The sequence below is a fragment of the Stegastes partitus genome, unplaced genomic scaffold (assembly GCF_000690725.1).
Source record: "Stegastes partitus isolate 25-593 unplaced genomic scaffold, Stegastes_partitus-1.0.2 Scaffold234, whole genome shotgun sequence".
Classification (NCBI taxonomy): domain Eukaryota; kingdom Metazoa; phylum Chordata; class Actinopteri; family Pomacentridae; genus Stegastes; species Stegastes partitus.
This window is the reverse complement of record NW_007577965.1, coordinates 478,737-550,825: the sequence shown is the minus strand read 5'-3', so window position 1 is coordinate 550,825 and position 72,089 is coordinate 478,737. Positions and strand designations below refer to the sequence as shown.

At 43.5% G+C, this 72,089-nt stretch overlaps 2 protein-coding genes and 1 long non-coding RNA gene across 3 annotated transcripts; 2 read left to right on the top strand and 1 right to left on the bottom strand.

Moving 5' to 3' along the window:
- Window positions 1-20,479: 20,479 nt before the first annotated feature.
- setbp1 (SET binding protein 1) lies at window positions 20,480-55,380 on the bottom strand. Its single transcript, XM_008281487.1, has 7 exons — window positions 54,481-55,380; window positions 48,151-48,743; window positions 33,640-34,061; window positions 31,226-33,181; window positions 30,928-31,135; window positions 29,753-30,818; window positions 20,480-25,321 (listed from the first exon to the last, which is right to left on the bottom strand). Exons 2-7 carry the CDS (start codon window positions 48,583-48,585, stop codon window positions 24,816-24,818), a joined length of 4,593 nt encoding a protein of 1,530 aa, XP_008279709.1. The 5' UTR covers window positions 48,586-48,743; window positions 54,481-55,380; the 3' UTR covers window positions 20,480-24,815.
- LOC103357090 (uncharacterized) lies at window positions 55,171-55,565 on the top strand. Its single transcript, XR_520175.1, has 2 exons — window positions 55,171-55,259; window positions 55,377-55,565. It is a non-coding gene; the product is annotated as an uncharacterized LOC103357090 (long non-coding RNA).
- Window positions 55,566-64,525: 8,960 nt separating this feature from the next.
- Window positions 64,526-70,084, top strand: cdk7 (cyclin-dependent kinase 7). The gene is made up of 12 exons (XM_008281486.1): window positions 64,526-64,603; window positions 64,827-64,886; window positions 64,972-65,005; window positions 65,080-65,147; window positions 65,265-65,333; window positions 66,841-66,951; window positions 67,045-67,163; window positions 67,521-67,620; window positions 67,721-67,807; window positions 67,903-68,052; window positions 68,784-68,922; window positions 69,681-70,084. The coding sequence occupies exons 1-12, from the start codon at window positions 64,538-64,540 to the stop codon at window positions 69,707-69,709; spliced, it is 1,032 nt and encodes a 343-aa protein (XP_008279708.1). The 5' UTR covers window positions 64,526-64,537; the 3' UTR covers window positions 69,710-70,084.
- Window positions 70,085-72,089: the final 2,005 nt, after the last annotated feature.

Here is a 72,089-nt window from a genome sequence, read left to right as displayed (position 1 = left end):
CAAGAGGCTGTAACTAGGCTCTACATTTTTGTTAGAGGTAAAGGTCAAGAATGTAAGAGACCATGCATTGTGTTTTATAATCCTATTGTCTAGTTTTTCAGGAAAACTGTCGTGGAACAAAAAGCGCAAATGAAAGAGTAGAGGTGTAAAGCAATACACAAAAAAATGTCACTTAAGAACAGTACTTGTCAGTGTACTTGAATAAATGTTGTTTATTATGTTGCCTTAAATGATCATCATCATCATCACATGACATCCGAGAAAGATTATCATAAACACACTCGCACACTGAGAGATGGATAATGCGAGCGCAAATTGGTGTGTTTGTTTCTTTAGCATTTATTTAGTCGTTAAACACAATTACAGTGTAATTACAGAGCTGATTAGCAGCACTGATTGCTGCTGCAGACATCCAGACATCGCTGACAAAGAAAGAGGAGCACCCCTGACAACAAGGGTCAGCAGCAGAGAGACATTTTCTGCAATAATTTTTAAGTCTCATTAACAGAAGAAAAACAGGTTTGGTAAAAAATATTTACGTAACAGAGGTCAACCTTGGTCCTTCTAGAAATGGGGATGTTAGAGAGTTGTTCCTGATAAGCAGCTGGTCAGCTGGTGGTTGTAAATCATCACATGATATGATGAGATCTGAATCTGATGCATAAAAAAAACAAAACAATAAACACCAAATGTTAATGTTTAAACTTCGAAAGCTGAACGGATAGGAACAGGAAGTGTCATTTCAGACATCAGACGGAAGTTAAATCTTTAAGGTAAGCGTTCATAAAGCTGCTCATCTTGTTGCTGTTAGGTAACAAGTCATTCATCATGTTCTCCAACCTGCCAGTCGAGTTAGCTTCCAGGTACGAAGTGTCCTGACACACAATCACTGCATGAATCAACTCTCTGTGACGTCTTGAGTAGGACCTTTACAAGGGACCCATGTAGGTGTCACGAAACAGAGAATTATAACTTTAAAGTATTCCGTTCATACAGAAGGTTTTGCATACTTTGTGTTGCACGTTAATGTCTGCTTTTGATGCAAAAGAGACAGAGTGACTTTGTACAATTTCGGATTAGGTGCCTGATGCAGGATGGGAAGAAGAAAGGCATGCAGATGCTGACATCTAGTGGAGATAAATGGAATTACAAATCAGTTGTGTCTTCATTAATCTGCCACCTCCTTCCATGGTGAGCATTTGACCTGCAGGCCCAAAAACCACATTCTTCTGGAACCATTCAGCTGTAAAAACCCTCCTAACTGACAACTGTGATAGTTATTTTATTGTAGATATCACACAAAACTTCCATAAAATAAAAAACCTGCCAGTTCAAACTGCATTCAGGATCAGACACTTCTGCAATTACTTCTCCAAAACCAGTTCGGAGAAGGTTTGAGGAGGCAGCAGTTCAGCTTTTTAACACAGTGAGCCAACCCACCCTCATGCACACACACAACATGGACAGACCGCAGAGTATGCCCCTATGTGTTTGTTTCTATGTGCATGTGTGTGTGTGTGTGTGTGTGTGTGTGTAGGTGTGTGTATGTGTGTGTGGTGAGGTAGTGAGGGGGCTCCGGCTTCTGCCAGAGTCTGTGGAACCTGATACTTGATGACTCCCCATCACAAGAATGTGAGTTTCCTTCTCTTGGAGCATCTGGCCCGAAGCCCGGCCACATCTCCATCTGTGTGTGTGTGTGTGTGTGTGTGTGTGTGTGTGTGTGTGTTTGTGTGTGCATGACAGTGTTACTTGTTACTATTTGCCCCTTTTTCATGAGTGGCCTCTTTCAGCACAGTGAGACATTCTTCGTATGACGGTTGTCCGATTTGTTTTCTTAGTCTTTTGCTAACATGCTGTCACTTTCATTTCCAACTTTCTGCCTGGAAAAAGGGGCGTTTCCAGCATTTCTAAATACGGGGGTCAAGAGCAAACAAAAAAAAAAAGTGCATCTTAATGCTTGTTTCCAGTACATTTTCAGATTATATAAACATTTCATGTTAACACTCCAAGTATCAAAGTGCTATAAAGTTGTCCAAGTGTAATTTAATGGGTAGAGGTGCTACAGGTTTTTCTCTCTGCTTAAGTCTTCTCGTTGTCACTCCACAGAGGACTTACACACCAGCAGCCACATTTACACTTGTGTAAATAATGTTTCTGTTCACCTCCAGTGGTTTCACACCTAACTTCAGTGATGTATTGTCCTTCAGGGCGTCTTAATGCACTGTGACGGTGCAGCTGGTTATAGGTGCAACAGTGCACACGTCTGACCACACCCAACTACTGCAGGGTGTGGCCAAATTAGAGATTTAACTGTCTTAAAGGAGGCATATTATGTTCATTTTCGGCTCTGTATTTTTATTCTGGGACTCCGCTAGAGTAGCTTTGCATGATCTCATGCTGTCTGTTACGCAGCCCCTCAGCTGAGCCTCTTTTTGAAACAGGCAGCACTAGCTTCTCTGCTTCACTAGCCCCCCTCCCTAAACTTTCTTCTGATTGGCTAGTTTCGGGAAGCCTGCTGTGAAGCAGCACCCGGTGTTTGTGAGCACCACTTGATCTTCTTAGTGAAGGTTCTAAAAGAAAGCTGTGAAGCTGCTAAAGAACTTGCTGCAAAATGACAACTTCTAAAATTCTTCTGAACATGAGCGTTCTGATCCAGAATATGAGTGGACAGAAGACCGTGGACAGTAACACAGATTACAGCAGGATGTCTGTGTTTGGTGAATATTACGCTGATTACTTGCATATTGTATGACATAGTGGTGAATTTAACCTTTTAATCACAAGCTGTGTATTGATGTTTTTTTATACATGCTGCTGCTAATGGTTGCTGGCTTGGAAAATGTGCTAAAATGCCAACTAAAGTGGAAATCTTTTTCTCCTGTCATCAACGAGTTCGTTGAATGCCTCTGATGCTAGTTAATGACACAGTTTTGGGAGATTGTGTACATACATTTTTGAAGAAAATCACAGTTTCACTTCTTTGGCCAGCAGTGCCTGGAACGGATGAGCATATGAACAACTCTGTGATAAGCTGCTGACATCAGTTTGTCGTGAAAGTCAAAAACAACATTGTAAACCCAGTATTCGAAGCAGTCTGAACTCTAAGCTTTGGCTCACGGGGATTACTTTAACATATGTTTACCTCATTATTTGAAGCGTTGGTCACATTTATGTAGAGCATTTGCCACTGTAACAGGCAGAAAATGAGGAAGAGCGCAATGTCCCCTTTAAGACTAGAGAAGGCCGTGAAATGCTGCTTTTCAGATTGTTAAGTTACTCTTTAATTTAATGTCCTGGGAGTGTCCGATGAAACCCACACAAATGCAGTATAACACCATGACAGTGCAGGGACATTGCTGAGTGCTGGCTATGCTTTTAGTTTAATAAATCAACAGTAATATGCTTGTGTGAAAGAATAAATATGTATATTATATGAAAGGTATAATACTGAAATAATTGTTTAGCCACTTAATGTTATATTTCAATAACAAATCAAACATGAAGGGTTTTATTGAATTGCCAAAGTAAACAATCTAAATGTGTGTGCGTGCATGTGTTGCATTGCTCATGTTGTGGTGATAAATTTGTGTACACAGTCACATTGTGCAGACATTTTTAGGAATTAAAAGCAACTTCCTGCATCATAAATTATGAAGCTTTGTGTTGGAGACTTGGTTTAAAGTTAAGGTTAGAGTTGGGATTAGTTCAGCAATAGTTATTATAATGTCCTTTTAAGTGATGGAAACACAACTGTGTGGTTGTGTGTTCCTGTGTGTGAGACAACCAACCACCGCTCTGCATTCTCCGCATTTTTACACTTTGTTGAAAAACACATAAATGGACTAAAATGGTCAAATATCTGAGCTCTTCACTTCCTCGGGAGCTTTAGGAAAGAAAAATATCAGTCGTGGAGCAATTTTTTAAAGCACACTGACGTCCTGTGGAGAGGGCAGATGTCTAGCACATTTTGTTACACCTTTTTCTGTTGCTTTTGTAATTCAATATTCTTTTGCTCCACAGATTTTATGTTACTTTATTACAGCTATATTTTCAAACTATATTTTATTTGAGTTTGTTTTATGAAGGGCAAAGAGGGAGCAAAAATAATGCTGGTAAATCCTCAGTTAGAGGAAAAGAAGTAGTTCATCTCCATTCTTATGATGATAAATACTTTTTTTTCCCAACGCATATCACAATTTTTATGTCGCAACCTTTTCCCTGTCTTAGAATTAAATCATATGACATTCTTTACGTTGTCATACTGCACAGATCAGTGGCTCTTAATCCTTAAATGCAAACCCAATTATATACCTTTGGTTTCTAGCAATAGGTAGCACAAGTCATATATTAAAATCAAGTTGCTTGCAAGCTTTTTAATGTGTAATATGTACTTTACTAACTGTGCAAACAATAAAAAAAAAGAAGCACACTCTGTTAAAATGTAAAAAATCCTTCACAGATGTCAAAGAAATATATAGTACATAATCTGCATATTGTTTTTTCATCTTAAAAACAGCAGTAGCTTCTCATAGACGGACACCTTCCAAACCCAAATGAATTAACACAGTGTCCACTAATCACAGTCAGGTGTTTGTGGTAATTGCGATGTGATTATTTCACAAAGTGTGCAGAACCCCACTATCATGCAGTCCAGTGCAGATGGACAGATGAGACATCGCCAACATTTTTGTGGGAGCTTTTCAACTGAAGAAGGTCTGATTCTTGACAAATTAAAGGTTTCAGAGAATCAAATCACCTTTTACTAGTCAAGCCCACAGCCAGCGTTTTCCAGGAGAATGTGTGTTGGTGAGATTTTCAGGCTTTCTGAGTAGAACATTTGGTTGGGAAAATTACTTGCACTAGGAACAGGGCTGCGGGAGCTGAAGTAACTATTTGAGGTTTCTCATAAGTACTTAACTTCTCTTAGACGTCCATTGTGCCATTCACAAGGTTTATTGATGCGTCATTTTCATGCTCTGGCTCTGCTTTTAAATGACCTGTTCACGAGTGACACCATTCCTCACCGTCAGTCTATCTTCATTTGCAGAGATGTTGTTATTAAAATCCCCCAATATTTAAAGAAAAAGCTGATCTGAAATAAACCTGTGATCCAGCTCATGCTCCCTTGTGTCGACAGTCAAGCACACGTCTGCATCATTGTACCAGAGTTTAGACATTTAAACAGTGAGACAACACTGTCAACACAAGGCCAAATGGGAAGTTGCCACATTACCCTATAAAACTTTCATCCAGTATGTATTTATTTAAGAAACTCATGTTATTACACACTTTTCATGACTTCCAACTTCCTGTGGTTTGCATTTGTAGATTAACCTGGGGTTCAAGACACCCCAAGGAGCTCAGAGAAAGGCTGCTAAAATAAGTTCTTTTGAAATAAAAGCGCACAATTTTCAATGACTTCATAAATGACTTGTATAATGGTACCACCTATATGCCTACTGATAAAAACAGAATGACTCTTTAAACTGGAAGCTGGAACTGTGTGTACCAGTCCAGTTGAGACATGGAGCGATTTCTAATTGTCGTGACCATGAAATCCTAAAATTCTGACACTCAAAAGTAACAAGCAGAGAAAGAATTTAAAAAAAAGAAAAAAAGCTTAAAGCTGGAAATATGGTGAAAAGTACTTGGTGTACGGCTTCACTCAGGCCATGGATGGTCAGGATCCACAACCACACTGTGTGATTTGTGGCAGTGAGTTGACAAAGGAAAGCCTTAAGCCTTCCAAGATGTTGAGAAACTTGCAAACGCGACACACATGACCACCAACAAAGCCATTTGAGTTTTTCGAATAAACACAGTGCGGTCACAAATCAATCCTGCAGAAAGCTGTTATGGCAAATGAGTAAGAGCTGTTCATTATGTCTCATTAGATTTCTAAAACTGGAGAGTACACATGGTTTAGGTAAGACTTTTTTTTCCCATCATGCACTAAAGAGACGGTTTCAGTTATGAAGGGAAAAGTGCATCAGATCAATTACCGTTATTATCAGCGTCAAACGATACTAGAGGAGTGGCAGCGGATTTCTCTTCAACGTGATAAGACCACTAATACTGAGTGAGAAGCACAAGCACTGCTTTAGGGCAGATTTGTTGATAGAAGACAAATCCACAGGGATTTGCAGTGTGGATGCATTACACGATACACAGACAAGCTCTTGAGCTTATAAAAACACCATCTGACCTCAAACAAGTGATGAATGAGGCCGGAAGTACAATCAACTTGATCAAAACGACTGCAAAAAGCCATGCAGCTCTTCCAGGTTCTCTGTCAAGAGCACAGCCAATGTTACACCATAGCGACGTCCAGTAACTTTCCAGTGGTAAAGTTCTCACTTGGCTTTACAAGCTCTGGGAGGAAATGGAGCTCTTTGTTTTGGAGAAAAATATCCTCCAACATATTCTGATGAAAAACGGCTTTCCCTCTAAGTGTACCTAGCGGACATTTCCAGCCAACTTAGTGATTGGAGTGCAGAGCAAAAATGCATCACACTACACCCTCTCCACCCATGGATCAGAAAGCTGCTGTCGTGGTTCGCTGACCCAAACAATGATAAGTTTATTTGCTTTTACCACTGAATCACTTATTGGATGATTTTCAGAGCAATGTCTCAAAAGCAGACTTGTGATTAGTTGTCAGCGCTCATTTCAGTGGAGTGTACATGCAGCTTTGCGAGAATTTCCCTAAAAATCAGGCCATGTTTGGGACAGAAGAATGAATTGGAAATCCTTTTGCAGTGACAATGTTGACAAGGAAGCCAGTCAAACTGGAAGAGGCTGAGGAATTGAGGCTGCAACCAATTTGGCTCTGAAGCAGCAGTTGGCAGAGAAGCCTCTCGCTGAATTTTGGATATCAGTGCAAGGTGAACACACACGACTGATATGAATGGCTCTGAAAAACCTTCAATTTGCATCAGTCTGTGTCTGCAAGGCTGGCTTTTCAGTGCTGGTGTACTTGAAAAGAAAGTACAGAGCCTGTTGAAGAGGCTGAAGATGGTTTGTGCCTGTTCCTCAGTCCTGAAACACCTTTCTGCCTCTATGCAGGCTGAATGAGTTAAACAGCATATCTTTCATTTTATTGTGCTATCTTGGAATTTACATGAGATTGATTGGTAAATCCATAGCTTTATGCATCCATAAACTTTCTTGGGGTTGGTTGGTGGCCGGTGCAAAAATGGTTTTCTCCCACATAAGAAGGTTGCATTCTTAAAAAGATTAAGAGCCACTGGGACAGATATTTAGGGTGCTTTGAACCCAAAGCTGTGCTGCAGTTATAATGAGGCCTGTACAAGGGTATATTTAAATGCATCTATGTTGTTTAGCCCACAAACCTACTCTCTGGAATCATAATTCCACCATTTAGTGACTAACTCAGCATCGACAGAGCTGCTTGTTTGAATCGCAGAAAAAAAAAAAAGTGAAGATTAGACATTTGGCAGTCAAACTGTTCCAGGGAATAACGAACAAGAACTCGAGTGTTACAAATCTAATGGCCGTCTCAGATTATCTGCAGCTCTGTGTCACACCTAAACTGTAAAGCGATGCCACATCTGGCATATTTTTATTCTTACATCTCTTTTGCGAGCTCAGTCATTTTCAGGTAGGTGCAAACAGTCAGACAAATGACTTCGTAGAGCGCAACACTGATTGGATGATTTCAACTGTTGTTGTTACAAATGTCCCTGGCCTGCAGTTTGGTGTTGCCATTTGGAAAACATCATTAAAAGTCTCGCCTGCTCGCTCTGAATGAAGTGCTGGATTCTGTTTCCCTTCTTCAACATTCAATAAACTGCACTTCCCAGAAACCCAAACATGATACAGACATTTATACATGTGTGCGTGTGTCAGCCAGAGAGCGAGCGAGAGCAGCAGGTATGAGGGGAAACAAAGGCTCACTTGTTCACTGCAGCACTTTATCCTCATTACACTCCTCATTTGTTTACACTGTTAACTCTCTCACTTCCTCCATCCTTCAGTGACTCCCCCCCGCCTCCCCCCTCCCTCTGGTGACACATTCATTTAGTACACAATCTATAATCAGTGTTTACACTTCTGCCGCCCTTCACTCATGGCATGAGTTGCAGCTCAAACATGTTACTGTTAATTTGTCCGCCGTGTTGGCAGAACATGTAGCCTTATAAACATTTCACTAAGCTGATGTGCTGCACAAGTTGACGAGAAACCCACACCTAAAAAAAAAACTTATGTAAGAGGATGATGAGGAGGGCGAAGTTGTCTAAGTGAAAGAAGGCAGTGAAGATAATCTAGGAGAGGTGGACAGAAGTATGTTTGGTGGTGATGACTTGTGTCGGTTGGCGCGGGGAAGATGTGAGAGAAGGCCACATAGAGGGGTTAACTGTAAAGCTAAGTCTTGGTGGTTCACAAAGAGACAGGCCTGAAGAATTAAAATCAGACAGACAGAGAAAATGGGAGCAGAAGGAAGAGATCAAGAGAACGACAAAACGAGAGAAGGGAAGAAAGAGGCAGAGCAAAGGAGAGCAAAAGACAGAAAGTAATTGGTTCTATGATGGCTTCCAGCTGCATGGCACATGGCCAAACCAACTCTTCGTGTTGCGCGAGCGCACACACATGCACGCACACACTTCAGCAGTGCACCATAAACATAAGATCCTGGTAGTTTCTGGCAATGTATGTTAGCAACTGTGACATGCTTTGGTTGCACAACGTGAAAAATCCATTTCGTGATTGTAATAATGACCTGTTACTTTCAATAACGAGCAGATTTCTTCCTGTTCTGGTGGCTGCAAATGTGTAACATAAATATAAATGTGTGTTTGTTCGTGCTGGCTGCAGGATTCAGGGCCTGAAAGTGTTAGTTTTATAGAGATGTACCTCTGCAGCTTTGGAGGCATTACAACATCCACCACTAGGGAGCAGAAGACTTGAGATCACAGTGATGTGCGGCATTGTAAATGAATGAGTTTACATCTACTTAGCAACTGACTTCTGCAAAAACAACAGCATCTCTGTTTTGCATAATTAGAGACAGACAACAGTGATCTATAAGTGCTGATTAACAGCTTATAACTCGTTGGAGGCTCCTCTGAACAGTCGAAACTCAGCCGGAGACATCAACTCCCGGTGACAAAGATTCACTGACGGTTGATTTAAGCACATATGGGCAGATGTGAGCAGGATTTGGATGCGACGGTTTTGTGTGTATGTGAATGTCGGAGGCATAATGTGACATCTGTTAGAGGGATAGTAAATTAGCAAGTTTGCCTGCAAGTGAAAAGTGTCACTCAAAACAAATCGCTCACACACATGCACAGAGCGCACGGCGCAACATAACCACACAGTCATCACACAAGCTGTCGTGAACATTAAATAGTGGAAATACGATAAATAACATGGTACAGAGTGACGATTTGACAAACGCTATCAACAAATAATCAATTAAAAATAATTACGACCATGGGAGAGAAAAAAACAAAACACACAGAGGCATTCACTTAAGCACATGTTCGAAAAATAACAGAAAATCAGCCTCCTTTTATTCTGGGCTAATTTCCAACCAGTTATGACAGTGTTAAATTAACTTATCAGGCAGGCAGATAGATGGGCTGCCAAAAAGAAACTAATATTAAATCACTGCATATTGGATGACTCAGAAAATCAGAGTTGTGAGCAGCTCCCATTATGCCTCGCAGGAACACATTCTGGCGTCTCCAATTAACGGACATATTTTACATTTGTGAGCATTTTCAATATGCAAATTCGCTGGCGCAGATGTTCCCACCAATCACTTTTACAACTTGACAGACGTACACAACAAACTACAGATACTTTCTCTCTTTCTCGCTGCTGAACTTGGCTGAAACGTTCAGACCCACATGAAAAGGTGAATCGTCAGCCAGTTTAACAGCTCGTTTTCAACTCTAATTTCTATCTCTGAAGAGAATTGATATGCAGTGAATGCTTTGTTTTACACTGTAGGTTAGTCATGGGCTGTTCGGTTAGACTGTATCTCCTAAAACAAGGCTTCAGATGGCTAATCCATGTCTTGAGTCGGTAAAGCTGTCTGCTGTTTGACATTCTCACAGCTTCTTGCTTTCACTCCCTCCAACCCTAGTTGCCCGGAGGCTTTATCCACTAAGTCAAAACATTGGCAGCTCCAATATTTTAATTCCTTCTTGAAAACTGATTTTCCCCTTTATGGCTCATGCTCATCTGTTTTTTATGTGGCCGTGACCAGGACTATAATGTTATTAGAGTCCAAGTTAAGACAAAAGCACCGTTTGGATCAGATAAACTTGATGAGGGCTGGAAAGAGTCAAGTATATGTGTCTTTGCGGTTCTCCGAATTTCTCTTCCTCCCTCTCTCTCTCTCTCCTCTCTCTCTCTTGAATTGATGGATGTCCACCGCTCTGCTCTCCAGCAGATGGTAGACGTATTAGGACAGGGATCATCAGAAACGAGAGAAGTAAAATTATTATCTCTGACATTTCAATACAGCCTTTTAGTCCAAGCTTCCACAGGGGCTTCCCAATCCATTCAAGCTAATCTAGACCCCTCTTCATACAGCTTATCCTTCTCAAGCTTCTTCCTCTTTAAGCTCCTCGGATCACTGCTCGTCAAAATCATCTCAAACAATTTACAGTGTGTAGCGCGCACCCGCAACATAAAGACACCATCATGTAATGACATTTAAGCCCTCAGACACTGACTGGAAGTGACTGTATCCATTTCTCATGGTGTTTATACTCTCAGCAGGAGACGGACCAAATCCCAGGCTGTGGCATGGTGAATTAACATTGCATGAGTTGACTGTGGTCCTCACTTTCACAGCAATATGAACAGTTATCAGAATCACACAAGAGAGTCTTATTATGCATGGTAGTAAATGACTAATCTTTAATGAGACCCACATTTAACCTTCTAATGGCTCTTTATTAGACTAACGAGCTATGCCCCAGTGTGTACGTGTAAGAGTGTGTGTGTGCGGAGGAAAAGGAAACGTGTGTGTGTGTGTGTGTGTGTGCAGACTGTATGTGAGTGCAGCAGTGAAACACTAATTAAGCTGTCGGATGGTGCAGCAGATTAGGCAGGCCCCCTGCAGAGTCCTCGGCCCCGGTAGGCAAACAGGCTTCATCCCTCAGCCAGCCAACCCAAATACATCTCAGCCCAGCTCTAACCAGAGCTCAGGAATAACATCAGCGCTCACTACGCCCAAATATCTTTAGCCCAGTGAGGCCGGATCAGATGGCCTGACAGAGCAAAGAAGCCCAGACTGCTGGGTCACTCTCAGACGAAGGCTGGACAGAGGTTTTAGCCTCAGCTGTAAGGGAGATTACCATCAGTTCTCACAGCAATATCTATATCCACATTTGCTTATTTTCACTGGGCACATATGCACACACAGATGCACAGAACATAACCACAGTCACAGATAAAGTTCACCGAGGAGAGAAGGAGAAGATGGGGATTGAATGTTCCAGAGCGCAGAGTGTTTGTTTCATGGTTTGAAAAACCACAAGATTATAAACTTCTTGTATGATGTGTGTATGTGTGTCTATGCGTGTGTTTTAAGATGTAGTTAGTCCACCGCAAAAGGAAGGAAACTCGAGCTTTGGCTTTGCATAAATAACAGTTGATACCACTGTAAGAGGCATGACGAGGAGGACGTTAAAATAGCTAGCCTATAGTTAATATAATTTCTTCACTCCCTTTCCAACCATTTCTCGGTGCCTCTCTTTCTCCCACAGTGGTTTGATTTATCTCTCTCTTCCAGCATTCACATCACTGCCGTGTATACAGCAATAATTCCAATGCATCTGCTCTCAGTTTACGTAAATTAATGAGGTAAGCTCTGTTCTTTTCTTTCTTCTTCAGTCCCGCTCAGCACTGAAATGCATTATGTGTCTAAAGGCCCTGCATCTATTGTAGCTACGCAGCCTAACCTGGATTGAAATGAATTAATGAAGGAGGTTGTGCACATTTTTCACCGCATGAATAACAAATAATGTGTGTGTCACTGCTGGATTTGTGGATTTTTCTTCCAGTGCGGCCACATTTTCTCATCTGTGTTTTTCTTTCATTTGTCCAGTCGTTTCAAATGCAGCATCTTGTCCAAAGGGGTCACTGTGCTGTTACTCAACCAAACAGCGTAGGATAATCAGATCATTTTAACCTTTCAACTGTTCACATTTATATGTTAGACTGTGACTATTTCAGCACACCCCGGGCTGTGTGAATGTACCTGCCTGTGACTGCTGCTCATCTTGGAGGATGCAAAGCTGCTCTCCCAGGCTCTTAAAATGGCCGCTTGGAGGCACAGGGCTCCTTTTATTAATGCTACACCTTTGATTAATCTCAGCAAATCTGTTCCCCATCCAATGGCTGACAGCTCTGGGGCTGAAGCAGGGACCCCAATACACATACAGACACACACGTACACATGCACACACACAAACACTGTCAGTGAGTGTTGACACAGTCCAGATGTTGGCAGCTCTGTTCCAAATGAAAGCAGGGCAGCCGGCCAACAACCTGAACCACTCTCCCCATCAAATGATATGTTTACAATAATACTGTTCTGAGACTCAGGAGACACACGCACATGTGCACATGCATGCACAAAGACAATCGACGCACATACATAACCACGGCATGCAAGTGTATTCTCAAAGCAAGGGGGAATGAACTAATGGAAAGCCAGCGTACCACACTGGGTGCCAAGAGCGAAACAACTTGAGAGATGAGAGACTTTGGTGAAGGCAGAAAGCAGAAGAAAAGGCAGAAAATAGAGAGACGGGGTGTGACAAATAGTCTGATCAAAACAGAGGAACGAGCCATTATCATTGCCTTGTTTGGATCTGTATTTCCCAGCTATGTCAGTCAGACAGAGAGAGGCAGGGGATGGAAAAATAATAGCATAGTTATGTAATGTGCCTTGGAGGGCTGGAACTGAAACAGACAGAGGAAAAAAAAACACCACTGATTCCACGGAGAGGGGCAACAGAGGTCAGACTGTACCTACTGTTTTCTATAGCAGCACAAAGTATTTTCTACCTCTGAACCCTCCAAAAAAAACTTATGTGAACTACTTTTGTAGTCCAGATGCTAATGTTTTACTTTTCCCTTATCGGGCCATTTCACATGATTAGCAATGTTGCAAGCCTTCAGGCTGTAAATACGGCATTTCCCAAACATTAGGCATTTATCACAAACATGTTCATAAATTTATGCATTACAAGTATTTTCCTTGTATAGCATACAAACCTCAAAGCTGCCTGGGGGGTCCTGAGCCCCCAGCCGAGAGCTGTTTCTCTCTTCCTTCACTCTCCTTCCCTGTCACAGACACTTGCTTTGACACACTGAAGTGTCTGCACAGGTGTTTTTATCTAATGACTGTCTGAGAACATTTCTATATGTTGCTACATAACCAAACATTGTCACATGCATTTAATGAGCAGCCGCTCAGTTCCAGTCCAGCAACTTTAATCACGCGTTTGTTCTCAGCGTGCAACTCCTGACTGTCACACAACTTTACGTGTAGCTGACAGCTCAAAGCCTCGTTCCTCTTCATTAGGCCCACGCTCACATGTCAAATGCACACATGCAGGCAAGTGCATGTAGATGTCACATGTTGAGGTAAGTGAAGATTTGCTCGGATAAGATTTAGATGCGCAAACATACAGGTGCCGCAATAAATATTGTGTTATCTTTGTTGCTGTGGTGTGCTGCTAGTCTACTTCCTGGAAAAATAACAATCAGATAACATTTCCTTGTCATTGGCTGGATGAAGACAAGCCACTGCAGGCATAAAAGAAGAGAATGAATGAGTACAACAGTCTGATAAAGCACTTAATCTTTTCATCTGTACCAACAAGACTAGACAACAAGAGAAGCGGTCGCCCCGACTCGTTAGAAGGACGTTATTGTTGGAAAAGTACAGATTATGTGCATGAGGTAATGCAGATGCTCTCAGAGTCAAGCCTTTAAAGCACCCCTCCAAATATATGTGAAGCCTTTTGAAATATTACACTGCACTGTATAATGATTGTATATTAATATTTAATAATGATTTGTTTACTGTACTGCTGTATTTCTGGCAAATATGTGTAATAAACTGCAGGCTAAAGGCTACTCCTTTGCCCTCACTGAGAAAGCAACAATCCATGAACTATGAATATGCAAATTCGTATGCTGTTGGGAAATTCCTCTTTTATCTTCTAATCAATACAGAGAATCTTCTGAGCCAAGTGTGTGTGTGTTTATTCACCATTGGTAAAATGAAATGAAAATTGTAAACACTACAGCAAAACTATCAATGCTAAGAATTCTTAGAAAATGGTCAAATATCGATGTGGTCAAATGAATATCTGTCAACACATAAAATCCACATACAACTAAAATTAAGACACTGTATGTTCCTTATTTTCTCATTTTTTAGCCATACTTTTGCCAAGCTCTATGGATGGTAGTACCTGTAGTTGGTTGTACTTAAGATATCACAGGTAAATGATGATTACCGTTTAATTTCATGATCCTCAGAGGATGCATCCGAAATAGTTTGGTGATGCTGAGGTTTTGTGGTTTTGAGTAAAATATCTCAATGGCGGCTTAATGAATTACAATAAACCTTGACGCTCACATTCATGTCCCCTTTGGTGATCATCTTTTCATCCAAAACCAGATCAAAACTTAAATTTGGTTAGTACTTTGGCTCATGGTGGAACGTCTATAAAACCGAAGGCTTTCAGCTTCAGCTTATTATATTTTAGTGCTAAGTAGAAAATGTTGCTCGCAGACAGACAGTATGTTAGCACTATTAACATGTTAGCATGCTGGTGTTCAGTTCAGGGCACAGTCACACATAAAAATAGACTAAATCTTACTGTTCAATCAGATCCTCTATATAGCAGTAAATGTACTTTATAACATGACTGCAGATACGCAAAAAAAAAAAAAAAAAAGAATTTGTAAGGCAATATATCAGTGAAGCAATACGGTATTTGGGAAAATTAGTTTTGGAGGAGTGCACTTTACCACAGTTGCTTGAAATGCCTGGCACCACTGAAACATATGGTACGAATTATCTGCACAACGCTGTGGAAGAGAAAGAGAGAGAGAGAGAGAAAGACAGACACACGAAGACTATTTCCACGAAATGCTAAACTCAATAATTGAACGTTGTCTTTTATTTTGCAGTTTTCGGCCTTTTGAAGCTGCGCTGTTCCATGCTATCGCAGAGCTGATGGAAGCGTAATGAAGTGTGGAGGAACAGTGCCAGCTTCAGCAGAAATGCCTGTGGTTCTGCCTTCCAGCCCAATACTAACAACGCAGCAGACGAACGACGCACATGAGAAGTAACCGAGGAGTTGAAATCATTTTTAACACGGAGACACGCTCCCTGTGCGTCACATAATCTCATCCACTAAGGGGTGTGTGTGTTCACTATGGGGGTCCATTAATAAAATATGACTGTATCATATAATAGACTCGTCTGCCAAATTACAGAAGACAGAGAGGCAGCTTATTAGGAGGATTGAGGGGGAGGTGTGTGTGAGAGAGAGAGAGAGAGAGAGAGAGGGAGGGAGATGGAGCCTAAATAGAGAGATTAAGTGGCCTACTCTCATCAAAAAGGCACATTACCTAAGTGTTGGCATCATTAATAAGACTCAGGCAGAGCCAATCTGCTAACAAAGGCTCTAACTGTGACCGAGGAGACATGAGAGAGGTGGACAATTACTCTCTGCACAGAGGAAATTCTCTTTTTATTTATTTTTTTCTCATCCCACCCGAACACAAATGACACAGATATATGAAAATGTTGCACATACATGCAGGCGGGTACCTTCTTTCACACATGCTTATATGCACACAAGTCACACACAAAACAGGGCACCACTCTAAACCCAAATCAAACTGCCATGAGTCACACTGTCACCGTGGCAACAGTGGCCGGCTCCATGCAGAACACATTCTGTCATATCTCTGGTGTTTTTTTGTTTTTTTTCTTTCCCTCTCTCTCTCTCTCCCTCTCTTTGCGCCACACACAGACATAACCAGCGTTCAGCTACAGTAATTCCTGCACTGATCTCTCAAGTGGATCAATGAATAAAGCACTGCAGGTGTGCACGTTTGACTCCTTCAGGTCATGGTTCAGATTTTTATCCTTCAAATCCGCACAAAACATTTCATCCTCCCTCCTCTTAAACTGCATTCGTGTGGCTGTCATGTTTCCCGCTTTAACCGCAGTGAGATAGATAATGCTCTCTGTCCTGTGGATGTGACATGAAGGCTTTCGAGAAAGGCGCACTGATACATTTCACCACCAGATGGTGTCTCCCATCGCTGTGCAGAGGAGCAGGAGAGAGGAGGCAGGGAGGGAGGAGGTGCTATAGATGTTGCCTGCTCTATCCATCTTCATAAACACAAGCAATAGTCATCCTCTGAAAACACCAACAGAGATAAATTGAGGGGATGCTTGGTTACGGCAGGCTTCCTGGTTAGTTGGCCTGGACTGCAGGACTGTCTGTTGTAAATTTATGGCTCTGTCTGTTGTTGGTGGTCTGTGTGGCTTTGGATGTGCCTCAAACAGTCACTGATATTTGCTGGCAGTCACTCATGCATCTTGACTCAGAAAATCTCCACCGTTAAGATTCTTGAATGGTTGGTTGGTAGTTAAAGAGTTAGTTTCGAAGTGAAAACAGTTCCTGCATTTGTATACTTCCAACAAAGCTGGCTCTGCTGCTCGAGTTTCACCAAGAGGATTTTTGTATTTTGCACTCTGGAGCACTTAAGAGATTTTGATGTATAAAAAAAAACTAAATATTTTCCAAAGCAATGAGATCAACATTTTGGGAGATGCACTTATTCGCTCTCTTGTCAAAAGTTACATTAGAGGATCAATACCACTTTCACATTAGTCTGGAAAATATTATGCTGACGTGACCTCACCTAAGCAGTAAGACTAGAAGTTGGAACAAGAATCACATATTTTGTCAAATTTAAAACTATTTCTTCGCGAAAAAGTGACACTAGGATGGCACTAGCAAACATTGTACTGCACAGAATTTGTTGAAGGTTACTTGTGTGTCACTCAACAACTATAAGAGTATCTGAAAATTATAAAAAATAAATTGGAAAACTATAGTTCCCAAGGTACAAAGAGTGGTTTTGTTGGCGTAGCGATGGAGTTCAATTGCTAGAAGGCAACTGAAGCGGTTATGTAAATTCACAGCTTTTTCATATGATGGTGCTGCAGATGTTGGCATAACGTGAGTTAAAGTGGTTTGTTGGTAAAACTGGGCAAAGACCTAGAAAGAAGCAGGATCTGTGTTTCTTTCAAAATTTGTCCTTTTTTGTCTTTGTGCTGTGGTAAACTGCTGATTTGTGCGGATTTGAGGAAGTGGTCAGAATTTGGGAAGAAGCATCAACAGTTTGTGAGGATAATCACCAAAGTCCCACACCATCCATTATCCTCTCCAAAGCTTCTACAAAGGCCCTCCCACCAAACAAAGCTCGTACTCGGGGCTGGCAGCTACGGTAGGGATGCAGTTGGCCGTTGTTGGGCCACAAAGGGAAAAAAAATCCACATGAGTTTTATCATAGCTGATAATCTGTAAATGTTAGTAAAAATTCTTCTGACTTTTTTCCCGTGACTCCCTGCTACGTATCCATAAGCACTTCATTTATCACATTATGGCAACAAGGCCAGCTGGGTGTCTTTTGTTTGTGTAGAGATTCTTTACCTTAATAAGGAAAAGTTCACATCCTAGTCTGCCAACAACCAGTCAAAGTAAATAGAAGTGAATACAGCGGTCAACTTAGTAGTTATCTGTTCTGTAATTGTATAAAAAATGTTGTGACTAGTCAACTTAGACCACGCATATTTTAGGTGCACACACTGTCAGGTTCTCTCAACCCTAAATCTTACATTCCACAAAAGGGTGGGACCACAGAGCGTTTGGGAGGAAGATCCTCCCTAATTTTTTGAACATTTTGTTTAAGTTTCAGAACAGCAAACCTACAGGCCCCAGCTAAGCACCACAATTTATAACCCCCCTTCCTCCTCCTACACTTTCTGAGAACAAGCGTCTACCCCTACATTTCCAATACAGCCTGCATGTCCAAATACCACAACACTGATCCAACTCTGCAAATATGTTCTTCTCTTTAAATGCCCTTGTATAATTGTACGGAAATATTTCTGCCATGCACAAATGTTCTAGACAGGAACTTTTATAAGCTTCCATAACATTGTTGTAAACCTGAAAAGTTTGTTGTGGAGCAACAAGAACAGACAACAGAACAGCACCTGGGACAGTTTCCAGTCCTGTCCTGTCTTTTGTCCTGGATGGTAGCTCCACCTACTGACCAGGTGAAATCTATTCATATCATTATAAAAGCACCATAGTAATCATTTCAGGGGGTTAGGGTTTAAAAATATAAATAATAAATATAGTAAGTGTGCAGCAGAACAGGAGCACTGCAGGGGACTGCTTCATCTTTCCCCTGTAGACCTCAAACTTCCAATGTACATCTGATTTCTGTCATGTGCAGATATTTCCTGAGAAATTTAACAGAGCTGCTGGTGTATAGGTGGTGCACACGAGACGAGTACAGAACTAATGGATCGCTTTGTGGCATGTTATGGAAACAACCACCTCCTCCTAAATGTGACCAAGACAAAAGAAGATGTTTGTGGATTTTCGGACTACCCAAACTAAACTGACCACTGTTTCCTTCTTGGGAGAAGAGGTGGAGATTGTGGAGAACTACAAATACTTGGGTGGCTGGCCGGGAAATGTAACACTTAAGGCTGTCTGCAGGGAGGGACAGAGCAGACTTCTTTTTTTTGCTACTTCTTGAGGAAGCTCAGATCCTTCAATGTGTGCAGCAAGATGTTACATATCTTCTACCAGTCTGTTGTGACCAGAGAAATTTTCTTTGCAGCCATCTGTTGGGGCAGCAGCATCAGAGCCAGCGACTCTAAGAAACTGAACAAGCTGATAAAGAAGGCTGGCTCTGCGCTGGGGACTGCTCCGGGGCCCCTAGAGTTGGTTGTGGAGAGAGATGCAATACAAGCTGCTTGATATAATGGACAGCACTACACACTCCATACAAAACCTACTAGTGTCTTCAGTAAAAAGCTCCTTCAGTTCTGCAGCAATATGGACTGTTACAGGAGGTCAATAGCCATTTACAATGAGTCCCATTTGCTGGGAGACTCTCTCTGGGAGTGCACATTCTAGGACTATCTATCTATCTATCTATCTATCTATCTATCTATCTATCTATCTATCTATCTATCTATCTATCTATCTATCTATCTATCTATCTATCTATCTATCTANCTATCTATCTATCTATCTATCTATCTATCTATCTATCTATCTATCTATCTATCTATCTATCTATCTATCTATCTATCTATCTATCTATCTATGATCTCACTGGGATCATTGTTTGCCCATTTCAGCTTTCAGTTGTTGATCTTTCACTCATCACCAATGTTCATCCACTCATTGATTATGTTGCTCATGTATTTATGTAATATTTGCAGCAAGCTGTGCACAGCAGTGTCTTGGAGGAAAGCACACATGACACTGAACCTGATGAGAAAATCCATGTTCTGTGCATCAGATTGATGAGTCTGTTTTTCCCCTTTAATTGTAGCTCTGGCTCAAGAGCACATCTTTCATGCAGGATGTGTTTTGCTGTTTCATCGTGATCTATCTCATCCTCTCCTCTCCTGTGCAGAGGGTGGAATGGGGCCATGTGGGCTCATTTACAGGCATCAGTAGAGAGTGATTTGGGTGCAGCCCCACTGCAGCCCTGACTTCCATCAAAGGGGGGATTTTTTTTTTCAGCACAACACCGGTGGTGCCAACGGTTCCATCAGCACCACTAGATACACTGAGACACATTTGGGCAGCTCACCCTGCAACCATGGTAACAGAAGAATTTTACTAGTTGGCAGCAGCCAATAGTGGGGCACTTCCCACTCAGCTCTGTCCAATAACAGAGCAGCCTGCAGCCCAGCCCACCTAGAACTGACACTGATGGGCTAGTGCAGGGAGGATTTAGAGATGTAGGCTTGGCTAATGAACAAGTAGCTACGAGAGTAAGAGTGTGTAGGTATGTGTGTGTGCGAGTGTGACTGAGTGAGGCTGTAGCATAATCTGATGAGAGGATTCCCTCTCGTTTAACCGAAACACACAGACACATTGTGGAGTAGTACTCATTCACTGAGACCATCTGACATTCAGCACCGTTGGTGCAGCGAGCTCCCCTGTCATCTCCCTCACACGCTCACATGCATGCTGCACACACTCACATACACAAACACAGGCCAAGTCTCAACTGGCTCTTATCACAAAGTAACTCATCAGCCTTATCTTGGCATGTGACCAAGCAATTTTCAGGGGATCAGAATATCAAATGCAACACCATCTTAACCAGAAAGAAGAAAACACATGCCACCATCAGCTGTCAATAAAGTCATTTATTATTTCACACAATGGATAACATGAACAACTTCAACTGTAGTTCTTCTTAATAAGTGCTCAACGCTGCCAGCCAACAGAAGGGTAGCAAAAGAATGAGCCTTTCTTTTTGAGGAAAGAGAAATAAAAAAAAAAAAGAACCTACAAGATCATGAAAGATAAACATGACCAAAAGCATGCCAGCAGACATGGATATACATATATATTACATGTATATATGTGCTTAAGACATATATCTGTATGCCAGCAAATGCAAATACAAAATATATGTGTACATTTACACATACATACTGTGAAGGATATATGCATATGCATGCGCATCTAGTATTTACTCTATATGTCAAATATTTGCAGTTTTTAATATTCATACAATGTACAAAAATGCTTCATGAATTAAAAAATTCATTACAAAAAGAAACATATCAAACAATGTACAAGTCTTGCTTCAAATTCAATTGAAATTCAACTTTCGGCTTGTCTAAAATATTTATGCATACAATCAAGTTGAGCATGCAAATAAAGGAAACCCACTCTAGAAAAAGGTTCAAATACACTATGTATACAAACTAAAATATGCCCACACTGTTAGAAGAGCTCACTTTGTGCTCTAAAGAAGTACATTTATTGGTTTTCTCAATGCTTCATCTGCACTTTCAGCTTTGAACAACATTATAGCTTAGAACGGTAACGTATGCTGTGAGGATGACTACATGTACATTTATGAGGCTCTGTTTCATGTGACCCCCTCACTCCATTTGTAGGACACTCATTACAGCGAGCTACACAGGGAATGAGGGGTGATCAAAATTTAGGTGCCATTATCTCTCATCCCGGTTGCTGTGTTGAAGTGGTTAATGTGGACTACAGTACGTCCACCCCAACCACTGATGCAAGATCAAACACTGCTGCACTGCCCTTGATGCTAGAACCAAAGACAAGGTAAAAGAACCTCACATCAGTGTTCAGGGGCGTCACTGTAGCCACTGGTCCAGATTGGCTGCTAAATACATTACAACAACAGTGACCTTGAACCCTATTCACAGCCACATCCCCTCTGCAGTCTCTGTGTAGAGTGAAAGCTCTGGATTAGGACAATACTTGTCAGTGTTAGAAGGCACCGGAGCATTGGCTGGTAGGAGAGACAGACAGGACAGACAACACCTGGGGTCTTTAACTCTCGCATCAGAGACCGCTGACTGACCACAGTACAGAGGAGTAAGCTGCCAAGTGTGTAGTCTCTACACCTCACGGTCCACGTATCGAGACCTCGTCTTCACCACAACAGACTGCAGACCCACTGAAAGTCATCTAGTAAAGCAAGGTTATGCACACTAACGTTAGGACGAGTGTATTTTTGGCTACTTCCTCTGAGAACTCCCCCAACACACAACCCTCTTGCTTACTCTTCATGCTACGGCACTGCCCCAACTGGCTGCAGGCAAAGTAGCTACAAGTCAGCCGGGATTCCTATTTTTGGTTGAGTATACTACAGTGGGGCTTGTATCCTCCAAGAACTCTCAAAAGTGTGGTAAGGCAAATTCTTTTTAGCATTCTGTGTAATTTTAATGGACTGGAACAGTGACTGTCAATGTACAATAGAGTTTGTCAAACATGAAAATCAGCAAGGGTAGTCATTTCTGCAGGTTTTCTTGGGTCTTAAGCAGTCTTGATAGAGAGAGAAGGTCTACTGTGGTTTTGGGAGACAGTCCCAGCATAGCTGAGCCCAACCGTTATCCATGTAGGATGGACATACTAACACTATTTACAACAAACACGTCAATACTGTAGTTTTACATCTGGTTAAGGCTGTACTGCATAGAGTTGCAGTAACTATAGTTTTCATGAAATGATAGTCACTTTCTGCACAACTTATTACAAATTATTACTGGTATTATTCACAATTCTTCTTACATGAATTCATTTTATTCAGTAAATAAGACCACTTATTTCTCTTTGTCGAAGGGTGGACCCAGAACAGAAATTCCTTTTAAGGTCATTGCCAGGCATGGCCTGATGCATAGCAAACAACAATGTATGTGAATGTGGTTTCCATGCCAACCTCCTCTGTTCCTCCTTTGCCAAGTATATAACCAGTTATATGTTGTAAATAACCCATTAGGTACTGGGCAGAGGAAGCGATCTTCAGTTATATATCTAAGACATTGAGTACAATCAATATCACTGGAAGAAACACATCAGATACAATGAACCTTTCTGCTTCTTCCACTGCTGCTACAGCAGTATGTAGGTCAGTATATGATGTGTTTTTATAACAGTAGTATCATATCTTCATCAGTCCAGCCCTTCTAGCTCTGCTATGATGATATGGGTCAGAAAACTAGGAGGCAGCTGGGAGACGGACTCAGAGGACAGAGGATGCTGACTATGGAAGCAGTGAAGGGACACAGGCAGTGTCAGGGTTCTGATGACTAAGACACATGTGTCATATGCACAATCATGAATATTTTGGGTCACTTTCTGGGGCACATCTTTGCCACTTCATATTTTTCAGGTCAAATGTAATTGGTGAGAGAAAGAAACATAAGGCACAAGTTGAACTGCTGCAACTGAGAATCCCACCCCGCCCAAAGAAAACTGAATCTCCTGAAACAAAACTTCAACAGAGTTGCCAAAGAAACACTGATCCATTGCTTATATTCTGAAATACTTATTTGAGAAAATACCAACCACTACCCAAAGCCACAGATACTGTAGACAGAGTTTAACAAAGGCTTAACACATTGACACAAAAAAAATCCAAGATGGCTACATTCTACAGTGCACATAGGAATGCTTTACATTGGTGCCAACATGGTGGAGAGTTTGTCAAACTCTGATTTAGATACTTTAAATAATACATCCTTACACTGAATACTGAGACTTTGGTTTCTAAATCTAAATACTGGATTTACTTTCCAAAAATAGGATATGGATTGAAAATCATGTTAAGTAGAAAGACTGGGATTAGCTTTTCAAAACACTGGCTGTGAGCCCTCTTCAGCTGAACTGTCCAATCGCGATTCAGACTTGGGCTTCAGTTTGACGCTTTTGGCTGCGCAGCCTGCATATACAAATTGATTAAAATAATGCATGCTCTCTGGAATGGATAGCCATACCATCGAATGCCAAAACATAAGGCTGGAACAAGCATGTAAGTGCTGCATTTGATTGATGCAAGTGTATGGTTTTTAATAGTGCATTAAACCAATTTTAAGGTTTACCAAAAACACACCTGATATTCCTCCTGTATGCAATGCCCCCTGGATATAAACACAATAATGAGTGTATGAATGAATACATGTGGTTCTTTCTGTCTGAAAACAAACTTGTCTTGAGTCACACCCATTTCTGTTTTTGGTTATAAAACAATACACACTTTCATTGTCTATGGTACAACAATTCTATTTAATATACTGTATGCCAGTACACATCTATGAGCTGGTTTCCCATTGTACAAGGCAGGCAACAGTGGACTTTGTTTCTATGTACAGTCTGGGACAGTCTCATCCACCATATTGCCTTTATGTCACTGCCCAGGAGAGGCCTGAGCAGGGCGGGAGAAATAAATGACACCGAGGGTAGTTCGAGGGAGCTCAAGCAATAGGAGATGTAAAACATTAGTGGGAGTAGATGAGAGGACAAAGGGAGATGAAGTTGAGCGGCAGGCACCAGGGAGGACTAAAGAATTGGGGTGAGTGTCAAGCAGGGAGGGGGACCACGGGTGAGGAGCTGCCAGGAAGTATCAGTTACTTGTCAGAGAGAGCAAGAAAACTGGAAAGGTACAGATGGGTGGGAGCGAAAACAGGGAGAAGTGTCGGGGTAAGGTGGCTTAATTATAGATGTATCATCCCACATATCTTTGACAAGCTTCCTCAGAAAGGCAAAAATAAGCAGAGCTGCACAGTTTTATATTAACCATCCCCCCTCCCCTTGCTGGTAAATATATGGCTAAAGCCACATTCAGATACAGTATCATAAAGTACCATACACATCACTGTATCAGATACATAAAGAATCACATAATATCCTACACTATCATAAGTACCACACACTTTTATAGCATCAGATTCAGTATCAAATAGTACCATATAGTGCCATTGTAAATGAAGGTCCAATGAATCTTTGAAAGGCCCATGTCTGGTCGGGTCGAGCAAACCGAGGGAGTGTTCCCTCCCGCTGCTCCACCGCTAACCCACTGTGTTCCTCACAACAAATTAGAGAGGAGAAACAAGTCAAAGTGCACCAAGGAGGCTTGAAACAGCACTGACTCCTACAATTGCTCTCGGTTCGGATCTGGAGTTGCTTTCTCCTGCAGGTCTATTGACTGGTAGGAGCCCATAATTCGTCCCTGCTGTGGCCCCTGCCTCTGCGTTTCACTGCTTTAGCCAGCGGAGGCACAGATCGCGCTTGATGCACCACAGTCTCAATAGTTGCTGAGATGGAATCGTGATTGGAGAACTCCAGAGGCTCGGGGGTCATGCTGGGCCTGAGGCTCTGCCTACCTGGCAGGTTATCACACCTCTCCAGGACAGGCATCCCCAGAGTCCTCCCATCACCTCTCCTACTGGCCAACATGTCCAAACCTCGAGCATCAGCCCAGTCTTCCTCCCTCCTGTTGGTCGGCTCTGATTCCTCTAAGGGTTGTTTTCGGGGCCGTCCAGGCCGTCTTTTGATGACATTGTTTCCTGTTTTGGCTTGTCGCTGCAGGCGCTTGGCACGGAGGATCTTCTGCACATGCTCAAAGTTCAAAGAATGCATCCTCCTAACGTCCTTCTGGATCTGTTCCACCTCACGACGTTTATACCTCCGCTTACTGGGAACACCTGGGAGAGAGAGAAAGAAAGGCAGAATGAGTGAGGTGAGACACCACAAGGTAAACAAACTGCAAAGCAAGGTATATAAAGAGAAACAAGATTTCATGCTGGCATTTCACTCAAAATCAGCAGTCTTGGAAAGACTAGGAAAGACATCATGCCAATTTAGCTCAAGGAGAGAATGTCTTTTTTTTTTTTTTTTTGCTTCAAGTGCTTCCTGCTAATTTTGAGATATTCATACAAGCTTTTCAAAGCCCAGCTGAGCCAGGAGAGCAGATCCTATCCTGTAATTGTCTACTAGAGAGCAGAGAGAAGAGGGGAGAGGAGGAGATCCTATTCTGCTAGCAGGAAATGTCTCCTTCAACCATTTAATATGTCGCTACACAATAACAACCCTGTGCATCTGGAGCACAGGCTGCCAAAAAGCCAAAAACACACACCGGTACAGACACACATATCAGTCTACTTGCCCACATGCACATACTCACATAGACACAAGTACAAAAACACACGTATGCATACATGCACAAATAATGAATTCAGCAGTTCAGAATGGCTGAGCAGAAGAAACTGGAGCCATATTGTTTCCTTCACACTGGTGAACTGGGCAGTATGCCCTTTACACACTGTTCTACCCTTTCTCTTTCCCCCTTTCCCCATCACTCTCATTCTCTTTCCACTCTACTCTTCACGGGCGGCAATATGCTACTCTCTAATTTTCAATTAAACCGGTAACACTGCACCATTTCATTTCCGTCTGTATTTCAGAAACCGTTTCCTGATCTTGGTCTGTCTCTGTCATTCTTTTTGTTTCCCATCTCTGTCCCATTTCTTAGCTCCCCCCCTCCTCCCTGTCTGGGCACTGTTCCCGGGGCTCGGACTGAGCCACAGCCAAAATGGAGGAAAAGCACAATCAGCCACCAGTCCCTAAGCAGTGCGCATACAACATGCTTGGGTTCTTTTTCTTGAGCTTTTACTCCTATTCCTGGATTCCTTAACCATCTCCTTTCTGCTTTTCCTCCAGAATCCTGCTGATACAGAGTAGCAGGTCTCTGCAGTGCTCTAACACTTGATGACCACATTAAACCAAAGCAGCTCTCGGCTTTGCACATCACATCGCTGGCTAGACTGCAGGAGAACGTGTAAAAAAAGCGATGCACAAGACATTGAGAATATGTCAGCTTATTTTATAAAACATGACATGTGGGGTTTTAATATTTTACTCATTTTTAAAGCTTTGCAAAGCCTCAACGATGTGTCAAAACTAGCAGACACAGAATATATACAGGGTACTGTCAAACTAAATATTTTTGAAATTTAAAAAAAAACAACACAAATGGTTGTGGGAAGGACAAATTTAAGACTGAAGAGTCCATGTTGAGGTTTCTGCTAATTAATTAAGAACAGGCAAAGATAAACAGCGGCCTGACCGCCCTCCATTTAAAGCTCACAAGAACATCACCCTATTGTTGCTCAAGAATTCAGAGCAGACAGTGAAATTAGTTAATGCAGAAAGCACTAAGTAGCAGTAGTTTATGAGCTGCACAGAAGTGAGCACACGCACACACACACACACACACACACACACTCAACAAAGTAGCAGAAATTTATGAGCTCCATACACGGAACATAAAACCAGTGACCTTCAGCAGTGTGAGCGGCTGTGTAGCACCGAGGACCTGTTTCTCTGTGGAATAGGAAGTCATAGCTACACTGAGATACATGCTCACGTATCCACTGGCCATGCCGTGACTGAGAACAGGTTTCTGACAGGAAAGGGATCCTTGATGTATATTATTTAGTGAAAGTGTTTCTCAGGATGAGAGTGCATGCATGTGTCTAAACAAGTCATGTGACTTGTCCTCTGTGCTGGACCATCGCCCATCCCGGGATCTCTCTGCTGGCTGTCAGTGTCTCAATCCAGATGTTTTGGATCTTGATCTTCATCCCTCAGGAGGGAGACTCAGCTTCTCCTCTTGTTTCTCTCTGTGTGCATGTTGCTCTTGTCTCCTTCTCCTTCTGTGTGAAGGTTTCCTTTCTCCCATATGTGTGAAAGGTGCTTAAGTTCTGCCTCTTGTACGTTTATGTCCTGTGGCTAGGAGGTTGTGTGGTCCTGTGTGTGTGGTAGCAACTGAAAGCTGCTTGACGTCCTCTCAGATTTACTCTTCGTATGTGTTTACAATCTGTAATTTCTGTCATCCAGATTGTTCAGACAGTAAATTTACTATGTTGCTCTATTCTGTACACACGACATACATCGCAGGTCTTTCTATACTGAAAGAGGGATCCCTCCTCTGCTGCTCATCCTGAGGTTTCATCCATATTTTTGGAATGTCTTTATCTGGTTTCAGGGTCAGAAAACAAAGTGTGTCATATGTTGTATGAATTTTAAAGCACTGTAAGGCAAATTTGTGTTTTTCGGTATTCGGCTACACAACTAACATTTGTCTTGACTTGACACAAAAAAAATTGTCTCATTAATTCAGTAGAAGATGATCTGCTTTTATGCAAATATCCGTGTAAGAAATTGCTGTCAGATGCAGCGAGACTTGCTGATTAGTAAAGAAACAAACATACAAAACACACACACACACACACCCACACCTATGTCGATTTACAAACTCATAGCTGCATCCTCAGATAATAATACGGATTTTGCAACTGTATCAGCTTGTGGATGGAGAGCTATCTAGCTGTGTGTGTGTGTGTGTGTGTGTGTGTGTGTGTGTGTGTGTGTGTGTGTGTGTGTGTGTGCTCGCCTTTGCCTGCATGTACATGCGTGTACGGCAAGCATTCATATGCACACGCGCCTGTGTTTTAATTGGGCTAAAGCTGTGAAGTGAAGCAGTAAGTCATGCTAGAGGAGGGGCAGGGGGAATGGGGAATAGAGAGGGTAATGGGGGAACGAGGGGGAGGGGAGACAAGGGAAAAAGCAGAAAGAGAAAGGGAAGAAGGAAAGTGAGATAGAAGGGGGAGAGGGGAGGAAGAGGCAGGGGAACGAGGGGAAATCTGCGTATGGATGTGAGAACTGTGGGAGAGAAGCAAAGGAGGAAAGCAAGGGCAAGAAGTGCAGAAACAGCAAAAGGGAAAGGGAAGGACATGGAGGGTAGAAGAGGTATAACAACAGGGATGGGGGAATAATGTGGAGGGGGGGGAGTGTAGAATGAGGGGTAGTGTGTATATGAGTCATCCGTCCTGGATCCCCTGGGGTGGGGGGGTGTATTCTAACTGAGCCCCTGGCTTCTCCTCCCCGCCACTGGACTAGGCCCCAGTCATTAAACCCCTGGCTGCCAGCCAGCTCTTTTAACACAGGCAAGGGCCTTTTACGGCGTGTCTGTAGAAAATAAATCACACTGTGTGAATAATATATCTCTGGCAAAGGCATTGGCAGGAGAGAAGGAAAGGAGGGAGGGTGGGGAGGAAGGAGAGATTGGTGAATTATAGTCGTCTCCATCCATGCATTACGTTCTCTTTATCCCCAGCCAGATGTGCTCATAGACAGCAGAATACCAAATGTACCAAAATACACATTACTTGGTACTGAGAATTTGGGGCTACCCTGCCTCTTTGTCTGCTTTAAGTCCTGATAATGCTGCACATAGCATATTTATAAATAGGACTCTCCTTGACAAGTATGATGGCACCTTCATTTAAAATGGGGGAAACCCTTTTAGCTCCGACTAAAAGTGATTAAGGCAGTAAAAAAAAAAAAAAAGATGTCTATTATCACTTAAGAACAGAAAAATGACAAAATACACTCCCAATTTAATTCTATCATTAGCTAACATGGTAATAAATTGGCAGGTTAAGATCATATATAAACAGCTTGTAAAACCATATATATATATGTCTTTTTTGCTTTGCTTTGAAGTAGGACTCATTATTGCACTGTTTGTACACACGATGTTTAATTGCAGCAGGGAGCTCTGGATTTGCATACAGAAACTGTCATCCAAGCTATGTTAACATGATAAACTCATTGGCTAACTCTAAGCTCACACAGGTCTGTATATATATTCAGCATACTTGTCACTAATTCATTCCTGTTCTTGCTTTTCTCTAACAGAGAGGAGTTTCACTGTTTTATGTTAAAAGTTACGTAATCAAATGAGATATATTTCCATTAATGTCAACTGAACATGTCCTCCTGCTGCTCCATATCAGAAGCTTTCCACAGGTGAACCATGGATGGATTTATTGTGCGGTACCTACAGTATGTGAACCGGTTATATAATGACATGCAAACAGCAGGAGCTACTGCAGTTTAGGTTAACCTCAAACCTCCAACCCATCATCAAAGTAAGCAATGCATTTCACCATGCCACTCCTGTCAAAAGAAAAACAGTTCCTGCAGTCATGATTATTGATCATGACAAATGGGCAGTGCACTACCTTGTGAATACAGAATAAACAGGTAATCCTTGTGTAAGTGGTTCTTACCAGTGAGGGATGGACTGGGACACTTGTTCATCTGTCCTGGCTCCTGCCTTGCAGTTTGGAATGACATTAAGCCCTGATCTCCAAACACAGGGAGCCTCGTCCTCCTGTTCCTTCCACTACAGTCATCCTCCCGTGACCCCAAAAACAGGTCAGAAGCTGACTCCGACCGCTGCGATTGGCTACTGTAGCTGCTCATGAAGCTCTTTATTGGCTGTCCAGTCTGACGGGAGTGGAACTGACTGTCAGCAAGAGAGTGTGTGGACAGCTGGTCTGACTCAAAAATCCCTAAGCTGGATCCCAGGCCTGAGCCTCTACCATTGCCCCTCTGCTTCTCTAGATGCTTTGAAGAACCCTGACTGGCCAAGTCCCTCCTCTCACTCAGCATGCTGAGGCGTGCATTGGTCTTAGCTCCACTGAAAAGTCCGCCCAACTCCTGCCGATCTCGTGATGAAAGGAGAGGTTCATCCTTGTGCTTATGTTTATGCTTGTGCTTCCTCTTATGGAGACGAACCCCTGCAAGACCACCTGCACTGCCACTGCCCAGAGATCCAAGGCCCTCTCCTCTTACAGAGGGCCCCTGGAGGGGACCACTAGCACTGCGAATCTTGGCACCCGGCTGGAGTTTAGAAAGTCCACTGGAGTGGAAAGCCTTGGGAGGGGGGACAGCAGGCCTCATAAAGGGAGATGGAGGTGCAGGTCCTAGTGAGTGGTGGGGCAGGTAAAATGGGGGAGCAGGGGGAAAGTAGCCAAGACTTAGAGGAGGTGCGTAAGGCATCGCATACGGTGCTGCATAGTAATTTCCCCCTGCCAGCGGATAACCATATCCTTGAACAAAAGGCAGCTTCGATGTGATTGGCTCGCTGGCTTTGGCTGGACGACCGCGTCTCCTCTTAGCCTTCAGATCGGCACTCCTGCGGAGGTATGAGCTGGAGTCGCAGGGGTAGGAGTCGTAGGTAATGGGGTAGTAATGATGGAAGTTGAGGCGGAAAATGGAAGGATATGGATGCTGGGGGTAGCAGGTGTATCGTCTGTGAGACACTCGTAGCTGCTGGAGCTTTACCACGACCTACAGGGAGGTTGAAAAGAGGAAACATTTAGAAAAACACAGCCTAAAACATGCACATTACTGTGCCTGGTCAAAGATTAAGCACAGGATTTGTGATATTGTTTCTAACCTCCTCCAGTTCAGAGAGAAAGTGGAGATGATCCCGGCTCTGTAGGCACTTCCTCTTCCGCCGATGATGTTTTTGCTTCTTTTCCTGCTGTGACAGAAAGTTGTCAACAGCAGTTACTTGCCGTTCACAGCGTGCCCGACTGCCCCTGTTGGATGCTTCCAGAGCTGCTGCCTCCGCAGCCTCAAACCCACACAGATCAAAGGAGTACCTGTATGAACACAGCACAAAACATAAAGTCACAAACGGCTTTAAATCAAGGTTCCACAAAGTAAAGAAGTGTAAGAGGACTATACTGCACCTGCGTCTGGAGGCATGACCCTTCTCAGTTTGATCTGACGTGCTGTTGTTGTCTGTGCCAATCCCACTGTCACTGGGAATAGTCTCCTCACTGTGGGACTCACTGATGGGGGACAGGGTCACCTCCTTCACTGAGGCACCCTCTGACAGGTGGGAAGGTGAATTAGCCAGAAGGCGTGGAGGAGACAGTTTCCATCCTCCAGAGAGAAAGCCTCTGCCTGCTGGTTTGGAGGGCAGGGCTGAGATGGGCTGCAAACTTGGCATAGTGGCATCAGAGTGGCTGGCTCTTATTGATGGAACAGTAGAACTGGGAGATGATGTGGCGGAAGGCACTACAGGGCTTTCATAGAGACTGGATGTGGAGACAGACATTGGTGGCTTGTCTTTAGTGGTTTTAGGAGGGTTAGAACCTTGGGTTTCTGCTCTGGGTTTCCGCCCTCTCTTCTTACCAATGTAGATGGTTCCTCTCTTGCTGACATTTATCTGTTTTCCCAACCGAGCCTCAATGGTGGACGCCATGGCACTCATAGCTGACGTAACAGGGGCAGAGGATGACTTCAGAGCCAGAGTGCCATTCTGACTGGATCCTGAAAGAATCTCATTCAGGATGCTTTGCATTTTCCCAAGCTTCATCTTATTGACTGGCCTGGAATGGCCCCTGCCACGCTTTAGTTTCAGACTGCTGGAACTGGTGTTGGTTGTTGTGGAGGCCATTTGCGCTAATGGGTTTAGTGTGTGTGTCTTTCTCCTACGGTTCAGCCCTGCAGTGCTTTCCTGTGCCAGTGGGCTGGGAGGTGAGGTGGATGTGCCCTCATGAATGGTCTCCACTGTTAGGAGTGGCTGCTTCTTGGGGCGTCCTCGTTTCCTCTTGATGGGGGTGTGGACAGTTAGGCTGTCGGTGTTGGTGTAGAGTGGACTGGAGGGGGTGATGGGGAAAGCAGAGGGTGGGTCAGCTAATGTTAAGGGGCTAACTAGGTTCTCTCTCTGGGGAGATGTGAGGCTGGCATGGCTTTTTGCTTTCAGGTAGGACCATCTGTCATTGGCCTTAGTTGGTCTGGAACTGGCTGTGGAGCTGGTGCTATGGCTAGGGCTAGGACTCAGGTCCATCCTGGGTCTAGGGCTTGGACTGGGGCTAATGTTCGGCCTGGGTTTAGGGCTGGGGGTAGGACTGATGCTACCCCTGGGGCTGGGGCTGGGGTTTGGACTAGGAAGTCTGGGGTTCACGTTAAGATTGGCTTTGTTGATGTGATTATGAGACTCTCTGAGTTTAAGGGTGTCTGTCCCGATCTTAGCACGACCCACAGGATTCTTTTTTATTCTATGTGCACTAAGATCAGACTCGTGGTCAGGCCCACTTGCAGTCGTTTCTCCTCGTTCTGACCTGTCTACCCTCTCTCCTTTTTCTCTTTTATCACCTTTATCTGCTCTCTCTGCTTTTTCTATCCGCTCTCCACTGACATCAGCCTGACTTGTGAGTCGAGAATCATTTTTGTGAGTCTCTATTATGTCTCTCTTATGTGCTACTTTGGGTTCTGGGGGCCCAGGCTGGTGCTTCTCTGTACTATCAGAGTCCAGAGTCCGTTGCTGTGATTGCTCCTCCACAGAAAATGACTCGTCAAAAGAAGGCCTTCTTCGCCTCTTTCTTCCTTTCCCTTCCTCTGCCAGCATGGGCATCCCTCTGTCTTCTTCATCTCCTTTCCTCCCAGCAACTGTTCGCTCTCGTTCCTCTTTTCTCCTTTCCTCTCTTTCTTCATGGAACCGCTCAGATGTCTCCTCTTGTCTGTACTTCTGCCTCTCCTCTGAATTAGTTGGGCTCTCTGAGCCCTTCTCTGGCTGTCTTCCCCAAAGTGTATCAGCACTGTGGGGATTACAGAGCATCCTCTGGGAATCCTTCCTGCCGTACTTCCTCTTGATGTTCCCAAAGAGCTGTTCACTGACCTCTTGCAAACCCCTCCCCCTGGAGAGACATATGCAGAGAAATAATTATGAGTGGGATAGAAGTCGACAAAATGAATATTTTGTATTTTACTAATAAAATGCAATTAGCATAAGCATATTTTGTGTGTCACCTAACATAGAAACAACAAAGGACATGATCACATCGACAGCGTATTCAGTTGAGCATTAAAAAAAATGTGGAAATTTAAATTTGAATCATGGTGTGTTTTATCAAAGAATATGAAGTTTACACTTCATCTCATTTTATATGTTAATTACTGTAGCTGATGAGATTCATGTAGATGTTGCTACAGAAACATTTTTGAAGACATTTTGTGCATTGCTTCACTAAACGTATTCATTTTTTTTTACCGTTCCTTCCATGCACAATTTCTAGTATGCAGCTCTTTTCAGTTTTGTTGCACTGGTCATGTTTGGCTCATGATAACATTCACGACACAGAAAAATGAACCGTACCTGCTGAGAGAGGTCAGGTTGAGAATACTGGCATCTGTAACCACTGGCAGCTGCAGGTCTGGAGTCAAGGATCTCTGTGGTGAGGGACTTTGTGTTGCTGTTCGTGAGAAAGCTTGGGTCGGATCTAGCAAAGAGCTTCTACTGGCTCCTGCCAAATCTCTGGCTGGCTCAGAATCTGCAGGATGGGCTGGGGATGCAGAAGGTGCTGTAGACGTGATCCAGTCTGGACTGATTTGGTGTTGGTGTGCATGAGTGTGTTGGAATTTTTGCGTGAGTGTGTGCTGTGTTTGCTGGGTGTGTGAGTGCGTGTGTGCAGGAAGAAGAGAGCTGCGAAGCTGGTGTTTGGGCGGAGTGTGATCTCCCAGTAGTTGCAGCAGGCCTCCCTCTCTCTGCTCTGGCATTCTGAACTGGCGCTCGTATGTCTGGAAACAACAGAAAAAGAGAAACAAAGACTGGTTACTACATACAAACTGTAATCACAAGACAGCTTTATATCGCCTCAGGGATTGACAAATGATACGATAATGATAATGTAATCATAAAACTATGACTACTTTATTTCCTGTCGTCATAACATCACTCTATCTTCACAGAGATGATAGATACACGACACAATTTCCAGTTCTGCATACATTTTCACTTTGTTCACACATATCAGATCAGTAATTTGTTGTGCTCTAATATGACATTCTTCCTTTTTCACAGCAGAACTGAAGCTTTTAATACATCTTGTGTGCATGAGCAAACAGTGTGCAACAAAACAAAAGGCTTGTTTACAGAGCAATTAAATTCCTGTGGCAAGGATGTAGCATGCTGTGAGAGCTGGAGGGATGGAGTTGGGGGTGTCTGAATACACACAGTATTAAACACAGTAGCCCAGCTCAGCTGTGTCCCTCCAGAATTATTTACTATATATTATCTTTATTTTGTTGACAGCTCTCCTGTGCTGCTCACGACTGTAACTTACAATGTCACGCTGTCAACAACACGCCTTATACAATACACACCCTGAAACTACGGTACGATTTATCTGCATTTTTTTCCGAGTGAAGCCACAAATTTACAGTCAGTCTTTACTCAACGCCCAGTTTACATTTGTCCATGCAAATCTGAACATGCAAAAGCTTGATAAATTATCAACATATGAGACAACATAATGCTGCTTAATGTATCACTGCTGCATAATCAGTGTACTGCTGGAAGATGAGAAATAGAGCAGCGGATGGCCTTTGTGGTTTAGCCTGTTATTAACAGACTCAGTATGACGCAACAAGACACTGTTCTGCTGCGCTGCAGGGAGATGTAACCTAACCACAGGCCTGCCTCTCAGCATGTACACACAGGCGTGCAAGTGCACACGCACACACTTGTATATAGTAGATGTACACTTTTAAAGGCTTTACAAAGTCCCGTCTTCCCACGTATGTAGAACAAAATGCCAACGTATGAACACAGTTTTTAATCTCGATGGATCAGCACGTGATACATGATAAGCTCCTGCTCTTTGAAGATATACATAGACACACCACTTCCACGTACACAATAATGACACAAGTAACGCACTCTTTTGACTGCACGTATTTGCATGAACAAGCGCTTCATCTCTTCTTTCACCCTGCTAATCTCCTGTTCTGCCCTCATCTCCTTCACTCTTTCTACTGCCGTATCTACTGTCAGCAGTCAAGTAGTGTCACTCATTTTGTTTTCTCGCTCGGCACTGAAGCTGTTTATTGGCCAGACGCAAGCTGCACAAACTCACAAGCACAATAACGCACAAGAACGCCGAGTAGCGCAACACTTAACGCGGCACACAGATGAAAACACACCTTGCACACAAGCGAACGTTGAACAGTGTAAATGATTAACAAAGCCAGCAAATGCACACGCACACCCTCTCATTTATCTCTCCAACACACTGCTACGGTATCCTTTCAGTTGTGAGGTGTACATGTGTGTGTGTACACGGTGACACTGGAGAAGAGATGCTGCGAGTCCACAGAGGGATAAGATGACAGACACCTGATACACACTTGCTTTCTCATTTAACCTGTCCTAGAATACCTGCTGTTTCAGGTTAAAGGAGGGCACAGAAAAAGAGACAGACGGGGGTGATGGGGTGGTTAGAGTGAGACAGACAGACAAACACACACACATATGCGATGTATCCTCCCGACTGACCACAAAGCAACCGCAGACAGATAATAGAGAGGAGGCATGGACACCTTTCCTAACCAAGGTAGGAGAGCAAAAGAGAAGAAAAAATAGAAATAGGGAGACCTCCCCCCCCCCTTTTTTTCCGGTTGAGGCTGGGTTATTGGCAGCAGTTCAGCTTTTTGTTCTTAGTTTCCTCCCTTCTACCACCCTCTCCGCCATCTCCCTTCCTCTATGCCTCTTGTACTCCATGAAGCATTTCCAGGGAAATGCAGGCACCATCTAAGCAAATATAAATAGTGGTCATAAGGACTGAGGTACTCCTGTGGTTGTTGTAGTCGAACCAGTGTGAAAAGAACTCATTATTTACTGTCCTCCCCTTTTCCAGAATGGGTCAGCCTCGGTCACGCTTGGTTACTCAAAATTTGGACATCTACCGTGCACTTTTCGCTCGCAATGCACGTTTTGCATTGATTTTGTATCAGCGTGTCGGAGGTTCTCGTCATGCACTGTAAAACTCCGCACTCACGAGTCTGCGCGGCTGCACGAGTGCCACAGAAAGACATCGCTGAACCTGACGAATTGATTCTGATACATCATTGTTCATAACGCTGCCAGCTGTGTGAAGAGGCCGTCATCTCCCTGTGTTACTGCTGGCCTGCAGCAGGGGGCAGCGGTCAGGAAATCAGCAAAAGCATGGACTCTGACCTCTTATGCAGCTCACAAGCACAAGAACTGCGAGGCTTCAACCTTTTACACACAGCCCTTCTTCTGATCTTCTTCCCCACTGATCAAATAAAGATAAGGATAGAGACCAGCACAAAAACGAAACCCAAAGCATGCTTAGTTCTCAGCTCATTCGATACGCTCTCCCTCCCTCTGGGCTCACAGGGCAGCGTTCAGGACTACTCTCTCTTCCTCTGGGTCAGCAATGTAGCAACATGGATTCAATTGCACAAAGGCTGCCCGACACCTGAATGCAGGCAGATATGGAGCCGCACATTCCTTTCCAGTGGTGATGTAACCATCAGATAAGGTCAGAGCGCAGCGGAGGAGGTCATGGATAATATGTGACTAAGTGCTGCAATCACCCAACTGAAAGGCACTTTGCAAATGAGTCAGCATATATTTACTGACAAATATGTGTGTGTGTGTGTGTGCGTTGTAAAAAAAAAAAAAGATCTGGATGTAAAACGTCGCACTCGTCAGTTCTCCCGGTCTGATGTCCCTCCTGTCGTGTCCTTTCCTTCTGCTGGAGCCTCTCGCCGTTTGAATAATCTGAAACTCGCGAGTGGAACTTCTCCCTCATAGCGAACTGGCTGCACTACTGGGAAAGAACACCCTCAACAGGCACACCCAAAAATCTCCCAACCCACCGCACACACACATATACAGGAGCAAACATATACACAAACTCCATGCAGGCACGCACAGACGCACACAAACACGCTGCCCTTCAAATAGTTTTTCGCAGCCTTTTATTTGGCTGCACGCCCGGTGGTTAGAGTGTTTCATTTTTCCCTGTGTATGGAACTGGGCAGCTGTCCAGACAGACACACAAAGAGAAAGAGAGAGAGAGGGAGAGAGAGGCATAGAGAGACAGAGAGAGAGAGAGAGAGGAGGGGAGGAGGGGGGGAGAGAGAGGAAGGGAGGAGGGGGGGTTACTAAAAGAATGAGAGCGGCAGAGAGAGAGGGGGGGAGGAAGGAGAGGACCAGCAGAAAAACAAGAAGAGAGGTGCCTAGACTCGTTTACAACCAGTTCCCTCCGAAACCTTATGATTGATATGATCCCCTCTTTCCTGTCTCCCTGCCTCACCTTGTCACACACTCTCCCTTGGTTTTGACACCACACTGTCTTCCTCCGTGGCCTCGTGCACTGCCTCCCCCCCTCTTCTTCATCGCCTCCCCCCCTCATCTCCTCGTCCTTTTCTTCTTCTTCTTCTTTTCTTTTTTTTTTTTGCTGGAGCTGACCATTCTCCTCCTGTGGGAACTACCACCCCCACCCTCACCCCCTCACCCGCTTCTCTCCAGCTCCCATTCAGAGCGCTGCTTCCCTCTGATCTGTGTTTCTGACAGCTCTGCACACACACACACACACACGGACACACACACACACACACACACAGCTCCTCTGCAAACAAACACCATGAATACTAACAGGGCTTTGTATCCACAGCACTTAAAAACTGGGGGAGAAAGAGGCGGGTGGTGGTGGTGGAGGATGGGAGGGCAGAGAAAAGGAGGGAAAAGCGATGGAGGAGAAAAGAGGAGCTGTGGCACTGTGTTGATCTTGTGGCCACTCTCACAGACCTCCCTCCTCTCCCCCCACCCTCGACTCCCTCCCTGCCAACCCCCCCTCCCCCTCTCCTCCTCCTCCTCCTCTCATCCCCTGTTTCTCGTTCTCTCGTTCTTCCCACCAGTTCTCCCGGGAATAAAGACTTCCATTCATGCGCCTGAGGAGACCCACAGCAGGGGAGAGAAAAGAGGGAGGAGAAAGGGGAGGAAAGAGGAGGGGTTGTCAAGGTGGGACAGTTTGTGGGGATCACTGGGATCAGGCCCGCTGCCTAAAAACCGTGTGTATGTGTGTCTTGTACGTCTGTTTTCACTCAGCATGTGCCGCCTCAGCCTGGTGCTTTGCTATCTCCGATCTGGTGGCATCTGTGCCAGACAAAGCATCTTCTGGGAAAGTTGGGTGGGAAAGTTTGGAAATTGGGCCTCCATTCAAAACTTCCACTCCTGGGCTAATGCTGCAATTCCAAAAGTATGCGTGCAGCCTGCAGCCACAGTAGTAAGGAGGGGGGAAAAAAAAAACGATGTTGATTATTCGTGTCGAAAACTCACTTTTCCTGCTGCATATCCTTCCCTTACTGCTATTATGTTCCCTCCCTGCTGCGCACGATCAAGCTTTCGATCTACAGTGCATTCGTCCTTTAGATAACTGTAAAGCACAAGCCAGATTTAAGGCACAGCAGTAGGTCTCAAGTTAAACGTTCCCTCCTACGTCCACAGCAGTAATCCTTCAGATTGGAGTGCTCCTAAAGATAGCAGCGAAACACCAGAGAGTCTCCTTGTCACACTCTCTTCAGACACGCTCAGAAGTAGATGACTCAATTTGAACAAAAGCCCGTGATTGGCTGAACCGAAGCATGTTATTACGGTGCAATTGGAGGTTTTCACCCGCTCGGTAATGACAGACACATTTACATGCTACACAAAGTGTACATCTAATCCCCGCTATTAGCATTAATGGTGTGCACAGGCATACGTGTCTCCTTGCATGTGAATAGCACTAAGAACTAAGAGTTTTTTCATAGCGATTATTACAGCGATTAAGCGGCAATTGTTCCTTTTATGGACGTGGCCGAACTTCCAGTGACAGCACTGCAGTCGGCACACATGCTCATCACAAAGAAAAAAAAAAAATACACAAGCACAGAGGCAGGGCACACACCCACGCTGCCTTTCTATGTGAGCAGGTCACATTCTGGTTGGGATGCTTCATGTCTAGACAGAATGCTGTTTAATCAGTGCATCTACCGGGGTAAGTAAATTACGCACCAATACAGACACGTGCGCAATATAAAAACCGACAGAATGTGTCGTTGACTGCACTCTGTGCACCATATGACCCAATCATACCACTTCTGTACAACAGGAAACAATTAACAGCCAATGAGCTGCTCTAAATCCTAAGGGATGACTTCCTGTGTGGAATGATGGGTAATTCAAGACAGAAGCCGTGCTGAGATTAAACACTTCCTCTCTGGCAAACAGTGGTCTGCAACAGCAAAAGTCCCACTCGCTGATCAGTTATTCAAAAATAACGCGTCATCTGGTCACTGGTGTCAAATCACAACCGCATCACTCGCATTTTTCTGCTCACTGAAAATCTGAACGCCAGAATGACAATTTTCCGATTTCATACAGCAAAGCTAAAGAAAGGTATGCTGCACTTGAAAACTGAAAATGAAAACTTTTTGTTCTATTTGTATTTTATATTTGTATGGGTGTTGTACATGCATATTTCCTCTGTATGACACCGAACAAAAACATAAAAGCAGCATGCGCATGGTCTTCTGTTCTGAGTTGGAGAATTTCTTTCTGTGGAAAAGATTTAGCCAATTGTGAAGAGAAAGGTTTTGAGCTGTTCACCTGATCTCAAATTGTCATATGACAGACAATCTGTCACTAGATTTTCAAGCATTTCCCAAGCAGCATCTACAAACTCATGAACTCTACATGCTGCAGATGTGTGATACAATGTGATGAAAACCGTGGATGAACTAACTTGTAATTTCTGGTCTATGACCCCCCGGCTTGATCTGCCCTTTATCATTTTTAATATAGTGCACACTTGGTTGTTCCATGACGTCTATTCTATTGTAGATTTACTGTGTGTTAACAGAACAAATAGCACTTTGATATATATATATAGTACTGAGCAGAGGAATGACAGAAGGAGAAGGCTCGAGAATGATGCACAACAAAGGCCCACTACTGTAAACTCTATCCACACCATGACGCCAAAAAAAATCAACAATTTCAAAACTCACTTCAGTCATTTATCAAGCAAGAACGGCCAAACTTTCCGCATTGCAAGGTGGAACATTTTTCTCAATTGTATATCAGTTAAACAAATCTTTAGACTGTTGCTTGGACTAAAAAGAACTTTGGAGATGTTGCCTTGAGCTATTTGAAATTGTGCCGGCCAATTTTCATGATGTTCTGACATTTCAGACTGAACAATTAATTATATCTTCACAATAATAACAATAAACATATCAATCAACAATCGAAATAACCATTAGCTGCAACACTACTTCAGAGCAAAAACTCTTTTCCAGCAAGTGCAAACAAATGTTATTCTAAGAATTACTACGTCCTGAAGAATGATGCCGGCGTCTGCGCTCCAAGTTTGAAGTTTGCAAAGTAACAATTTCATAACTCGGCCTGCGTGTTTCTGTGAACATCGCAAGTCCTCAGATGATCTCCAGCTTTGAAGAGCGTGGGGGAGAAGGCCGGAGTTAGAGAGCCGCTGTAATGACATCCTCGGTGACAGGGAGAATGGGCAAAGTGAGACACAATAGTCTTAACCAATCAGACTGCCTGCCTCCCCTCAGGCCCCCTCTCACCAACAATAACGCCTTTGTGTGAGGCTGCACTCCACTCGTGCGTTCACATACGCACACACACACACACACACACACACACACACGCAGACCAAAGCACAGCATCCTACACTTTCTCAGACAGTCACAAAGAGAGGTGGGTGAAGGAGAGCAGCACATCTAGAGCTGCATCAGTGCGTACACAACTTTGCCAGAATTAGAGTGTGTGTACTTTGGCGAACAACCTGGCTCTGTGTGTGTGTGTGTGTGTGTGTGTGTGTGTGTTTGTGTGTTTCCTTCCAGGCCCGGGCACATGACTGCAGCTGCCCCCTCGCTCCCTCGTCTAAAGCAGCACCCCTCCTTGGTGTAGGTGAGAGGTCACACGGAGTGGCATTCCTCTCGGTCTGAGAGCGAGCGAGCATTACAACCAGCAGAGGGGGTTAGAAAGAGAGAGAGAGAAGTGGGGTGGGGGGACCGAGTGGGGCAGAATCCACCAGGGGTCAAAAACGCAACAGAGCAGGGCAGGTAAAAGATGAGGAGCGCAGGGCGTTCGCGAGTGTGTATCTGTGTGCGCACGCGAGCATATGTCTGTGTGTGCCGAAATGGACCAGTAAACAGAAGACCCTTGTGGCTCTTCCCTGCTTCATAAACACAGCTGTTTGTTTAGTCTGAGCCGCCCCAAGGGACAGACACGCAGACAGAAGGACAGACAGACACATTTATATCATTTATTCATGTCTGCATCCATGCTAAAGAGACAACGAGCATAAATAAACAGCGGAACTACGGCGAGATTATTTGTACAAAGCCGGGTGCAAAGACATGAAAAGCAGCAGGGGACTGGGCAGAATGACACGAGAGAAAAAAAAAAAAAACACATGGTCTGATCGACACACGCCTGGACGCTTTTTAATGATTTGTATGATTGCGTGTTTTCAGTGCAAGTATGCTTTTTAAACCAACTAAATCCAAATGTTAGAATCAGTTGTGGTCATAAAGCTACAGGAGTAAAACCCTAAAAGTAAAAGATATATAAATAAAAACAGAAAGATGTATTTTGAGAGCTGGACACTGTCACTACACACATACAGACACACACACACCTTCTGTCGGGCGCGTCCCAGACAGCTGATGGGGCCATCAGATTTCACTGACAAACACACTTGTGCTTAAAGTGAGACATAGTGAAAGTCAATACTCCGCGCCTGCTTCTCCTCTTCTTCTTCTGCAGCTGAACATCAGCCTCTATCCCTGCCGGACCTTCTCTCGAAACCACAGAATCCATCCCTCCTCACACACACACACACACATACACGCTGACTAACCGCAGAGGGAGAGGCTCGATGGAGCCACACTAACAAAGCGACCACCATGAACACATGATGCTGTGACTCAACATCATCTATGACCACAGAGGACATCAAACATGGCCGTCCTCCAGATCATCCCCACAGTCAAAGTGAGTCAGAGTCAACCGCTGTCCAAAAAACCTAATTCAGGCCTGTATGTTTTCTGTAGAGCTTACTCTTGATTGATGTATGCAAAAAAAAACTCCATTAACCACATTTTGCATCATTTCTACTGTTGTGTATTTAAATTATTATCAGCTGTAAGCCACAGTGAGAGAACTTTTGGACACTATTGACAACACAAAATGCCTTCATGTTCACTTCTAGCCGCTCCCTGACTGAGCCACTGACATTTCTCTAAATGCATGTAGCTGCCTCAGGTCTTTATTAAAATGTACCTTGAGCAAGACTGGCCATTATACTCAGCCTACATCTGCCATGAAGAGGAACAGCAACCCACTGGGACTGGACACAATAGTGAATGAATAGGGCTTGACCTTTGGGACGGATTGAGAAGATGGTATGTGTGTGTCTGATTGAGAAATTAGCTACAGTTCCAACCAAATGGTCAACACAAATACACACGCGCACACACACACACATGTGCACACACGCACACCAAAATCCAGCCCTGAGGCTAAGAAAGCAAAGGCCAGACTCCAGTTGTCTCAACCCTGACCCACTCGCACAAACAAACAATACAGCACACACACACACACACACACACACAGACACTGAGGCTTACACAACTGTGGAGTTCAGCTATCACCTCCACTTTTGAATGTCCAGCAGGGTCAAAGGTCATCTCTTCTTCTGCCAGCCTCCTGCGCTCCTTTGTGTGGCGTTGTGTGTGTCTGGGTGTGTGCATGTGTGTGTGTGTGTGAGTACATGTGCTCACTGGGAGTGACCTTGCAGAGTCATTCATTGTGGATATGCTGCAGCACCAGCACTACTGCAGAGCTAATTGGGGAGCAGTCTTGCTTAGTGTATGGTAGGGTGTGTAACTTTGTTTATCAACTATTGCTCATGAGACGATAATCAGTTCAGACAGTCAGTGTGTGGGGGGTTGATGGGAAAAAAAAAGTCCTCATGATGTCAACCATTTAAATTTAGTATGAAGACTTGGTTTAAGATGAAGTTAGTGTTAGGTTAAGGAGAAGAGTTAGGGTTAAGCATGTAGTATTTATGTCTAGCATCTCCAGGAAATTAATTTAAATCAATGTGATGTCCTCTAAAGTGTTAGAAATCCGACTGTGTGAGAGAGTGTGCGTCTGGTGGAAGAAAGACAGATGAACAGATTGTGTTTTGTCTGGACTTTCTTAAGATTTGAGAGATACTCAAGAGCAGATCAGAGGTTAGATACGAAGGATTCGTGCATGTGTGTGTCAGTGTGGGTGTCGGTGTGTGTTTCAAGTGTGCACAGGGTGTGTATGGGGGTCAGACACAGATGGACAGCTGGTGTTTCAGCGGTGCTAAATCACTCACCCCTCCCCAGCATGCAAGCCCACATGCACACAAACACACACACACACACACACACACACACACACACACACACACACACACACATATTCACATGTCCCATCCCCCATCTACTACAGGGAAACGCCCCTTAAAGCATTCCCAGTTCATACTCTCAAAGACTGCACACTGAGGACACACACACACACACACCCACACACCCACACACACAGATACCAAAATAAAAGCTTGCTTCTTTTACCCACATTGACAGACACCAGAAAAAGTCTAATATGACAGTTTGGTCAGGCCATATTAGAGGTGATCATTCATGTTCATACATATTCATACATCCGTCAAGGACTGCTCTCTGTGGGTAAGCACGGTGCTTCACACACAACCTGACACACACACACACACACACACACAAGTATACACGCTCCTATTTTATGAGCTCATCAAGTCCCTCAGGTCACCAACCGCCATCTCAGCCAGGGATGAAAAAACTCACATCAAAAGGCTAACCATTTCACACACGCACGTGCATGCGTTGCATGCGCACACACTTGGCGTGGCAACTGTGGCAGCATTAATTTCCTTGTGAATGCACTTGACTAACACATAATAATCCCAAACACTGCTGGGAGACCACCAAGCAACAACACACACACACACACACACACACACATAGCCAGGAGGACCACCAAGCAGAGGGGCTGTCAAGACAAGATAAGTGTGTGTCTAGCGTCAGGCTTTCGCATGCACCCGCTAATAAACACACACGGAAGTGTGCACGCACACAACAACAACAACACACAGCCTGGCCTGGACTCCTGAAAAAGCTCTGGCTTATCTCTCCCCACAGATAGTGAAATGGATTAAGAGCCACATTTGGCACGTCCAGGGAACTGGACAGATAACCAGGAAAACACTCTCTCTAACTGCAATCACTGCTCAACATGATTTGTGCGTGTTTGTGTATGTGTGTAAGAGACAGAGAAAGCGAGTGGATGTGTTTTAGCTAGCGCGTGCTTCCCCATGTGAAGGCATCGGACCGATAACTGCGCGTCCGTGTGCACGAGGGCATGTGTGTCTGGAGGAGTGATGCAGCGGTTGACCCAGGACCCAATCCATTAAAACACACACATTCATCTTCCAAACGCACACAGCGTGCCCAGACAAAGAGATGTGTGTGAGAGGACGTTCAGCATGTGTGTGATGTCAGCTGGAGACAGAGAAGGGGAGCCCATCATATCCCGTTAATGTGTGTGTGGGTCTGTCCCTCTGACACAAAGCGCTTGCTCATTGACTCCCCTGGTTACAGATGCCCGCTATGAAGATGACAGCGGGGCGAGATTCCCTTTAAGATGGGGGGAAATTACATCTTTTGCTCTTCTCTTGTTCGCTTATTCACGACTCCATACATAATACATCCTCAGCAGTTCACTTTATTGTGAGCGGCCAATAAATCCATGCCATTATGTGTCATCATTGACAGGTGCAGAGTCACATGACTAGAACTTCTGAGTCTATAAAACGGGATGCATTGTGGGATCGTGCATTGCCAGGGATGCTGTGGCTGTTTTTCCATCAAGTGCTGATGAAACTACATGCCACATAAATTTTACACTCCAAATTTAAACACTGTAGGAGGTAAATACAGCACTATAGAATAAATAACATGTGATTTCACAGCCTATGTGTACATCCATTTCCTTAGTATTTACTCCGCCCTGCCACCACTGTTAAAAATGTGAGCTTTTACATAATGGTTATTTACATCTTCTCACATCTTTTTACACTATCCGACGCTGCAGCCTGCAATGGCAGTTTTCTCACATGGATAATGTAAAAGTTTCATGTTATTATAAGTCAGAGGAGGATAGGAGTTCTGACGGCAGATTCTCAGGCTGCTACAGAAATATAAAAGCACTGTTTCCATGTCTTTCTTTGCACCATTCTGCATGTTTGCCTTCTTATCTGTCTGTCTGTCTTTCCCCTTCTCTGTCTATTAGAGTCAAATCTCTGTCTTAATGGGCGTCTATTGTATCCTGCCTCTCCCCCTCCTCTATTCACCACACGCACATACACACTCCCTCTGAGGGGGCCCCTTAACCAGGCTCTCCATATGCCTGACCCCCACCTCCTTTCTCCTCCTCCTCCTCCTCCTCCTCTTTCCACAACCCCCTTCTCCTCCCCCCCCCTTTCTCCTGCTCACACTCTGGCTTCTGCTCTGTTGCTGCCGCTGCTGCTGCTGCTGCTGCTGCTGCTGCTGCCCCACACTGCCATCTGCTACAAGACAACAGAGGGTGAAAGAGGGAGGAAGAGGATGAGAAAAGAGTGATGGAAAGAAGATGAAGAAGGGAAAAAAAAGGAGCGCGTGAAAAGAGGGAAGACGCGAGGGGGAAGAAAAGATGGAGGAGGAAAAGTGTGGAAAGAGGAGACAAAAAAAGATAAAGGGAGAAAGCGGGAAAGAGTGGATGTGGACACAATACAACAGAGAGTAGAGAGGCTGTCCATCTGCTCCCCCCTCCTCACCTCCCCTCCCCTCCTGACACACAGCCTCACATACACCACAAAGAGAGTATTTAACCTCAACACACACATGCACACACACACACACACACGCACACACACACAGAGAAAGAGAGGGAGACAGAAAGCAGCCCAGCCTCTCTCTTTAACCCGTTCCTCTCCACTGAGCCTGCCTGTATTACACCCTTGGGGTGGCAGGTGATGGGTAGATGGAGGGAAAGGATGTAGGGGCAAGCAGGGGGAAGAGGGATGGGGGGGCTGGAGGGGGTGTGATTGAGGGACAGAGCGTAGGGGATGAAGGGCTGAAACTGATCTGAATCAACACCAACACATCCTCCCCTCCTCCCCTCCCCAAACCTCAAACCTCAATAGAGACCAGCTTGCTGCCCCTGTCACTATGACAACCTCTGTCAATCATACTGTAGCAGTGGGCTTCCCGATGGGGGCCGATGGCGCTAGATTAGGAATCGCTGCCCAAACATCAGAGCGCCAGGCTCAGCTCGCTCAGCTTACTAATGGATGTAAACACTGACATTTTTCAGCGGTAAACATGCTTTTTTATACTTTATTTACAGGAAGGTGACAGCAGCTCAGGCCGTCTACTTTGTGGTAAGAATACACATCTTGCAGACAACTGGCTAAAATTCTGGCTGTACATGATGTTAAAATCTGTCAGTGACAAAGCAACAACCATAAATTTCCCTTCCAAGCCAATGTTCCAATTATTTGAAAACCCCAGCAGACATAAATATAGAGCGATCCTTCCCAAATTTCTTGGCTATGAATCTTCACGCAACCGCTTGTCACCAATTGTAAATGTCTACAATCAACCGAAAGCTCCTGGAGAACTAAAATTATCCAGTAAGAAGGGACTGAGATTAGAGGAAAAAAGATGAACCCTTTTGGATTTATCTTTCTAACCCCCAAGCTTGGAAACTGTAACGTAACGTACAACACATTTGTATCCAGCTGGCTTCATGAGACGACAGGGTGCAGCCTCTAATTGGCTGAATGTATTTCCTTTCATTACATGATTTTAGAGACCTCATCTTTTAGAGAAAATGAGAAGAGATTTTCTGTATAAAAGAGGTGTTTTTTTTTTTTGCATGAGTTGCTTGCCGTGCACAAATTTCCTCTCGATAACAAACCCTTTGATGATGCGTCAAGCTCCTCTTGAACGCTGACCCGAAGCCGACATCGAGTGGAGAGAAAGCTGACCGTGCAAGACGAGGTTATTGGTACGAATAACCATCATGCGGCCCCATTAGCTCACACTGAATTTTGAGTCGAAACCACAAGAACAACACAACAAAAACACGAGCCAGCATCGTGTTGACAACATGACGCCTTTACTCCTGCTGGGCCTGTTGAGCTCAGTGACATGGAGATGGCTGTCAGGTCTGGACACACACACCACTGTGTAGGTCAACACACACTGCAAACACTAGATTCCCCCAAGGACCTGTACATACACAGTGTGACACACAGCGAACACCAGTATAGTGTGTAAGGGGTGTGATGGAGGAAAGGGGAGGGTGGAGGCAGTGACCCACAAGAGCTGATTTCATTAAAGGAGAGGAGAGGAGAGGAGAGGAGAGGAGAGAGGAAAGGCCACTGTGTATATGACCACAAATGGAGAGAGCAGACACCAGCTGTCACTTGCTTATGTCAGCCCTATTCTCAGCTTGTATGTGAGTGTGTGTTGTGTACGTGTGTCACTGTGTGATCTCGGTTAGACCGGATTCAATTACAGAGCAAACTTTGACCCCGTGTAACCAAGCCGGGAAAGGAGCTACTGAGAAAGGTACAGAAAGAGGTGGAGTGTTTGAGAGCGGTCAATTCGTGATGCTGGGACAGACAGAAGCAGTTTTTCACTCACTGGAAACTTAAAACTTCAGAAGACTTACCCTTTTTCTGGGGGGTCCTCGTTCTTCATCCTTGGGGCCCCGCCCTGCTGCTGCCCCGCCTCCCGTTCGTCCCTGCCGCCCTCCTTTGCCCTCTCCCATCGGAGGCCTGATGGTCATCCTGATCTCAGGTGGGCAAATGTAGTTCTCAAGGCTCTTGGGGGGCTTCTTGGTGCGTTTGGTGGTCTGTATCTTCAGCTTTAGACTTCCTTCCTGGAAACTTGCTTCCTTGATGGAGAACTCCTGCTCCTCCATAAGCCCCTCCCCCTGTTCTTCTAGCCCCTCCCCTTCACTGATGGCACCGTTAATCACGTCATCGCCGCGTACCAGCCCAATGCCTCCTGCTCCTCCTTGGTCCTCTACATTCGGCCCCACCCTACCTCCCTGAAGGTCCGCCTCTTTGGGTCGGGCTGAGCCAACCAGATCCCTTGGCTCCATCCACGCTCCCGCCAGAGCCAGTCAGGATGGGGGAAGCTGTGGCAGCCAGCCAATAGGAAGATAGAGAACAGTAGTCTGTCGGGCTGGTCGGTTGTTGTCAATCAGCTACTGGGGTTGGGTTGGTTGTCCCACAGGAACACAGCGAAGCCAGGGACAGTCTGTGGAAAGAGCAGGTGAATGACATGATTAGGGAATAAAGGGGTGAAAAAAAAACCTGTCCTGTCATCATCATAGCTTCCATTCCATTGCTAGCTCTCAGCACAGGCCTGTCCGCTGTCATCAACATCACTGCCTGCCTGTTAAGTATGAAGACAAACACACAAGCTCATCACAGAGCTGCAGAGGCATGCTGCCAGCCTCTCATTTGCATTTTGTACCTCGCATAAACAAACTCATTTTTTGACACCCACTACCACTTTGCCTTGCTCTCTCTCTCTCTCCCCGCTCTCTTCTTGACTCACTCTTTGCTAAATCTTCTCTCGCTCCCTTCTTCACTAATTCTATCCCCACTACAGATCTGAAGCGGAGCCACGCAGACACTAGAGTGATCAGTGCAAAATAAGACATTCCTCTTCTCTGCTCTAAAACCAGGCTGAAGTTAGCCTGAGGACACAAGACAGAAAAAAGTGAACGAAGCTGACTTCTGTTTTTTTTCTTTTTCTTTTTTTTCTTTTCACCAGAGCAGAGAAGGAGGGAGGGAATCACACAGGGGGAAAAGGAAAGGCAGCAGAGAAAGACGGAGGGAAGGAATCTAAATTCTTTCCCCAGATGTGGTTTACGAGCTGGTCTGGAAAAACCAGCGTCTGAACTGTTTTACACACGCATGCAGCAGCGTTGCAACACACATGCATGAAAAAAAAAAGCCATACACTTATGCACAGAAATACACATCCAAATGACAATGTTGCTGTCAGAGAGTACACTCCTGCACCCCTGCTGCTATTCCTGCTCTCTAGAGAAAAGGTTGTGGTCGCCATTTCTCAGAGAATTTAAGGTTCTCTGTTTTGGATCATTGCACATGCAGGCGTAGATATATATTACATACTCACACCAACATACACACACACACACACACACGTGCACTCACACAGGCCTACTTACACACAGGCGTATAAACAGAAAGCAACCAAAACAAACACTGGACTACACTTCTCACTACAGCTCCAGGGAATCCCATCAGTCAATATGACATGAGGCATGACTGAGCTGGAAGTGGGGAATGCTGTCTCACACTCTGAGCTTAGCCTGACACCATTTACACTGATGTGAACCCAGACTAGACCACTACCTGCGGACGTGACTCAAGAAAATCCTTTTTGCTTGCTGCGGGCTTACCTGCACGGTTAGTAGCGCATACCGAGAATTACCTGCAACCCTACACTCGCTGACTCTGTTACTGTAGGCATTTTACATGATCTGTATGTGTTTTCTCATTGTGCACTCCTGTACCAGTCCACGCTACTGTACAATCAGCTGATCCCCATCATAATACCCAACAGGCCTCGCAGCACATGCTTACAGTGTGATTGAATAATCATAATCCACAGTGGTATTCCAGCAAACTTGTCAGTGTAAAACTGCACACAAACAGTGTCCAGCCCTGAGGTCCAGGTCAGCGCTTGGTCATTTTGTTTTTCTTCTCCGTGTCCTAGATTGAATGAAAATGAAAAGACTTGTTTCTACAAACCCTCTCTTTAGCTTTAAAGTTTGCCAATCTGAAACCACTTATAAGGGTTATTGATGTAGGTCCTGGTTGCTCAATGGTGGTTAAGTATCGAGAAAAAAAACTTCAAGGACTGTAACAGTGGTTTTGCATGTTTGAGCTTATGAACTCCAAATTGCTTATACTTATTCTGTTAAGACTACCAAAATTTTCCAAAGCATACAAAAGCACTTTCAGATTCATGTTCTACACTGCGAACTGCAGCATGAAATGGAACTTGTTTAAATCCTCACCCTGTTTTATTTGTGCATACTTTGGTGATACATTTCTGCAGAAGTATTTCGCCGAGAATTATTCCTTCTTGATGCTTTTTTTTACTGAAGTCCTGATTTTAGACTTTAAAACTATTTAATGGAAGAATGCACCAAATTCCCATTATCCTTTTCATGAAGGCATTTTCTTTTGGGTTTGATTTCTCAACAACAAAGATTTCAAGTGCAAGTCTGAAATCCAGATGTCAGAGCCTCTTTAATTTGATCTTCCACTAAAAAGAGCCTTCAGAACAGACCCTCCTCACTGCATAACCACGCAACGGCAAAAAAAAACTAAAAAATGGCAATCAATCAGTAACACTGATACATAAATAAAGGAGGGAAAATGTTCAGTTTGATGGATTACCTATCTCAGGAGTGATTTCCATATCCCACTAAAATGAATTAAAACCACTGGCTGCCTGGAAGTTAGGAAATCATTCCAAAAACCACCATCATGGGCGTTCGATGACTTGTGAGAGTTCAAAGTTTTACAGGCATAAGCAAAAAGACAGCAAGCCCAGGCGTAGTCCCAGTCCAATCTAGCAGTGCCCACATGACCCTGTTTGGGCCTTCAGGAGCCTCCCAGTCCCTAATGTCAGCTTGGTGACTCGCCCTAATGGCATGTGTGAAAGCCACCCTGGCCATCATGTGACTGAGGACAATGACAGGAAAAAGAGACAGCTGCCAACCACAACATCACACACACACACACACTCGAAAAGGAACCCATCCACTTTGAATGGTGCTCTTACGGCGTAGTACCTCTTTCCGACTATCGCCCGGTATGACAGCAAAATGGCATCATGCATTAGTACAATCTTCATTCTGGGCCATTACTGCATAAACTACTTAGCTGGGTCATGACTATTCCTCCTTCCTCCCCGCTCGGTGCCCTAAGCGGTGTTAGTTCTGTTACTGGCAGACAGGCTGAGAGTTTATGTAAGACTGACCCCTCCTCGGGCCTCCCTCACTTACTTAGCCTGAGCCTCACTGTCTCCTCTCTCCACTCTCACTCTCTCTCTCTTAGACACACAAACACACTGATACACACACGCATACGCACCTCGACTAGCCTCAGACAGCAGGGTGATTGTGAGAGGCCAGACTCGCTGCATAAATAGCTTTATTATGTTCTCAAAACTGCCAGCGCTAACCAGCTTCCCTCTCAAATAGCATAAGGTCATCCCCTGTGCTGGATGTGAAAGGCTGCGAATGAGACACTCGTCCAACGCTTTGCCTTGTACTTTTACCGACAATTATGATAAAGCATCGATAATGGAATACAGATGGACAAGAACAGTGATGGCGAATGATGCAGACGCGCAGACAAAACAGAGGTGGAAAGAGTCTGAGCGCCAGTGAGAAACACAAGAGAGAGGAGAGGGAGAGATGGCAGCAGAAACACAACCTTTTAAGGCTGCATACCCAGCAGCCCAGTGCCTGAGGTGGACTCACAAATAGCTCATACACACAGATGCACGCTCGCACATTCACACATCCACAAGCGCACCAAACAGCCGTGTGATTGCACAAGGTGAAGATTCTCTCTTCTTATTTTTTTTTTTTTCCCTCCTTGTTTTTGATGTGAGTGTGTAGTAGAATCATCCCTGGCTGTAGATGAGTGTCGTAGTGAGATGATGAACATTGTCTGGCTGCCATTTTCATTTTTCACTTATCTCTTTTTGCTCTTTTATTCGGCGCTTTGGTGAAGGGCAGTCGTATAAACCGACGTTTCTCGGATCTGAGGTTTCGTTGGAGACAAATCAAAAAGGAATCAGTCCAACCTTCTAGTTCTCACAAGTCCGGTGGGCACAAGCATGAGCTTTCAACCCGGATGGCCATTAGTCCTCTGCCTCAGAGGAGAGCAAGGTGAAGTGAGCCATCGAGGGGCATGTTCTGTTTGTTTTTCTGAATTTCTATTTGGACGTGAAATACGAAATAAAACCGTTTCTCTGGCGCGGAGGACACAAGCATGTGTTCGGCTACAGGGCAGCTAAAAGGACAATCATAAAATACCATGTGTGGGACAGCCATAATTGAAAATGATGGCCTTGAAGCCACTTGGCGCAGCCCCGCACGCACACATCCTCTGGATGAGCCATATGCCAGGTAGCACTAAAACCATCCTCACCTAACTACCCCGCAGAAGCAGATGAATGTTAAACCATTTTAACTGCAGCAGAAGCCACAAAATGGCTGTCAGCAAAAACACCTCCCCTACTCCCCAACTGTCTTCCTCCTTCCCCTCACCTCACTCCCCCCCCAACCTCTGTTCTCTCCCCTCTTCTCCGTGCTACCTCTTTCCTTTACCCTCCACCTCCCAGCCCTCCCCTCCCCTCCCTCCTTCCCTCTTTCTGTGTGCTCTGCCAAAAGGTGCTCCAGTGCTGATATTCTGTTAAGAGAGCCTGCCAACAGTTAGATTTGTCCTTGGATCCCGTTCACATTCCCTCCTCCCCCCCTTCTCTGTGATCCTATTTCGACCCGAGGTATCCAGCCCAGAAGGGGATACACCTAATCGATTTCTCATGCTTTAATTTAAAGGTGGCATGGGCATCTCGTTACCCAACAGGGAGCATAATAGCCCGCTTCGTACTTTTACGCCACAAAAAAAAAAACGCTGCCAGGTTCAGGGGAGTTGAAACTGTTAACAAGACAAGATCGATGGTTCCATCTGAGACTGAATCACCTCTATTATCCATCCCTCAACCTCATTTCTCTCCACCTAGTCACGCACTTCTATTACAGTTGCCCCTCTTCTCATGCCCTTGTTCTCCTTTTTTTTTTTTGGTTTCTCCATTTCCACAACTTCATTCCCATACATCCAAGAGACCCGAACATACATCCACGCTTTCCTCGACTCTGTCAGGCTCAACTATTTATCTCCTGGTGCTCCGATCTTACATGATGTTTCCTAACACGTCTGACAGACATGCGACCACTGACTTTCAGCCCTCACCTTCCTCCACATCAAACCACAGCGAAGCCACTCTCTTTTGGCTGTTTCTGGAACCCACGTGAAACTGATTCTGCTATTGATAACCAGAGTGGAGCAGCGCTGGCTTTCACCGGACCAAAGTACATGCAATGTTGAAGACACATTTGCACATGCTGGCGCCCGGCGCTGATATTGAGGTCTGTAGATAAATAAACCGAGGCAAGGCTGAGAAAGAAGACACACTCGGGAGCATTGCACTTCCAACATGTTATCATTGCACATGTGACATTCGCTTCCACCAGAACAAGCTGGAAAACCACTGAACCGACAACATTTTTTTCCATAAAAATACACAGCTACATGTGACACAACTCATGACAGACTGAGAGAGTGACAACCATCTGCTGGCTGCATGTCACAGCCTGTGATGCTATGTGATGGACTATCAATGTCAGCGGAGATGCAGGCGGTCCAGTCGAGCAGAACAACATGTGAACTCCGAGTGTGAACAGCAGTGGCTGAGCTGCTCCTTGATCAGTGTAGTGGACACTTCATCCCATTGGCCTAATTAGCTGTTTTATCCTAAAGCCACCTAATTACCCAAGGCGCTGCACAATAGTAAATGGATGGAAGCTGGAGTGGCACCAGTGTTGTTTGTGTGTGTGTGTGTGCGTGATTGCGCGCGTAGTGGTGCGTGGAGTAGCTATGTGCGTGCGTGCATATGTGTGTGTTTTTGGTCGATTTTTTTTTTTTTTTTTTTGCTGGCATGTGACTACGAGCAATTTCGCACACTTTCAACGTAAAGGGATCCCAATCGAAACAGGAAACATGCATACAAGGTGGAAATAGCGCACACGAAGAAGAAGAAGAGGAAGAAGAAGAAGAAAAGGGCAGGTTTACAGCATTAACACAGACATGAAAACATTTACAGCAGAGGTGTGTATTCAGGTGTGGAATGTGGCCAGTCAACCGGGGCTACTTACCCATGTCTAATGTTGTCACACACTTGGCTCGAACGCGTAAATATTTTATCAAGATCATTTACAATCCATTTGGACACATTTTACGCAAGCGACGGATGGGATGACAGCCTCCTGGGGAGCTGTCAAACGGTGCCGGAATATATGTATATATATTTTTTGACAGAAAACCCCGAGGAAAATGGCGTCAACGGTGCTTTGGAAAGAGAGAGAGAGAGAGAGAGAGAGAGAGAGAGGGAGAAAAAAAAAGAGGAGAAAATAGGATTTGCAGCCGATCTGATGACAGAATCAAGGTAGCCGAACGAGAAGAGGGGGGTGAGGAAAGAAAAAGGAAAAAAAAAATCCAAATCGGAAACTTGGCGCTTGTGTGTCCAAATCCTCGCAGATCTTTTTTGGAGAAGCTCCGGGGTGGATTGACTCGTGTCGTGGTAGAAGCCGCGGCGGTGCAGAGCGGTGCGTCTCCGGTGCCTGTTTTTTTTTTTTTTTTTTGCGGGATCGTTGGTCACTCGGGGAGCTGCGCGGCGCTGAGATCCCTCGCAAATCCGCTACTCGGCTGGTAGGGGAGGAGGAGAGGGGGAGGAGGAGGAGGAGAGGGAGGAGGAGGAGGGGGAGTAGGACTATTACTGCAGTCAAAACAAGCCCGCATCCGACTACAAGCCCAAATCCAAGCTGGAAGGGAGGAGGAGGAGGAGGAGGAGGGGGGGAGAGCGACGAAAATTTCAGCCACAAGACCGCGCTTTCAGCCGTCAGTCCGGAGCATGAGGCTGGAGACGCCGCTTCAGGTTCGCTTGTTCCGTCGCCGGTTGCACTGGATCAAGGTTTTTTTTTTTCTTCCTCTCTTTGCCTCTCTCAGTGCTTCTCTCTCTCTCCTCGCTGCTTTTCCGATCGGTGAATGTCAGGTCCCGGAGCTTGGTGTCTGGTAATGATCTCACCCAGCAGACTGAGAGCTCTCTGGCCGAGCGGAGCGCAGCCGAGCAAGAGGAGAGAGGAGGAGCGACATCGCCTCCCCCTGGCAGCAAACGAGCGCAACGCTGCTCCTTCTCCCCATAAAAAAAAAAATAAAAAAAATACTCCCTCCTCCTCTTTAATTCCCAGAGCTTCTCTCCTGTGGGACTGATCGTACATGCACGGTGTTATTTTAATGTAATGCAAAAAAAAAAAGGGAAAGCAACATCTGGCAAAAAAAAAAAAATTCTTGTTGTTTTGACTGAGTCACCGCTGCAACAAGCACAGAGGTGTTTTACACTTTCCCCCCCTCCTCTCTCTCTCAACAGGTTCAGGATACATGCCTGCACACAGAACAGAGTGTGAAATAATTATTCTAACATAAATACACAGCTGGATAACGTGTGGTTGTACATAGGTCTGCAGATCTTGGCTTGAACTTGCTGGAAATATAGAAAATTCAACAGACAGCAGATGTTAAGCTCACTCTGGTTTGGGTCAATCTCCAACAGAGCCACCATGAAGGGATAATAGTCTAATATCAGAAAGTGCCAGAATCCATTTGAACATCCAGCAGAATAATTCAAGAGGCCTCACTTAACATCAAATTAAAAAAATTCTGTTAGAGGAATGATCTTGGCAAAGACAGAACATAGAATTAAATTCCTAACAAAATATGCAAAAAAAAAAAAGGCTCAAAATGAAATAGATGTATATTCACATGAACAGCTTTATCACTCAACTGGACGAAGATAGCTTAAATATCAGCATTATTTCCACAGATAATATAAAATTGAATAGAAATAATAGTAATTCAGTTCATCAGATTAAATCAAAGATGTAGAGTATAGGAAAAATGTGCTCATCGACAACACAAACCCATTAAATTCCTCTGAGCAGTCATAACTAAGCCTTATCAGATGCTTTTCTAATGCGTATTCTTGGGGGTGTTTTGAACATGATGCATGTTGCAAACCCGTGGGAGAACCAATAAATATAGTTTTTCACCTTTGTCTTAATAGGAAATGGTTTTACGCACAAACCGCTACTACTGGAATGACTGGCCGTGGTGTTATTCAACTGGCACGGCGTAATTTATTCCAGTTTGACATGTCTGCTCAGTGAGACAAAAGTTGCCACAACCCACTTTGCCGAAACATTTTCTTTAGAGCAAGACAAGGTGGATGTGTGAGTGGGGCTAAGTGGATGAATAAAGGCAGATTCAAAAGTCGGTGTGTGTGTGTGGTGTGTGTGTGTGTGTGTGTGTGTGTGTGTGTGTGTGTGTGTGTGTGTGTGTGTGTGGTGTGTGTGTGGCTGGTGCTGTCCCCTTAATATGTCAAAATTACAGTGGGGTGGAAAACTCACATCAACCAAGCATGAACAGGCACCGCACAGTTGTTCCATTAATGAATCTTTGTCAGAAGTTATGTTTATATTCGTGTCTCCATGCAAAACTTGACCTTCCTTGTATGGAAAACATTCTTTAACATTAACAAGCAATGCAAATGATGCCAGATGACCTTTCTCTCTTGGTGCCCCACAGTTACTAGCTGTTACTCATCTCTGGCATGTGTGTGTGCGTGTGTGTGTGTGTGTGCGTGTGTGTGTAGAGCACCCACTGGGAGATATTTCATTAGCCAGGGTGCTGATTGTGTGCTCAGTAGCATGTAAACACTCAGCACAGTTTCGAACTTGTAGTTAAAAATCTGCAATGCCATCAGCCGTCTGGATGCTGTTGCTTTGCACTTCCCCTGCTGTGGCACATTGACTAGATTCACAAATGTGTTATGTGTGTGTGTGTGTGTGTGTGTTTGTGCATGTGATTTTAAGTGTGTGGAGTCTCGATTTCATTGGGCGTGTTTTCATAACAATTCCACAGCAACTCATTTCTGCCCATTTGCTCATTTCTCCATGTATGGGCATTGGGCCAGTATTGTATTCCTGCATGTGTGTGTATTTGTGTGCACTTTTACTTTTATTTTTATGAGAAACAAATGCTTTGACAATGATAGTAAGTTGGAAAAAAAAAAAAAAAAAAACTCGCAATGACAACATTAATACTGGCCCGCACTCCTGTGTTATTTCAGGGCCTGAAGGGCTGGAGTTAAAAATGGATTTGGAGTTATGCTGTGCTCATTAAATTTAGACTCAGGTTTACAGGCACGAGTTGAAGCCGCATTTGAATTTGGGCTAATTTTGCGGGTCAGTTTACACTTTTGGAGAGGTGAAGTAGAAGATGACTCTAAAATAAGTTAAGAACAGCCAAAATTGTGCATGTGTGTGTGTGTGTGTGTGTGTGTGTGTGTTCACATTCACGTGTGTCTATTGATTTGGGATGTGTGCAAGAACACAAAGAGACCCCTGAGAGCGAGGGGTCAACAGCTGCTCCCCAACAACCAATCAATTGCAGTGTATCAGTAAACATTACACTCGCACACTCACACACACACACACACACACACGGACACATAAAGACGGCACTCTGTTCTCAAATCTGTTGCCATGGATACCAGATACAGGCGGCCAAGAGGGAGCAGTTTTCCAGCTTAAACTGTAAATATTGAATTATGATGGGGAGGAAAGAGACAGCAGTGCAGGGCAACGTTCCTGCCTGAATGATCTAAATATCTGGATAATCCTTTCATCTCTATTCACCGCTACAGGAAATCTGGTGCATCATTCATGTTCATCAACTTCAGCATAAAAAGATCAATCTGTCTTACCGATCCAGTCATTTATGTAACTCTCTATTACAGACTGAGAGCTGCCCCCATTCCTTCATCTCTCTCTCTCTCTCTCTCTTTTTGTGGTTAAGATCTTCATTCCCTCAAGTGGGATGCAAAGTAAATGCTTCCCTGTGTCTGATGCGCCATGCATGAGAGTGATTTCAAACATTCGAATCACTTTACCGAATGCAAAAGCTTTTATGTATCAACAGTTCCTTTGTGGTTTGATCAATGGGCAGACTGAGAGATTGAGATGAAGAAGTGAAGAAGGAGGGGTAAATTTAAAAAAAAAAGAGAGTTAACAATTAATAAATGCTTTGGCAAATGTTTAAAGTTGGACCACTAGAGAGAAAGATTGAGGAGGGAAAGCGAAGAAGACTCTGAAGGTGAATGTCAATAATTGGTTTGCCATCTTTATGAATAATATAAGCAGCAGAGTCAGCAGAGATAAAATAATAACACGGTGATATTCATAACAAAGCTCCAGCACTTGACTGCGCCGAGGGAAAGCGAGTCGACGTGCTAACCTTGAGCTGACATTGTGCGCAGGAGAGACTCACTATCAATCAATGGAGGGCTTTTCTCAGGGAGTCCACTAATCTCGCAGGGCAGCGGAGGGTTCATCAGAGCTGAGAGACCCCTGGGACTGACAGAGGTAATGGGGTTAGCACGAGAGACGAGGAAGCGAGTGTGTGCGCGTGCAGGAGAGGAGGTCTTCGAGGCAGCGAGTACGTGTGAGGAAACACAACTGTGGTTGCACTTATGTGTTTGCAGATAGGAACGTGCATAACAAAAGTGCATCTGTGTACATGTGTGTGTGTGAGTGTGTTAGAAGGTGCGAGGGCCACGCTGATAGAATGAGAAGTTAATGGGACGTGTGACAAGGTTGATTACTGAGGCCTCGGTGATCTGGCTGGGTTAATGAAGTAAATGACTTCTTGGATAACACACCAATGAGGCCATCTCCAGCTCCTGATACACACAGACGCGTCAGAATGGCCTTTTCTTCTCCTTCATTTACCTTCCAAACATGACGAGCTCCAACACCCCCGATGCCCTGTGTTGTGTAAGACGTGTTTAATGTACTCTTGGCATCGTGGTTTTGAATCGGTCCTGGGGTGCTTTTCACATATCCTCTTCTTGTAACCTTTAAGTGCTTTTGCATTCCCCTGCTGTAACCTATAAGTTTAATAAGGCTGTAAAAAGACACAAGACAAACAATAGAATATATAGGCTATATATAGGCAGGAATTCATTAAAGCAGAGCACACAGTGTACAGGCTCTCTGAGAGACTCGAGTGGCCACATGTAGTTTGCACATGCAGCCAAACTTAGATGTACAATGCTAGACACACACACACACACACACACACACACACACACACAAACAAAGGCAGAGAAAGAGATATTGCAAGACTTTGTTCTCCATTTGGGACTGAGATAGAGATACTTCTAATGAGAGCGATAATGATGTCTGAGAGGAGATGCGGACCGGAACAAAACAACAACGCAGATGGGAGCTAAGACAACAACAAAGACGCCCTAAATGCAGTTGACTGTGGACTCCCTGCTGGCTCTGTCTATGTGAAGAGATGACACTGCGCCCATCCCCCTGCTACTTATAAGGACATTATCATAATGTTGGCTCTGTATGAGCCGAGCTATCAAGTGGGCTCATCTTGAAGTCCTCCACAAGCCCTGGTGTATGCTGATGCTTCAGATGCTGGAGGAAGACAGTGGTGAACGGGGGGGGAAAAAAAAGAAAAGAAAAGAAAGAAATTCTGTCCTAATATTTATTCAGACTGACAGTTCTGGCATCTAACAATGCAACCCAGGACTGACAGCACCAATCTGACGAATCTCTGCGTTGGTTGTAAACACACGGCAGCAAGGAAGATAATGATTGTCCTTCTGTGTGTCCTCCTGCTTTCTTATTGTCTTGTCACTACGTATATCTGCACAGAATGAAATGGACAAAGTGAATCATGTTGTGGACTGAGAGTGGTTGACGTCTTGCAGTAAGTCAGTCAATTTCTGGTTAAAATCCTGGCTCGTGTGCTGCACTAAGGAGGCCAAAAAAAAAAAGAGAGAGAGAGAGAAATTAAGAACATCAGCATCTATTAAGACGCATGAATAATAAATAATTAGTTCTCAGAAGCAGATATTGTTTGTCACGGCTTGTGTGAACCTTCACACCTCAAACATCCACCCTACAACATCCTGTTGTGTTATAACTGTGCATGTGGTCAGATACAGCTGCGTTTATGTGTGTCTATGTACGTGTGTGTGTGTGTGTGTGTGTGGGCCTGTGTGAAAGAGTCAGAAACAGAAACAAAGAGGAAAACTCCCTAGATGACAGAACGCTGCCACTTCCCCCCGAGACTCTGTGAGTAAAAATGAAGACAGAAACATAGAGCAGGTGTGCGGTACGGCGCTGACTGCGATAGCGCTGAATCATTCATGGCACACACATTATTAAAGTTCCTTTGAAATCTTATATTTCCGATGCGTTGACGCAACAGAGAGCATGTAAATCAGTCGGCGACATGTTCTTTTTGACATGCTTGAGGCAAATTTGAGCTTTTGACTGTGGTGTTTTTCTCGGAGAAAATTGCCTTTCCGCTCAAGATTTCACACGTTCACCAGGTTTTCAGAGCTTGTATTCCGCATTTTGAAGTGACATGCATGGTTTGTGGGTGGCGGTGGCTTAAGACAAATCTGACTGCCATTTGTGAGTGTGTGTAACAGATGTGTGTTATGCAGGGAGATGTGAAGAAGAAAATGAAAGAAAAAAAAAGAGGAATAAAATGCTTTTTTTTAAAAACCCTCTGCAGTGGTCACCCTAATGCTCCCCTTTTAGCCACCGGACACTATTATAGCTTTACAATCCGTGTACAGTGTCTCTGTGGAAGAATGAAGCGGCCGCATACCACACATATGCACGCACACACAAAAAAGACACCTGGCCTGCATTTGTTGTTTACTGTACATTGTGTGAGCACTGTCCCATCTGAAGCTGCCTCCCAGCAGCAGGATGTGGTGGTGCGGCACGTCCTCGCTCAACAACACCCACTTCCTATGAGTTTGATAAACAGCTTTGTGGTTTCACTCTCCTCCTGCCCGTCAAACAGAGGTGTACACACACACACACACACACACACACCAGCTCAACAGCATCACCATCTGCTAATGTGACATATAACCAGAGTGAGTTATTGTGCATAATGTTACCCGTGGTGTCATGAGATTTACTGTGACAAACTGTATAAACGCCACCAGAATCACTTAAGCCTCTCCTCATCCGCCGACTCGCCAGAGAGACTGAGGGGAACGAGCACAAGAATGCCCTCAAATCATATCAGAATTAGGAAGAGGACATCAATATGTCACATTTGTTTTAGGGCGAGTGATGTAAGTGGGTCTGAGTTATGTCCGCCACTGGACAGTAATGTTCCACATTAAAGCCCGCCTGGACGTCCCTAAAGGTTGATGACATGATGCCAGTAAAGAGTGGCGTGCCGCTCAATAGGCTCTCCATCCCTTCTCGTCTCTCTTGTTCTTTTCTCTCCTCTCCTCTACTCTCCTCTGCATGGTTGCATGGGCACATACGGTCCTGTCAGTCACATCTGTGAGCTGTCAGACTATGAATGTGCATACATCTGAGGGGAGAATGAGGGGTGTATTAGGCCTGCTGATCCTTCACACTCCTCTTGTCAAACTTAACATGAAAATGAAAGTCAGTGGCGAGTGTGTGTTTGTGCGCGGGTGTGTTTGCGCGGGTGTGTACGTGGGCGTGTGAGGCAGGAGACAAGGAGGGTCAAACGAGAAGAGCCATGCCTAATCCTGTGGGATGTGAGGGTATCTTACTGGGTATGGAGATGGGATGTAGAGATGTGTTCAGTGGTGCATGGATCACAAAACCTTCCTAACTGACAGAAGAGACTCCCAGGAGACCAATGTCAAACTGCTAACTGGTAAAAGAAAAAATAAAGGAAAAAGCCAAACTGTGAAGAACAGAGTAGAACGGCATATTGCATCATAACTGTGAAATGTTAGATAAGGCAGCGAAAGAAAAGATTTGAACTGAGACTTTATTTTATTATTATTCGTGTAGTATTAATATTATTCTTATCATTCAATATCATATCTTGTTGTTTTCTGATAAACTTTTAGTAGCTGATGATGTGGAATTTTTGTGAAATTAACTTGTGAACTTTTGTGGATTTCATATTAATTCAACATAAATATCTTGTTTATATTTTCAGATCATTTTAGAACTTACAAACACAGGTGGTCTGATTAGAGGTCTGTTTAATCAAAATGATGAGCTGAATCAGTCCCCAGCTGAGATTCAACTCTTTAAATCGTGTTTTTACAGTATAACAACTAGAATGCTAACAAACTTCCCACTATGCATTGTTTAACTTGTAAAACCCAACACTGACTCTTCTTTTGCAGCTTTCAGATCCCACTGACAATAAAAACTTGCAGTGCATCTTATAAGATGTGTCAAATCCTGGTTGTTTGAGAACAGTGAACACTGAAAACAGTGCAAACCACGAGGAAGGTTCGTATGTAATCCAGTCCCTATGTCTGCACACTTGTTTCGAAACAAATGGACTGGAAGCAGCATCACATGCTGTCTTGAGAAAATGTAAAAGAAAAGAAACTATGTCTGTAATGACTGGCCCAGAGACACATTACACATCAATGAAACATGTTAACTTGTTCAGTAAACTCAGCTAGTTTAACATTTCAAAACTTAAGATTAAACTATTATACTATTATACAACCCAGGTTTAGTTAATTCAGACTATGAGGGCAGCAGAAGAACTTGTGTTTCTAAGTTGAACATTTTTTTTATTTTTTAAAGATTTGTTTTTGGTGCCACGTTTCATTTATATGTTTTTGAAAAGTGCTTGTTTATTTTGGTAATACAATGATGTTACAATGGAAAAATATTTTTTTTCTAACATCATTACTTTTAAAGAACATGATTATTATTATTATTAGTAGTAGTAGTAGTAGTAGTAGTCGTAGTAGTAGCAGCAGTAGTAGTAGTGCCATTGCTGTTCATCATGTCACTGTAATAAAGTGATTTATAAGAGATAGGCATTTTGAATAAACATAAAATGCAAGAAAAGCACTCGGAGAGCTCAGACCTCCGCCAAGCAGCTCATTTCCACCATATTGTGATTTCCAGCCAATGTTAAAGTCCTGCATTCATTTTATCTACACTATTAGATTCATGGATAATCAAAACATACTTTTAGCATCTGAATTAACACTGATATCACTAGTAACAAGTTGACCGAGTGATGATCATCTGTACTCTCAGATATTTTGTACACTTTATTTCTGCAGTTACGTCAGAATCAGAATCAGAACTTTATTGTCATTGCACATGTCACAAGTGCAGAGCAACGAAATTACTTTTACAGTTCATCCCGTCCAAGAAACAGAAAAAGACATTGACCAATAACAGGGGGAGACAGGACAGAGAAACTGTCTTACTTACTTACTTACTGGCTTTCATGCTGTTAGCTAACGCTATGCTAGGTTGGCATAACTACAGCCACGTTATTGCTAACATAAACAGACAGGGAGCAACTTAAGCTAGGTTAGCAAAACTTTAGCAACGTAAAATGAAAAGCATGACTGACGCAACGATGCACGCGTCAGTTGTCATGACACATGACAAAGAGCGTTAAAGTGAAACAGGAGACATGCTGAGTCATTGTTAATGTCACAACGTGGTTATGAACTTATCTGTCAGTAGCTCCACTCAGCCCACTCCTGTAATGCTGCCTCGCTGCAGTTTCTTCCTGTACAACTGAGAAGGCAGCGGTGAGGACTGAATGGAGTCAGAGCTCCACCTAGTGGACAAATGGCGCAACGACAGCATTCTGCGCGACTGTGACCATTGAGATAATAAAGGCTTTTTTTTTTATATGTATCTATGACTGTGACACTTAATAGTGTTTACCGTTTTATGAGAGAATAGCCAGATGGTAAGTCAGAATATCACCGAAATTTAATCATCTGTTCATTGTGCCATTATCAACATTTCCTGAAAATGTCATGAAAATCCGTTGATAACTTTTTGAGTTATCTTGCTAACAAACCAACAAACAAAGACAAACACTAAAACATAAGCTCCTTGGCGGAGGCAATTATAGGACAAAAACTAAACTGAACCAAGGTAAGTCCTATTAGTTTGTCTGTTTGAGTTGAACTGTTTCACAGTGTGGTTTGTTGTCAGTGTTGGACACGTTACATCGGTAGGTGTCGCTGTTGGTCAATTTAAATCCTCCTTTAACCCGGAAAAGCTTCTTATGGACCTTTAACAAAGCAGGAAGCGTCTGTGGGTGAAGTGACAGTTAGCTAACATGGCGGTAGATGTGAAAACCAGAGCCAAGCGATACGAGAAACTGGACTTCCTCGGAGAGGGCCAGGTAGGCTGAGAAATGTTTCATTTATTTATGTCTTTACTTCTGCCTTTGTTCGTCTTTTGTCTGTTTAGTTTCGCTGTGTCGGAAGCACGACACAAGAGCTAACAAGCGTTAGCTGGTTGCTAATGTCAACAAAGCCCGGCTGGTGCATGCTGCTCTGCTCACAGCAGCAGCGATGAAGGGCTTCGTGTGTTTGCACTCATTGATCTGAGTTTCTTCTCTCCAGTTTGCCACAGTGTACAAAGCCAGGGACAAAATGACTGACACCATAGTGGCCATTAAAAAGGTAAAAGCAATTAGTGTAGTTGTAGACTGAAATAGCATTTAAGTGTTGTGTTGATGTTTATCTTGTGTCTTCTTATTGCTGTCAGATTAAAGTTGGCCACAGAACTGAAGCTAAAGATGGTGAGTGTTGGCTGCCTGGTAGCATACTTGAAATATTTTTCAAAGCAATTTTACCAACAAGATCTCATACTTAGGTATAAATCGGACTGCTCTTCGAGAGATCAAACTGCTGCAGGAGCTGCATCATCCAAACATCATCGGGGTACTTTAAAGTTCATCTTGTTTGCATCTTCATCTTCATTTGTTAGTGGTATTACTTCTGGGTAGATAAGAAGTAGCTTTCTATTTTGTCAGGATCCTGTTGTGTTGTGTGTTGCAGCTTCTAGATGCCTTTGGACATAAATCTAACATCAGCCTGGTGTTTGATTTCATGGAAACAGACCTGGAGGTGAGACATGTTTCATTCTTAGGGGGGTAATTCTAACTCCCTTCATCTCTGTACATAATAACACAACGTCCCTCCATTATAATGCAGGTTTATACAGATGTTTGGCTGTTAAATTTCTATTTAATTTATTGTTGATATGTAAAAAACAGTTATGATTCAGAAAAATGTTTTCCATTTTATTGTCATATATGGTTTGGGTTTTTTTTTGGTATCTCCACACTTTCTTAATTGTTTCTCTTGAACATAAATAATAATAATTTCTAAACCAAAAACAGTAACAATCCTTTAAACAAAAAAAATAAATAAAAAATTATAGATATTAAAAAAAAGATCCACTAGTTTTCCTCTTGTTTTATTTTCATCAACATCTTGTAGTATAGTGCTTTACTAAAGCCCACTGACATATGACTGAATACTTTAAACTGCAGCCTCAAATCTAGAGGACAAGATGAATAATCATCACCTTGTGGTCACAGCAGCTTGTACATATTGCGGCTCCTGTATGGAGATTCAAGTAATTTGTGGTAATTATCGACATTCTAAGAATACATTATGTTGCATTTCATTAGTGGGCCACCAGATGGAAATTTTACCCTTTTACCACCTTCCCTCTGTCTGGCCATCAGAGAGAGAAAGCATTTTGAAGTTTCGTTTTCGTGTAGGAGTTGTTTTTAACAAATATGCACGGTATGTCTGTGTGTTGCAACTGGGATATAAATTTTTCGCTGTCCATGTGTGATTCCCGATACTGTTGATGTTAGACGGGGCGAGCAAAAGATGAAAAAATGGCTGGAAGGTGTAAGATCAGATAAATTACAGAGTAGCACAGTAAGCATTAGCAGGATGACAAAGAGAGCAGTCTGAGTACTCACATCTACCCTACAAGATCATTAAGGCTTTTATTGTTTTATGTATTTTTACCCTCCTCCTCTCCTCTGCTTTGTTTTAGCACACGAGGCTCCAGATGGGAGCCCACCACTAACACCCCAGACACTAGAATGATGCAAAGATAAACACGCTTTAAAGAAATCAATATCACTCAGCCCTCGGCCCTAACAAAGAATTGATGCCATTAGCGCCTCAGAGGCAGCAGACGCACAGCACAGACATGAGAGTGAAATATGAAGCTCCTATTACCGGCGCTGAAAGCCTATTTTTAGGCCCCATGCTTAGATTTAGTTGTATGAGATTATGAGCTACAGATGTTGGATGCTTTTGTTGCCTCGTAGCATTACATAGCAGGATACTGTAACTAACGCTTTCAGAACTGGGTGAGAGGTTGAATCTGAACTGCTCTGTCTTGGATCCAGCTGTGTCCACCTCTTCACAGAAACACAGTGTTCCCCAGTTGTTTTTAAAGCTCCTATCTGCTCAGATTAGTGCCATTTCATTGTGAATGTGGGGCCTGCTGTTATCTAAAAACATAAAGATAAAGTAATAGAGGAAGATTAGTTATCAGATTTCCAGGTTTGCTTAAGACTTAAGGTCTTTGTTTTGTTTTTTTAAGGTGATCATCAAAGACACCAGCTTAGTCTTGACTCCAGCCAACATCAAAGCCTACATCCTCATGACTCTACAGGGATTAGAGTATATGCACCAGCACTGGGTCCTGCACAGGGTAAGAGCACTGATACTCCACAGACAAACACTGTACATACATACATGCACAGACGCAGTACATAATGCATTCTTGCTTCTTTTCTATGTCCAGGATCTGAAGCCCAATAATCTGTTGTTAGATGGCAATGGAGTTTTAAAGTTGGCTGATTTTGGTTTGGCCAAAGCTTTTGGCAGCCCCAACAGAGTCTACACACATCAAGTTGTTACCAGGTATATGTTGATGCCATTTTACTATATTAATAAAACAGAACTTTGACTTATCTCCTGTGTTACTCTCATTTGAAATCTTCTACAGCAGCTTGTCTCTATCCTTTTGATAATTTTATTAAACACTTCTTATATGGAGATGAATTGTGATTGGGTGAACATGTACTTTATAAAAATGCTAAGTAGACCATCAGTGAGCCGAACTTCAGAGGAAAATATTTTCGGCTGCAGTCCCAGTTGGCAGAATTACTTTTCTTAATAGCAGAGGTTCTAGTTTGTGAGTTTACAACTCCTAAATGGGCTGTTTGTGGGTTTGAAAATGTAACTCCCTCCTCGCTGTCTCTTGATGTCTTTTCCTAGGTGGTACCGCTCCCCTGAGCTCCTGTTTGGTGCCAGGATGTATGGTGTGGGTGTTGACATGTGGGCAGTGGGATGCATCTTGGCAGAGTTACTCCTTCGGGTACATAAATCTCACTGCAAAGACATATTCACACAGTAACAGGGGACCCTGTTATTTTCAGATCCACGCTAATGTCTTTCTGTGGTCTCCTTCGCCATAGATACCATTCCTTGCTGGAGACTCAGATCTCGACCAGCTGACTAAGATCTTTGAGGCTCTTGGGACTCCCACGGAAGAGACGTGGCCTGTTGGTATCTGTTTTTACCAGTTATGACTGTTTGCGTTTATCTAGGTGAGATGTGAAGATCCTTACATACATTTATTTGTCAAATGTCTCTGCAGGGAGTGAGTAGCCTGCCAGACTACGTGTCCTTCAAAATATTTCCTGGCACACCTCTGGAGCATATATTTAGTGCAGCTGGAGACGATTTACTTGAGCTACTTCAGGGTTTCTTTACCTTTAATCCGTCAACAAGGACCACAGCTACACAGGTAACAACACACTACAGTCAGTAACTTTCACACCAGTGGACTATTTCAGTCAAGTGAAATATTGTTTCAAACTAGAAGACCACAAATTAAACATCTCTGCACCATTTTGTTTGCACTTGAGTAATACATTTGCATTTCATTTTTTTATAAAGTTTGTCTGAATATAGAACACTTTGTATTTTAATGAGTTTTAAAAGCTAAATGTATGTTTTGTTGTTTTAATGTCATTTTTTTTGCAAAAGGATACAGTTACATTTTTTCTTACATTTTTAGAGGCTATCAGTGAAGATATCACAGGAAAATTATTGAATCCTAAGCTGGAAAAAAAGACTTATGTAGTGAATTCACCATGACGTTTCATGAGCAGTTATCAGAATATGTATACTTGTATATTTCTAGAGAGTTTTTCTGGACAAAATTTCTTTCCAGCATTAAAACAAATTTTAAGGAAAGCAGCAATAAATACAATACAGAAAATTATGTCATTTAACATGTAAACTCTTTGTTGTAGAAATATATTTCCTACAGCTTTCTGCATTTTTTATGTATTGTTCCGCAGCCTAAGGTGACCTAAAAATATACAAGATAAAACTCTATGCAAACCTGCCCTTGTAAGATAGCCACTGCTGCCTTAATCACTACTTACAAGAAATGTGAGCAGCTCATTAGCAGACTGGTGCTAACATCTGTCAGCAGGTGCTGAGGTTATCATGTTGTCCTCTGTTCTCCAGGCGTTAAAGATGAGATACTTCAGTAATCGGCCCGGCCCGACTCCTGGCCCCCAACTCCCCCGACCAAACTGTTCAGCTGAGGCACTGAGGGAAAAGGAAACGGTCGGGCTCAAGAGAAAAATAGAAGGCCCGGAGACAAGTAATGAACACACATTAGCTCATATTTGCATTGCACAGTATACCCATAATCCACAATGTGTATCCTTAATCTGACCACCCTGACTCTGATTTGCTGATTTTTTTTCCCCTCAGTCAAATAAAGCTGGTCAATAGTATAATCGTGGTAAAACTGTTTATGTTGTGGTTTGAGCAGCAGAAACTGGAGGTGTCTGCCACACATGTTTGAGGCGGATCTGAGAGGAGCTGGAAATTTTAGAACATCTTCCTCAGACCCAAGTTTCACATGTTGTGAAGTTTTTTTTTTTTCTAGTGAACTGTTCATATGTTCTCAAGCACACCGAGGTTATAAATCTTGCACACCACTTGATTGAAACTAGCAATTCAGTGGGTGTTGGCTGCACATTAAGCTGCAGTTAGAAATTCAGAATATAGGGAAGTAGAACGCGTAGCCACAGTTTTACTGGGTTGTGGGACGGTATGTTTTATTGAAGGAGAGGTTCAGTGTTACTGGGAGGTTCAAAGCTTTTCCAGCTCCTCGTGTGGTTTGGAAAATATCTAGGTTTGACTATATGCTACGCTATATTACAGAGGGATTTTCTAAATGCTTACAGTAGATGGAAACATGGTTGCTCATTATTGCTCATTATAGGCCTGTTTTGTGCATGTAATGTAGATGCGCTACGTGGATGTAATGTTTAGAACATTGTGAGTAAATTGAAGGCAATCTTTCGAAGTGCTTTTTTATGATTCTAACAACTCTCTTTGTATCATTTCCAGCTGTAATGAAGAAGAAACTCATTTTCTGACCAGACTGGGCTTGGTTAATCAGATGATCAGATGCATGGCTCAGCTTCCTGCTCCGCTCAGGACGAACGGAAGTCACCAACCAGCAGAGGCCGGTTTGGATGTGGTTGACTTTAGGACATTGTAGAAGTTGTAGCCGTTATGTGGGAACCTCAGGTCAACTCTAAATGTCTGAGGTGCTGCTGTGTCCAGAAAATGACAAACAGCAGAGACTGTCTGTGGTCAACAGAGTTGTCTCTGGTCCCTCTGGGAGCCTCCTTCAATATGTCTATTTATGTGACTGAAAAAGAAAACTTCCAATGCTGACTTATTTCATCTAGATGTATTTTTATTTTTTTGTATGTACGACCAATAAATGGTGCAAATGCATAAATGCAGCTTTCTAGTTTTTTGTCTGTACACAAAATGTGAGACTTGAAGCAACTTGAACAACTAAATGTGAATCTGTTATATTGCAAAGTGGTAAGTAATTAAAATAATAATTATTCATCCTCAGTGGTAGCTGTGATGGCCAAAATGTCCCTTGCCAGTTCTGAATTCACACAGTAACACCCACAGTCCACCGAATACAGATTGATTTCATGTTAGAAGTATTCACACTTTGTTTTTTTTTCACTTGTTGAATGTGTGTGGACAGAAATGCAGTCGTGGTTTGTTTACACAGCATTTCAGGGAACTGTGAGCGCTCTGTACAAGGCAGACGTCCTATATGTAGCAGACAGGATGTCACCAGGCTTGAACGTTTCACTCAGCAACGTGTCGTTTCCCTGCCTGTCCTTCCTCTTTGACGTTACTGACATAAATACAGTCTGACATGTCAGAGGCCTGATGCTCTGGCTGCCCTTTTGGTTCTCTGTCAGACTGGATCAGATTAGAGAAGAAGATAGGGGAAGAGACGAGAGTCTGTCAGCGTCATGAAAATCACTTGATATTTAATCAGTTTCTTCTGTAACAAAGACCAGTGTGGATTTTCTCTCTGATGCTACATGTGATCTTCTTCAGTGTTCACACTGACATCATAAATAAATTCCCCTTCAGGTATGGAATTGAGTTCATAAAAAATTCCAAGCACAAAGTGGGTTCTTTTGGATCTTGAAAGAGGGCACTGGAATAGAGATTTGATCTTCAGAGGGAGGCTGCACCGTGTGATTCATGCCACTTATAAACGGCCACAATACAGCGCTGAGAAGGGACACAATGACTTTGGGTAGCAGCAGTGGGTGACTGAAGTGTGTGTGTGTGTTTGTTGGGTGACTGGGTCAGATGACTGCTTTGGCAAACAGCAGCACAGTCATAGAGAGCTACAGTAGCAGCCTTATCAGCTCAGGCCATATCAAGGCCACTTCACTGGCCAGGACATCCACTGCTGGACTCGCCACACAATTACCCACACGCAGCTACAAACCATAACCACATGAGCTTTTCTGGAGAAAGTGAAACTTAGTGTTTTGTCTGACTCAGCTTGACTTGTGACTGTGTGAACAACAGCAGTGGGATGATTTAGACATCAGCAGAAATAGGACAGAGTAGAGATAGATATGCAGAACAGGATTTAAACAGAAGAACTACAGTGTACATTAAGTGTAGGTTAAGGTACACTAGATTATGTCCATTTCATATATATTATCTGTAGATCTACACTGTAAAAAAAAAATCAGTGTTTTTGAATAGTTTTTAACTGTCATTTCTTAACAACTTCTGTTGATTTACAGATTTTTCTTGTTTTGTTAAATTACAAATAATAACTAGTAAAATCACAGACAGAAAATATTTATTTACATGTTAACAAGAAGAAAACAGGTTTATTTTCACTCCATTTAAATCAGGAAAAATCTTGTTATTTTACAGATTTTTGCTATTATTTTATATATTTATGAATTAAAAAAATAACTTATTTTACAGCTTTGTTAAATTACAGATATTATCTATTCAAATCACAGAAAAAATATTAATTTATACGTTGACCGTAAAACAAAGAAAACAGGCCAAAATTGTGCGTAATGTCCAAATCAAAAGACTGTATTTTTACATGTAGTAATTCATTCTTTTAAAATGTAAAATCACATTGGTTTTTATTTAAATCACCAAAAGTAGCTATTTTACAGATGTTTGTCGTTTTTTGACAAAGTTTTTAAACTGTTATTTACAGATGTTAATACATCACAGATAATAACTAGTAAAATCACAGAAAAAAAAAAAACATTTTTTTATATGTAAATTGTTTTTTAAAAGTGGCCAAAACTGAACTAAATAATGCCCACATCAAAATTCAGTTTTTTTTTTTACAAATTATTTTTTTTACAGTATATGTATGACTGAGGAATTACAGCTCTGCTTTACTATATTTCAATGAGCTAAAAATAATAATAACAAAAAAAATTA

Excerpts from the sequence above, each read along its gene's own strand:
- setbp1 (XM_008281487.1), bottom strand. The coding sequence starts at position 48,585 with ATGGAGCCAAGGGATCTGGTTGGCTCAGCCCGACCCAAAGAGGCGGAC. Across the intron at positions 34,062-48,150 it reads GAGGACCCCCCAGAAAAAGG|ACATACGAGCGCCAGTTCAG; the intron begins GTAAGTCTTCTG and ends TGTTGTTTCCAG. Across the intron at positions 30,819-30,927 it reads TTCTCTCTGAACTGGAGGAG|GTCGTGGTAAAGCTCCAGCA; the intron begins GTTAGAAACAAT and ends ACCTCCCTGTAG.
- cdk7 (XM_008281486.1), top strand. The coding sequence starts at position 64,538 with ATGGCGGTAGATGTGAAAACCAGAGCCAAGCGATACGAGAAACTGGAC. Across the intron at positions 67,164-67,520 it reads ACACATCAAGTTGTTACCAG|GTGGTACCGCTCCCCTGAGC; the intron begins GTATATGTTGAT and ends GTCTTTTCCTAG. Across the intron at positions 68,923-69,680 it reads AATAGAAGGCCCGGAGACAA|CTGTAATGAAGAAGAAACTC; the intron begins GTAATGAACACA and ends TATCATTTCCAG.